General features: G+C 38.9%; 2 protein-coding genes across 2 annotated transcripts; one reads left to right on the top strand and one right to left on the bottom strand.

The window, feature by feature from the left end:
- Positions 1-37,738: 37,738 nt before the first annotated feature.
- On the bottom strand, positions 37,739-51,007 carry AMTN (amelotin). The gene is made up of 7 exons (XM_061419238.1): positions 50,887-51,007; positions 48,395-48,481; positions 47,351-47,416; positions 46,150-46,239; positions 42,699-42,734; positions 38,566-38,830; positions 37,739-37,749 (listed from the first exon to the last, which is right to left on the bottom strand). Exons 1-7 carry the CDS (start codon positions 50,938-50,940, stop codon positions 37,739-37,741), a joined length of 609 nt encoding a protein of 202 aa, XP_061275222.1. The 5' UTR covers positions 50,941-51,007.
- A 6,950-nt stretch (positions 51,008-57,957) lies between these two features.
- On the top strand, positions 57,958-70,212 carry LOC133249172 (mitotic checkpoint serine/threonine-protein kinase BUB1-like). Its single transcript, XM_061419237.1, has 2 exons — positions 57,958-58,100; positions 68,214-70,212. The coding sequence occupies exons 1-2, from the start codon at positions 57,958-57,960 to the stop codon at positions 69,205-69,207; spliced, it is 1,137 nt and encodes a 378-aa protein (XP_061275221.1). The 3' UTR covers positions 69,208-70,212.
- Positions 70,213-72,089: the final 1,877 nt, after the last annotated feature.

Raw genomic sequence — 72,089 nt, 5'->3', positions numbered from 1 at the left:
GGGGTCTTCCCCACCCAGGGATTGAACCCACGTCTCTTATGTCTGCTGCATTGGCAGGTGGGTTCTTTACCACTAGCTCCACCTGAGAAACTCATTCCACTATACACACACACACACACACACACACACACACACACTATAACTTATTTATCTGTCTGTTGTAAATAGTACTTCTATGAACATTGTGGTGCATGTATCTTTTCAAATTAGTGTTTTTGATTTTTTTCCCAGATATATACCAGCAGTGGAATTGTTGGATCATATAATAGCTCTATTTTTAGTTTTTTGAGGAACTTCCATACTGTTTTACATAGTGGTTGTACTAATTTATATCTTTACCAAAAGTAAAGTCTTTTTCCAGATCCTCTCCAACATTTGTTATTTATAGGCTTTTTGATGATGGCCATTCTGACAGGTGTGAGGTGATATTGTTGTTTTGATTTGCATTTCTCTGATAATTAGAGATGTTGAACATATTTTTATGTGGCTGTTAGCCATTTGTACGGAGAAGGCAATGGCACCCCACTCCAGTACTCTTGCCTGGAGAATCCCAGAGATGGGGGAGCCTGGTGGGCTGCTGACTATGGGGTCGCACAGAGTCGGACACGACTGAAGTGACTCAGCAGCAGCAGCAGCAGCAGCAGCCATTTGTATGTCGTCTTATTCCAGGTCTTCTGGCTCTTTTTCGACTGAGTTATTTATTATTTTGATACTCAGTTGTATGAGCTGTCCAGTGGTCATGTATGGATGTGAGAGTTGGACTGTGAAGAAAGCTGAGTGCTGAAGAATTGATGCTTTTGAATTGTGCTGGAGAAGACTCTTGCGAGTCCCTTGGACTGCAAGGAGATCCAACCAGTCCATCCTAAAGGAGACCAGTCCTGGGTGTTCATTGACTGGGACTGATGCTGAGGCTGAAACTCCAATACTTTGGCCACCTCATGGGAAGAGTTGACTCATTGGAAAAAACTCTGATGCTGGGACGGTTTGGGGGCAGGAGGAGAAGGGGACAACAGAGGATGAGATGGCTGGATGGCATCACCAACTCGATGGACATGAATTTGAGTGAACTCCGGGAGTTGGTGATGGACAGGGAGGCCTGGCGTGCTGCGATTCATGGGGTTGCAAAGAGTCGGACATGACTGAGTGACTGAACTGAACTGAACTGTATGAGCTATTTACATACGTGCTGTTTACATCACACTGTCCTTCAGTAGGAAACTAAGTCTGGATGGATTATATTAATCAGCATTATTTACTTTGAGACTTCTAAGTGCTTCGACTATGTTGTCTATTAATTCATAATATTATTTCATAATATTCATATTTGTTGTTAAAACAGAAGGAAGCCTAGACACATTCAACTCAATTACTTTTAGTTATGGAATCTTGCACATTAAAAAAAAAAATCCAAAACAAAGAAATTCCTACCTAAAGCCTAGAGTTGTAAGTTATGGTGTAAGTGCTCTGCAAAGTGTCTGTGTTGTGTCACCTTGCTGCTTTTTTAAATAGTATCTTCTTTTGAGATACTATGAGCCTAGCTCATTTCTAGGCTAAATTTCATCACTTTACCCAAAGGCAAGAAAAATTTACTGATTTATTTTGGAAGAACTGGACAGAACTGGCAGTCTCTGATTAAAGGCCTAAAGCCATTTGGAAAAAAATCACATTATTTTCAATCCACATTTCTGCCTGATAGGTAATGTCTGAAAGGTGTCTATGGAGGTAATTACCAGAGAAAATATAGGCTAGAAAACACAAGAAATGGTAGACTGTATTTCCTCCAAAAACTAAGGAAATGAATCAACAGAAAGTAAACCAGTAGAGTCAGCGTACTTTAAATTTTGGGTTTTCACAATTCATTTAAAAGACCAATTAAAATTGGAGAAGCATTTTAAAGAATATGATAAAAAATTTTAAAAGATAACTATATATTAAATAATTAGAAAATGTAAATTTGCCAAGCAGTTTCATTTCTTCAGATGATTCCTATAGATTGTTGTTCAGTCGCTAAGTTGTGTCTGACTGTGCAACCCCATGGACTGCATCACGCCGGGCTTTCCTGTCCTTCACTGTCTCCTGGAGTTTGCTCAAACTCATGTCCAATGAGTTGTGATGCTATCCAATCATGTCATCCTCTACAACCCCTTTTTCCTTCTGCTCTCAATTTTTCCTAGCTTCAAGGTCTTTTCCAATGAGTCAACTCTTCCCATCAGATGGTCAAAATATTGGAGTTTCAGCTTCAGTATCAGTCCTTCCAATGAATATTCAGGATTGATTTCTTTTAGGATTGACTGGTTTGGTCTCCTTGCTGTTCAAGTGACTCTCAAGAGTCTTCTCCAGCACCACAGTTCAAAAGCATCAATTCTTTGGCACTTAGTCTTCCTTATAGTTCAAGTCTCACATCCATACATGACTACTGTAACGACCATAGCTTTGACCATATGGACCTTTGTCAGCAAACTGATATCTCTGCTTTTTAAAATGCTGTCTAGGTTTGTCATAGCTTTCTTTCCAAGGAGCAAGCGTCTTTTAATTTCATGGCTGCTGTCACCATCCACAGTGATGTTGAAGCCCAAGAAAATAGAATCTGTCACTGTTTCCACTTTTTCCTCATCTATTTGCCATGAAGTGATGGGACTGGATGCCACAATCTTGGTTTTTTGAATGTTGAGTTACAAGCCAGCTTTTTTACTTTCCTCTTTCACCCTTTCAAGAGGCTCTTTAGTTTCTCTTTGCTTTCTGCCATTAGAGTGGTATCATGTATATATCTGAGCTTGTTAATATTTCTTCCAGCAGTCTTTATTCCCACTTATTCATCCGACCTGGCATTTCATGTGGTATACTTTGCATATAAGTTAAATAAGCAGGGTGACAATATACAGCCTATAGATATATATATTCTATAAATATATGTCATATATATATGTATCTTATAAATAACTGCTAACAATTATTGTAAATGGTACAACAATAATAATGAATATTAATGAGCTCTTGTCATATTCTGTGCATATAGTAAACACTTAACATACATTATGCCATTTAAAACTTAAGTTCTAGCAAACTGTCTTTCTGAATGGTAACCATGACCAATTGTTAAAGTGCAGTTGTTTCCTTTAACAGGGCAAGCATCCCTCCTTACTTTTCTTACATCTGTCTGGTTTCACTCATGTATGTTACCTGTCTTGTTTGGGAAAGTATTTTGGCTATTGATGCCTGCTCTAAACCTTTTCACCACATGCATGGTGACTTTGGCTAAATTCACTTTCCACTCTCTCGTTAAGCTTACAATATAATGTGGCTTGCTCTAAGTTGTAAGAACAAATTAAGCTTCTTAATACATGGAAGCAAAATAGGAACAGATGCATTTTCAGGCCTCTTGGAGATGGGATGTCATCCAGCATCTTGTAATTCCTCTGGTGTCTGGCAGCAGCTTCACAACACGGCAGGCATTGCAGCTTTCTCTTCTGTTAGTTGTGACTTCTTACAGAGACACAACTGTTCTCTGTACTGCTTTGTACGATCCAGTTAACTAGATTCACTAATCGCTTCTTCCTATGTCTCCAGTTTAAATTTCCTAAGAGAAAGAACCTGACTGATTTAACTAGTCATCATTCCATATAGGAGATCTGAACTGGGTGGAACTTTGAGTCAGGGCATCTCATAGACTGTTGGCCAGAAAAAGTACCCATCCCTTACCTAATCAGTTGAATCCAAGGAGGTAGAGTAAAAGTTGTAAAGCATGATTGAGGAAATTTCTAGAAGGAGATGTGGGTTTGGCAGGCATTTTGAAACTCCCAGAAGGTTTATGACTGTCAGATACCTTTCTTGGCCTACTTAGTATAAGTTTCTTGAGTCAATGGCAATATTAAAGTTAAAACCAGACTTTTAAAAATTAATTTATAACAAGCAGCAGAGCTCTGTCTGGTCAGATTATTCATAAGGATTCTAATATTACCCCATGGAATATCTATGTCAAAAAAAAATCATAATCACATAATTCTTTGTTAGCATAGATGTTAGGTGGCAAAAGACTAAGTTAGTCTGGCTCATAGCTAATGAAAGAGTGGATTTATCACTGGACCTGGGATACATGGAGTTGTTTAGCCACTACCTCCTACATCTCTCCCACATCAGAGATGGCCTTACAAATGACTCAGAATTTGGAAAATTCACTGGAAAGAGCTTGTTCAGTGGGTGATGGTTGGCTAGATACTGTCGGTGTTTGTGATTTGCCTTTTTCTAAGGATGGTACTTAATTTTTTATTTTTAGCTGAAAAATTGCTGTTAATATTTTTCAAGAGAATATTTTATTTTAAATTTTTATTGTACAAAATAATATATTACTTTCTTTGGTATTTCTGGTTACAAGCTCTAGCCCACCTGAGACTATGATCATTCCCTGAGCCATCGTGGTGGTGGTGAGGGGACCAGAAGTGCAGTGGTACATGTGCAAATTATTATCCCCCAAGACTGTGATGTGACCAAGCCAAGACTGGCATTCTAGGGTCTTCCAGGAACAGTATGGCCAATGTGGAGTTCCTGGAGTAGAGTCTGTGCTGGAGGGAGAGGCCTGTTCACATTTTCTTATCCACATTCAGTTCACAGGACCACACATTCTCAAAGTGTGGTCTGGGGATACCCCGGGGTCCCAGGATCATTTTAGGGATCCTGGGGACCCCGGGGTATCCCGGGGTATGGATGTGAGAGTTGGACTGTGAAGAAGGCTGAGTGCCGAAGAATTGATGCTTTTGAACTGTGGTGTTGGAGAAGACTCTTGAGAGTCCCTTGGACTGCAAGGAGATCCAACCAGTCCATTCTGAAGGAGCTCAGCCCTGGGATTTCTTTGGAAGGAATGATGCTAAAGCTGAAACTCCAGTACTTTGGCCACCTCATGCGAAGAGTTGACTCATTGGAAAAGACTCTGATGCTGGGAGGGATTGGGGGCAGGAGGAGAAAGGGATGACAGAGGATGAGATGACTGGATGGCGTCACTGACTCGATGGATGTGAGTCTGAGTGAACTCTGGGAGTTGGTGATGGACAGGGAGGCCTGGCATGCTGCGATTCATGGGGTCGCAAAGAGTCAGACATGACTGAGCGACTGAACTGAACTGAACTGAACATGTTATATTTGCTCTGTTCACTCTCATTCTCTTCTCTCACAAGTGCATGGTAGAGTTTTCCAGAGGCTACACATTGTATGTATGATATAAAAGAGTGAATACAAAAATAGATCAGAGACTCCACCTTTCTTTTGTGAAGTCAGACATTAAAAGTACTTACAAATATGTAAAAACAATGTCCTTATTTCTTACTAAAATTTTTGTTTTGAGAAATATAGTAATTTTTCATATAATATTTTAATTTCTGTTAACATGTACTTTTGGTTTGTTATTGTTATTTCAAAATAGTTAATAAATTAAATGTTGAAAAAATTTGGAGTCTTCAAGAATTTTTAAGAGAGTAAAGAGTCCTGACACTGAAAGGACCCCTGTATAGGTTTCTTTTTTTTTTAAACCATTACTGTAATTTAACATTGGAAAAAACACATGATTACATTATATGATCCCAATTCTGTAGAACTGTAGACACATAGATACATAGGAAAAAGATTGAAAGGAAATACACAGAAACACTGATCATTTTTGTTAGGAAAATGGATGATTTAAATTTTGAAAATATCTGTCCTTTCAAATTCCTACAATCAATGTGAATTCTTTCATTATTAAGACAGAATGATACATTCCATACATTTAAAATATAGGGCATGCTGATTCTGTGGTAATGGATATGTGGTAAAATGAACTAAAATAAACTTGGTTAGACATTTAGAATTATGTCCAAGTCTATGAAATTTAGTCTTACAAGAGGTCTACAAAATGTAATTCCTCCTACTTTTCAAGGGGGAGAAAGGCTTTCTAACATTGAAATGGGCTTCATCTTTTTTTTTTAACCTGTATTTTCTTTCAGCTCTCCTTTAATAATTACCTTGTGAGAAAACTTCTGCAAGAAAAAGAACTGAAAATGACACCTGAATTCACAACAAAATGGTAATGTGAATGTGAAGATAGAATTTTGGGACCTCCATTCCAGGATTTTCTCTGTTGCAGTGACTTTAATTACACTCATTCCTATTAAATTGCTTCTAGTTAATATATAGTTACAACAGAATCCTCCTCATGGATTTAATTAAATGCATCCATCTGGTCATTCATAAACACTCACAGGACAACTTCTGTGAACTAGTCAGTGGATTCTGATGCTGAGGTTACAAGGGTGAATAATCAGAGTCCCTTTCCTCTCCAACAATTGTGAGAGAGTCAGATATATAAAGAACTAATTAAAGTTTGGTCTGACAAGTGAGATGTGCTGAGAACTATGCTATCAAATAACGTTTAGAAGTTGGTTTATTGACTCAGCCAGAATTTACTGAATTCTAACTTTGTGCAAAGTTTAGTGTTAGAGGATATAGTCTGGTAAATGATTTTGTTTTCTAGAAGCTTGCATTCCATTTGGTGAGGCAATAATGCACACACATTTAAGATTAGCAATGGTAGTTCAAGGCAGTAGGAGATTAAATTTCAACTACTTATAGTAAATAAATAAGAGCCATCCAACACAGAAGAGGCCTTCAGAGGCAGGAGTAGTTTCAAAAATCTAATTATGGGACTTCCCTGTTGGTCCAGTGGCTAAGAATCCGAGCTCTCGGTGCAAGGGGCCTGAGTTTGATTCCTGATTAGGAAACTAGGTGCCACATGACTCAACCAAATATTCCACATGCTGCAATGAAGATCAAAGATCCCGAGTGCTGCAACTAACCCAGTGCAGCCAAATAAACACATTAAAAAAAAAAATCTAATTGCGAAACTCCCTGAATGAGCCTTCTAAAACAGAGCCACAGGGCAGAGAGGAGGAACAAGGTGTCTGAGGGTGGAGGTGGCAAATAGTGTCCATTTTTTATCCTCCTTAGACCTGAAGCCCTCTTCTTAAATAAATGTTTCATTTCCTGAAATTAAATTCTTTCTGTAACCTTCATGAACACATAGTTTAAAAACTGAATTACATTAAGTATTCATACATATAATATCCTTACTATAATTTAAAGGAGAAGGAAAAATATAATAAGCAGTGTGCATTTCAATATATAATGCTTGAGTATGACTACAGAATAAGCCAAAATGAAGAAGTCAGATGTTTGTACCTACTTGTCATGATGATGACTTTAGAAGAAACAAAATTAAAAGCCATGTTGAGCAAGATATAGAGGAAAATGAAAGAGCAGCGGTACAGTAGACACTAGAATAAAAACCAGTTTTACGATAAGTGATGACAGACTGGACCTGTCTATATGATAAGAGAAAGAGGGAAGTAACCTTAATTGCAGTAGGGAAAACAAGTAAAGACAAATTACAGATTGTTGAAGTGAGAAAATGAGGAAGTATGATTTTCTTGCAAATGAGCTGTACCTTATTTACAAGTGTGTGTCAAATAATTCCCTGCGTTGCATAGGACAGAGGCGAGACAGAATAGTTCAATAAACAAATTCTGTCTTAAAACCGCATATGGAGGCATACATTCGGTCTTGAATTTACTAAGGGACCGCAGAGACCATGTGCTTTGACAGTCAACAGGAAATTGGAGAACTATTGAAAAAAGAAAGAGCAATTCAGGGGATAATAGCAAAGTTTTGTGGCAGACCTCTGGGGAATAAGGTTGAAAAGAAGGCTCGTAGTACAGGTGGTAAAGAATATGCCTGCAATGCAGGACCCAGGTTCCATCCCTGGGTTGGGAGATCCCCTGGAGAAGAGAATGGCAACCCACTCCAGTATTCTTGCCTGGAGAAACCCATGGACAGAGGAACCTGGCAGGCTGCAGTCCATGGGGTCACAAAGAGTTGGACACGACTGAATGACTAACACTTTCACTTTCCTTATTTACAAGTGTGTGTCAAAATAATTCCCTGCATTGCGTGGGACAGAGACAAGATAGAATAGTTCAATACACAAATTCTGTCTTATAACCACATGTTGAGGCATAGATTAGCAATTTAAAGAAACTTCAAATTTTAATTTTCATAATATAGATAATAAGAATCTGTTATGCCCATTTGAATAATAGAGTTATTCATAAAATGTGGTGGTATCTGTGCATTTCATGTATCTCGATTAGCATTAATGGTATCTCAATCTTCACTTTAAAAGACTGCCAAAATTCAACTACAAATGCAGATGGTACAAGTGTGGGCCATTAGCTCAAAGGCCAGGAATGGTGCTTGCCCTTAGGAACTTGAATTTTCCCAGTGGTTAACAACTCTTGGAAAAGTTTGAGCAAAAGCACAGTATACTCTTTCTGTAATGAAAAGGAAGGTGTGAAAGCCTAACATATTCTGAATGTATTAACATACAAGGGCTTCCCTGGTGATTCAGATGGTAAAGAATTCACCTGCAAAGCAGGAGATGCACTTTTGATCCCTGAGTTGGGAAGATCCCCTGGAGAAGGGACTGGCAAGCCACTCCAGTATTCTTGCCTGGAAAATCCCATGAACAGAGAGCGTGGCGGGTACAGTCCATAGGGTTGCAAAGAGCATTATGCTACAAAATAAAAAAGGCTTAGGCTAAGTTAAGTTACTGCGAAACTAATGCATTAGAGTGATTTGAAGGAGAGTGTGCAGGCCTTCTTTTGGATAGAGCCAATTAGTAGAGACTTTTAAACCAAAGCCTACAGATTTTATTCAAAAAGTCTTGAGAAGCATTGGAATGTTCTAATGTCTTAACTTACTTTAAAATTCACGCCTCTGTAGTTTTTCATATTTTTATACTATCATAGCTCAAAAGGATCAAAATGCTTGATAAAAAGACAGTGAGTTTGCAAGTTGTATCAATTTATTGTGAAAGTACAAGTGTTAGCTGCTCAGTAGTGTCCAACTCTTTGTGACCCCATGGACTATAGCCCTCCAGGCTCCTCTGTACGTGGAATTCTCCATGCAGTAATACTGGAGGAGCTTGCCATTCTCTTCTCCAGGGGATCTTCTTGACCCAAGAGTTGAACCTGGGTTTCCTGCACTGCAGGCAGATTCTTTACCATCTGAGCCATCAGGGAATCAGCTTACTAGGAGACGTTTAAGCAGAGTTCAAATTCCAACTGTCACCATGGCTATTTGTGGTTGAAACATCAGTTGTAGGGAATATTCATTTCAGGAATGTCATTCCTTTAATATCACGCCTGCTTTCCACATCAAACAGGTAGCTACTGGTCATGTAATGAAAAGGGTAAGAATGGAGCATCTCTGGAATTTTTGTTTTGTGAAGTTTCACAGCCTTGCAGCAGTGTAAATCTTTAAATCACGTCCAAAGTTAGGAAAGAATCAAGCACGTATCTGATTTTTTCTTAGGGCAGTTGACCACATTTTTATCCCAAACTTCTCATGGTTTTGTGTTACTTTTATCTTTTAATGTCTAGATCTCTTCTTTTATGCCGACTATCTCAGTTTTGGGCAATTTGAAGCTTAAATATTTTAGTATCTTCCAGAGCTTCCCTGGTGGCTCAGTTGGTAAAGAATCTGCCTATAATGCTGGAGACCTGGGTTCAGTCCCTGGATTGGGAAGAACCCCTGGAGAAGGAAATGGCAGCTCACTCTAGTATTCTTGCCTAGAGAATCCCAAGGACAGGACAGAGGAATCTGGTAGACTACAGTCCATGTGTTCTCAAAGAGTTGGACACCACTGAGTGACTAACACTTCACTTCAGAGGGTATTGTAGAAAGGTGTCCCTGATTTTCACAGAAACATGTTATTTTCATAGTCCAGCATAATACATACCAGTCATCCTGTCTAGGCAGGGCAGACTTTTTTCTTGAGTCCCAGGCTCATAAAATCTTTTGGGGCTGGATAATTTCCTGGTGAAAAGTATAGGACAATTTCAAGGACTGAGATTGTATCTTATTTATTTTTATTTCTAGCACCAAGGATCATATCTAATACAAGCAGGCGTTCAGTAAGTGTCTTTTGATTGAATGAATGAGGGAAGGCTGTGGAGGGTAGTTGTGCTCTGTGATTTTCCAGATTTAGTCTCAATTCAGTCTTTGGTTGTATCTTCCCTCTTAACTCAGTTGGTAAAGAATCTGCCTGCAGTGCAGGAAACCTGGGTTTGATTCCTGGATTGGGAAGATCCCCTGAAGAAAGGTATGGCAACCCACTCCAGTATTCTTGCCTGGAGAAACCCATGGACAGAGGAACCTGGCAGGCTGCAGTCCATGGGGTCACAAAGAGTTGGACACGACTGAATGACTAACACTTTCACTTTCCTTATTTACAAGTGTGTGTCAAAATAATTCCCTGCATTGCGTGGGACAGAGACAAGATAGAATAGTTCAATACACAAATTCTGTCTTAAAACCACATGTTGAGGCATATATTAGCAATTTAAAGAAACTTCAAGTTTTAATTTTCATAATATAGATAATAAGAATCTGTTATGCCCATTTGAATAATAGAGTTATTCATAAAATGTGGTGGTATCTGTGCATTTCATGTATCTCGATTAACATTAATGGTATCTCAATCTTCACTTTAAAAGACTGCCAAAATTCAACTACAAATGCAGATGGTACAAGTGTGGGCCATTAGCTCAAAGGCCAGGAATGGTGCTTGCCCTTAGGAACTTGAATTTTCCCAGTGGTTAACAACTCTTGGAAAAGTTTGAGCAAAAGCACAGTATACTCTTTCTGTAATGAAAAGGAAGGTGTGAAAGCCTAACATATTCTGAATGTATTAACATACAAGGGCTTCCCTGGTGATTCAGATGGTAAAGAATTCACCTGCAAAGCAGGAGATGCACTTTTGATCCCTGAGTTGGGAAGATCCCCTGGAGAAGGGACTGGCAAGCCACTCCAGTATTCTTGCCTGGAAAATCCCATGAACAGAGAGCGTGGCGGGTACAGTCCATAGGGTTGCAAAGAGCATTATGCTACAAAATAAAAAAGGCTTAGGCTAAGTTAAGTTACCGCGAAACTAATGCATTAGAGTGATTTGAAGGAGAGTGTGCAGGCCTTCTTTTGGATAGAGCCAATTAGTAGAGACTTTTAAACCAAAGCCTACAGATTTTATTCAAAAAGTCTTGAGAAGCATTGGAATGTTCTAATGTCTTAACTTACTTTAAAATTCACGCCTCTGTAGTTTTTCATATTTTTATACTATCATAGCTCAAAAGGATCAAAATGCTTGATAAAAAGACAGTGAGTTTGCAAGTTGTATCAATTTATTGTGAAAGTACAAGTGTTAGCTGCTCAGTAGTGTCCAACTCTTTGTGACCCCATGGACTATAGCCCTCCAGGCTCCTCTGTACGTGGAATTCTCCATGCAGTAATACTGGAGGAGCTTGCCATTCTCTTCTCCAGGGGATCTTCTTGACCCAAGAGTTGAACCTGGGTTTCCTGCATTGCAGGCAGATTCTTTACCATCTGAGCCATCAGGGAATCAGCTTACTAGGAGACGTTTAAGCAGAGTTCAAATTCCAACTGTCACCATGGCTATTTGTGGTTGAAACATCAGTTGTAGGGAATATTCATTTCAGGAATGTCATTCCTTTAATATCACGCCTGCTTTCCACATCAAACAGGTAGCTACTGGTCATGTAATGAAAAGGGTAAGAATGGAGCATCTCTGGAATTTTTGTTTTGTGAAGTTTCACAGCCTTGCAGCAGTGTAAATCTTTAAATCATGTCCAAAGTTGGGAAAGAATTAAGCACATATCTGATTTTTTCTTAGGGCAGTTGACCACATTTTTATCCCAAACTTCTCATGGTTTTGTGTTACTTTTATCTTTTAATGTCTAGATCTCTTCTTTTATGCCGACTATCTCAGTTTTGGGCAATTTGAAGCTTAAATATTTTAGTATCTTCCAGAGCTTCCCTGGTGGCTCAGTTGGTAAAGAATCTGCCTATAATGCTGGAGACCTGGGTTCAGTCCCTGGATTGGGAAGAACCCCTGGAGAAGGAAATGGCAGCTCACTCTAGTATTCTTGCCTAGAGAATCCCAAGGACAGGACAGAGGAATCTGGTAGACTACAGTCCATGTGTTCTCAAAGAGTTGGACACCACTGAGTGACTAACACTTCACTTCAGAGGGTATTGTAGAAAGGTGTCCCTGATTTTCACAGAAACATGTTATTTTCATAGTCCAGCATAATACATACCAGTCATCCTGTCTAGGCAGGGCAGACTTTTTTCTTGAGTCCCAGGCTCATAAAATCTTTTGGGGCTGGATAATTTCCTGGTGAAAAGTATAGGACAATTTCAAGGACTGAGATTGTATCTTATTTATTTTTATTTCTAGCACCAAGGATCATATCTAATACAAGCAGGCGTTCAGTAAGTGTCTTTTGATTGAATGAATGAGGGAAGGCTGTGGAGGGTAGTTGTGCTCTGTGATTTTCCAGATTTAGTCTCAATTCAGTCTTTGGTTGTATCTTCCCTCTTAACTCAGTTGGTAAAGAATCTGCCTGCAGTGCAGGAAACCTGGGTTTGATTCTTGGATTGGGAAGATCCCCTGAAGAAAGGTATGGCAACCCACTCCAGTATTCTTGCCTGGAGAAACCCTTGGACAGAGGAACCTGGTGAACTACATATAGTCCATGGGGGTTGTAAGAGTCCAGCAGGATTTAGCGACTAAACCACCAGTACCACCACCACAGTCTTCTGTTGATGCTGTCTGGCCAGCAGAGGGAGTCCAAGATCCACCACCGGATTAGGGAGCAATTTAGGGAAAGGAGCATCGGTTCAGTCGCTCAGTCTCGTGTCCGACTCTTGCGGACCCCATGGACAGCAGCATGCCAGTCTTCCCTGTCCTTTACCATCTGCTGGAGCTTGCTCAAATTCATGTCCATTCAGTTTGATGCCATCCAACCGTCTCATCCTCTGTCATCCAGGTTAAAGCGTCCGCCCGCAATGTGGGAGACCTGGGTTCGATCCCTGGATCCGGAAGATCCCCTGGAGAAGAAAATGGCAACCCACTCCAGCATTCTTGCATGGAGAATCCCATGGACAAGGGAGTCTGGTGGGCTACAGTCCACGGGGTGGCAAAGAGTCGGACACGACTTCACTTTCACTTTCACTTTCAATCTTTCCAGCATCAGAAAGATATTTCTAGCCCAAAAGAAACAGATATATTTGAAATTGCCAAGACGGCTTAAGTCTTTCTAGAAAATGCTACTTGCAGAATGTTAACTAATCTTGATACCATGTTGATAATATTTATGAAGAAAATATCTCTTTTTATATAACTTTGAAACATGGAGCAACCAAAACGTTTAAAGAAGAAAATAAAGACTGCTCAGAACTAACTTTGACTCACATTTGACTGTATCTATTTTTGTTTTTAAATGCATGATATATAGGATGTAAGTAATTCAAGGAAAGGGATTTTGGCATTACTTACTAAATTATTCCAAGCACCTATTAGAATAATGCTTGGCACATATAGGCACTAAATAATTAAATTTTTGATTTGATCAATAATTGAACTTATACTATTTGTATAATTTGCATTATTTTTAAATTTAACATTATGTTATCCATTAACAGAAAGATAAAGAAGATACATGTGTATACATGCAATATATATATATATACACACACACACATACACACATTATTGTGTATATAATGTGTGGTAAAATGCTATTAAATCATTATAAAGGAGGAAATTTTGCCATTTGTGTCAACATAGATGGAATTCGAGAGCATTATGCTAAGTAAAATAACTCAGAGAAAGAAATACTGCATGGTGTCACTTATATGTAGAATCTTAAAAATAAGTCAGACTCATAGAGTACAGAAGTTGTTGTCAGGGGCTGGGGGCTGTTGGGGGACAGGGGGAGAGGCTAGAAAAAAGAGTACAAACTTTTAATTATAAGATGAATAAAGTCTGAGGATCTAAAGTATAGGATGATAACTGTCGTTGATAAGACTATGTATAACTGAAATTTGCTAAGAGAGTAGAACTTAAGTTTTCTTAAAAAAAAAAAAAAGAACAAGAAAAAGGATGTGTTAATTAACTAGATGGAGAAATCGTTTCATAATATATATGTCTACCAAATCACCACAACATACATTTTAATTATCTTGCGATTTTATATGTCAACTATACCTTAATAAAACTAAAACAATTGGCATTATATGGTAAGCATTTTCCTGTTATATTTTTAACACATAATGTTTCATTAATTACTCTTAAAATCACAATTTTATCTATTCAATAAAATCTACCTTAAAAAGACAAACTACTTTCCAGAAGGTTGTACTGATCTACAGCAGAATGAGTTACATACAGCACACAGCTGTTTTCAGCCCTCATCATTATGGTTACAGTTTGTCTGAGTGCCCGAAGTGTGGCCCTCAAGCTCAGCAACATAGTCATCGCTTGGAGATTATGAGAAATGCAGACTCTGTCTGATCCTTTCTTTGCCTCATTGAATCAGGATCTAAATTTTAACAAGATCCTCTGGTGTTTTGAACATTCCTTAAAGTTTGAACTTGGAGAGGTTCAACTTTTAAATTTAAACTTTCTCTTCCAAATGTTTATTGTGCATTTTTGGCTCTTTTTGAATTGTCCGTTTCCATCCTTTGCCTGTTTTAAAATTAGGGCTATTTTCTGAGTTGTTTTGAAGATACAAAAAACCTGATGGATTTTAACAGGAACATGAATGAACTATGAAAAAGAGATCTAATGACGTTGAAGTTTAAATCTATCTAGAAGCAAGTGACATGAAAGGGTGATAAGGGGAGAATAGTTTGAACACAGGAAAACATTTAAACTGATCCTTATTTAGGACTCTTAGCATATATATCTCTTTTCTTAGCATTTATCAAATATCCATTCATTCACTCAGTACATTTTCTGACTGTCTCTGTATAGTACACTGTACCAATGCTGTGAATCCATGTAACCATAGGAAGTCTGTTTGCTCATCTTGGGGGCATTACAATCTATTTGGTGTAGTCACATGTATGCAAAATTAACTAATGATAGGAAGTTTCAATGATTATGGTTGATTGAATGCTAACTATAGGGCTCAGACATGGGACTCATCTGGATATTAGACAGTGGGTAGTGGAAGGAATGGGATGTATATTCATTGAGTGCTTACCCTGTATGTGTTCTATCTTATTCAGTTCCCTTTATAACTCTGTAAGGAAGTCAGGACATTTGGATCATAAATCATGCAAAGGCAATGGCAACCCACTCCAGTACTCTTGCCTGGAAAATCCCATGGGCGGAGGAACCTGGTAGGCTGCAGTCCATGGGGTCGCTAGAGTCAGACACGACTGAGCGACTTCACTTTCACTTTTCACTTTCCTGCATTGGAGAAGGAAATGGCAACACACTCCAGTGTTCTTGCCTGGAGAATCCCAGGGACAGGGGAGCCTGGTGGGCTGCCATCTATGGGGTCGCAGGGAGTTGGACACGACTGAAGCGACTTAGCAGCAGCAGTGGAAGGAATGGGATGTATATTCATTGAGTGCTTACCCTGTACATGTTCTATCTTATTCAGTTCCCTTTATAACTCTGTAAGGAAGTCAGGACATTTGGATGATAAATCATGCAAAGAGTTGGACAGTGATTGTTTTTGGTGACAAAGCAAATAAAGTTTATTTTGGGGAGAGGGGGACAACTTTTCCTTACATAAGAATTCCAATTAATAAATGTAGAAGGAATGAGGGAAATAGAAAACTATCATTAGAATGCTGTCAGAATCATTTTTGCAGGCAAGATCCACAGATGAATGTTAAAATTTTGGTCAGAGCTTTAAGGAGAAACAAAATATTTGCATAGCCAAAAATTATCTCCCCCCTAATGCTTATTTTGTCCAAAGAGAAACAGTAAATTTTATAGTGGAAAAATCTAGCAGGTACCACTTAAGTATCACATAAAACATATTGACACCATTTACTTCCTCAGGATGGGCATGTTCACCTCTATGGTATTCTTCCTCAAAATTTATAACTTCAATCCAATTATGAGAAAACATAATTTGATAAAAAGGCTGAAACAACCTTTTTATACTACAAAGGAAAAAGTTTAACTATGCCTCTTTATCTTGATTCAGTCCTCAGCATAGGACTGCAATCCTAACCAGCTTCATGAAAAAGAAGAAATAAAAAAAAAAAATAAATGAAGTTAGGTTTTCCTTTTGTAAAGAGTGACCATTTCATTCCAGAATATAAAAGTATTGGCTCTACAGAGCCACTCCTTCACTGTCAGGTCTTTCTGCAAAGCATTGCTCATGTGAGATGAAAATTACATATTATACAGAATCATAGACAGTTCTGAACCTTCTCTTCACAATCAGTAGAGTTTTAAAATCTCGGTCATCGAGTTTCCCAGCCTGTTATTTTCACTTTGTAATTAAAAAAGAGGATGGAAATAACAGTATGTGTTTGTATATTACTTTATATCTTGCAAAGGAGTTTTAAATTTATATTTCATCTCAAGCTCACCAACCTTATGAGATAGGCTACTTATTATCAGCAGCCTTGTATTGGGATTTCAAAATACAGACTCTGGGACATTCATTAAGTTCTAAGGATACAGAGCCAGTTATTGCTGGTACTCTTTTCTACCTTCCTGGAACTTTCTTACGCTCTCTAAAAGTGAAAGTGGAGAGTCAAATTCTCTTGTCCTTGCTGCTGTTGTTCAGTCACTCCATCGTGTCCAATTCTTTGCGACCCCTTGAACTGCAGCATGCCAGGCTTCCCTGTCCTTCACTGTCTCTTGAAGTTTTCTCAAACTCATGTTCATTGAGTCGATCATGCCATCCAACCGTCTCATCCTCTGTCACCCCCTTCTCCTCCTGATCTCAATCTTTACCAGCGCTGGGGTCTTTTCGAATGAGTTGGCTCTTCCCATTAGGTGGCCAAAGTATTGAAGCTTCAGCTTCAGCTTCAGCATCAGTCCTCCAGTGAATATTCAGGGTTGATTTCCTTTAGGATTGACTTGTTTGATCTCCTTACTGTCTAAGGGACTCTCAAGAGTCTTATCTTGTCTTTACAGGTCAGAAAACAGGGTCATACTCAGGGTAATACTTACGATAATAATAATAACACCTGTCTTTATTGCATTCTTAAAATATGCTTAAGAATTTGCCAATTATTTTCTACATATATACTTTCATTAAATCTTTTTTACAATTTTACAAGGGGATTGAAAAGCAGCCATGGAGAGGATTGGCATCTGATTGGATGTAATGGGCAGGAGAAGAGGGAAGTGTATAGTGTTATGATGATTATGAACTTTGGTGATGTGGAATATGGTGGGACTACTGATAAAAACAGAGGATGCAAGAAGAGGAACATGAGGGAAGATGATTTCATTTTGAGTATGTTGTGTGTACTATGTCCTACAGTATGTCCCCAGTTTGGCTTCTTTAAAGCACTTAGAATAACTTGTGAACATCAAGCAAAAATTAAATGTGCATTTTATTATAGTGGTTCAGAGACCAAGATTTAATCAGATATGAGAATGCAAGCTCAGAACTCTCAGCAGACTCATCTAGTAGCCACTTGCTTGGCATGAGGGAAAGCTTTTCTAAGCAAGTTTCTGGAGACTGTGTTACTGCAGCTAGCTTCAATTAGCCTGGTGAGACATTACTTTGAAAAGCAAATCAGACTACAATTACAGTGTGTGGGACAGACGGGGTGTGGAGGAGTTAAATGATTGACAATTAACCGTGAGAAGCTTGCTGACACAAAGTCTGACTTGAACAGTGATTAAACAAATATGTCTACAGTTATTATAGTACATGGATTTTCCCCTCATTGTAACCCCACAACTGTATCCCTTGGAGTGGAGGAGGATGAGGAAAGCACTACATTATTAAGCAATCATACGTCAGCTGATCAAGCATACACAGTGCCCACAGAATGTACAGAGCAGTTTTTCAGGGCAAAGACAAGTCCTTCAACCCACACAACTCCACAGGTACCAAGGATTCAGTTATCCTCATTAGTTATTCACAGATGACAGACCCTTCATCTCTCATGGAAGTAACAGCTTATACTTCTATATTACTTTATATTTTGTAGGAAAAAAAACCCAAGCCTTCTCTTGGGACTTAAATCTTTTCCACGGCCTCTAGATGCCTTTAATCTAGGGCTCCACTCTTTCTTGTACCAGATTTCAAAAGCCAGTTCATTCTCCACTGGATGCGGTTCATTGAGGTGGGTCTCATCTCATGGGTGGAGTGTCTACCAGCAAGTTCATATCTTCGACACTGCCAAGATGCACCACCTTTTAACTGGTCTTACATTTGGTATTATCCCAAGAAAATCTCTCTTCCCTTCCTATACTTACTTTTTCTTCTCTACTGAATGCTTACCTTGGTATCTCTTACCCTTGGTATCCATGTCACTATGATGGGAGGGATGAAAGAAAACATACCAAATCATCTCATTGACACTCATTTTCAGGTAGGGAGAAGGAAAAAAAGAATCTCCCCATGATTTGTTGTTGTTCAGTCGCTCATTTGTGTCCAACTCTGCAACCCATGGCCTGCAGCATGCCAGGCTTCCCTGTCCTTCACTATCTCCCGAAGTTTGCTCAAACTCATGTCCATTGAATTGGCAATGCCATCCAACCATCTCATCCTCTGTCATCCCCTTCTCCTCTTGCTTTCAATCTTTCCCAGCATCAGTGTTTTTTCCAATGAGTCGACTCTTCGCATCAGGTGGCCAAAGTACTGACACTTCAGCTTAGTCCTTCCAATGAATATTCAGGATTGATTTCCTTTAGGATTGATTGATTTGATCTCCTTGCTGTCCAAGGATTCTCAAGAGTCTTCTCTAGTACCACAGTTTGAAAGCATTAGTTTTTTGGCGCTCAGCCTTCTTTATGGTCCAACTCTCACATCCATACATGACTACTGGAAAAACCATAGCTTTGACCATATGGACCTTTGTTGGCAAAGTGATGTCTCTGCTTTTTAATATGCTGTCTAGGTTTGTCGTAGCTTTTCTTCCAAGGAGCAAGCGTCTGTTAATTTCATGGCTGCAGTCACTGTCCTCAGTGATTTTGTAGCCCAATAAAATAAAGTCTGTCACTGTTTCCATTTTTTCCCCATCTATTTGCCATGAAGTTGCAGCCTCACTTCTCACATAGACAGATCAACAGAGATCATTAAAGATTTCTTACTGTATAAAATCCCTTTCAAATATTAGGGAATTGGTTGTATAAATTATGACTAATTGATAAAATAGAAGATAATTTAGAGACTGAAATTGTTTTAGCGAAATTACAGCAGAAAATACTTATGGTATATATAATAGTTAAGTGGAAAAAATATGTTACATGACAGTATATACTGCTGCAGAATAAACAACTTTGTCAAAAAATACATAAAATGTTCACAGAAAAAAGTGACTGGAAAGTATTCATCAAAGTGTTAATGTTCATAAAATATGAATGATGGAGTTTGAGTGACTAATTTTCTTTCTTATAAATTTTCTTATAATTTATAATTATAAAAAATTAAACTTTTTTTTTTCATTTGCTTCTACTTTAAAAAACAGAGTCATGATAATCAGCTGGTGACTGGCTGACAAACTCCACCAGCTCCAAAGAATAGTGGGTATTTTTTTGTAGAGCTGGTATGATAATGTGCTTTGCTTTTTATTTAAAAAAAATTAATTAATTAATCCTGCTGTGCAGCTTGCAGGATTTTAGTTCCCCAACCAGGGATTGAATTATACATTGCTTTGAAAAAACTAAGACTATATGCAAAGAGATAAAAGCAAAGCTTGAAAACTTTGACAGGGAACAGGAAACTAAATAATATAATGTAGCAGATTTCAAAAATAGCCAAATAGAAATTCTGAAAGTGACAATGTAAATAAAATTAAGAGAACCAATGGATCAGTATAGCAGCAGATTAGATACAGCTGGAGAAAGAACTCATGAACTCATAGGTCCAAGTTTAGAATGTAAGGTGACTGTAAACATCCTTAGCAATATGTATTGGCATCCAGGAAGTTGCATTCAAAACACTGAAGATGCAATTTGCAACATAAGTATGTCCACAATACCAGTGGAAACTACCTGGGTGGCAGTAGGAGGGCAATGTGTTTATGTGAACAAAAGTGGTCATCAGTTCAGTTCAGTTCAGTTCAGTCGCTCAGTCGTGTCCGACTCTTTGTGACCCCATGAATCGCAGCACACCAGGCCTCCCTGTCCATCACCAACTCCTGGAGTTCACCGAGACTCACGTCCATTGAGTCAGTGATGCCATCCAGCCATCTCATCCTCTGTCATCCCTTTCTCCTCCTGCCCCTAATCCCTTCCAGCATCAGAGTCTTTTCCAATGAGTCAACTCTTCGCATGAGGTGGCCAAAGTACTGGGGTTTCAGCTTTAGCATCATTCCTTCCAAAAGTGGTCATATATGTGCTGTTTTCCTTCCAGGACTTCTAGTCTATGACTTCTCAAATTGTTGTATTTTCAGTTACATAGGGACACTGAAATGGTAGGATCTTTGGATTCTAAAAATATTTAGTAGATTGTATAAGGGATATAAGTATACTACTTGTTGAGATGTTCTTATATGTAATGTCTTCTTGAAGTTTAAAGGTAAGGAAGTTTAATTCAAATTAGTTGTTCTTTTAAATTTTACTCTAAAGTGAAAAATTGTTGCAATTATTTGTTCTATGTGTTGATCTAAAATCTATTGGAACCTATTTCATGTTGGTATATAGTTACCTGTTTTAGTTTAACAAATGTAAAGTTTTAATTATATTATTAATTAAAAATTCTGTTTGTTTTTTCTTAGTCTCCTTGAGTTTCCTGAATGTGGCTTCTTACCTCTTAGATTAGATGTCTTTTGGTCTGATCTGCCAATATTTTCGGAGAAGGCAATGACACCCTACTCCAGTACTCTTGCCTGGAAAATCCCATGGACGGAGGAGCCTGGTAGGCTGCAGTCCATGGAGTCTCGAAGAGTCGGACACGACTGAGCGAGTTCACTTTCACTTTTCACTTTCATGCACTGGAGAAGGAAATGGCAACCCACTCCAGTGTTCTTGCCTGGAGAATCCCAGGGAAGGGGGAGCCTGGTGGGTGGCCGTCTATGGGGTCGCACAGAGTTGGACACGACTGAAGCAACTTAGCAGCAGCAGCAACACTAAATATTTTACTAGGAGGATAGGCCTGCATTAAAAAAATAATTTTACTTTTTAAATTAGTTAATTTTTCGGCTGTGCTTGGTCTTTGTTGCTGCGAGGGCTTTTTTCTCTAGTTGTAGTGAGTGGGGGCTACCCTCTAGTTCTGTGCATGCTTCTCATTGCCGGGCTTCTCTTGTGGAGCACAGGCTCTAGGGCATGCGTTCTTCAGTAATTGCAGCTCCAGGGCTCTAGAGCACTGGCTCAAAAGTTGTGGCACAAGGGCTTAGTTGTTTCGCAGGCATGCATTTTTATGGCCCTTTTAGTATGACATTCTTCCCCATCGGCAGAGGTTTTCCTACCCTAGGGATACTTAGCCAGTTGAAGGATTTATAGAATTTGGTTTCCTTCGTTCAGAGTCACTCCCGTGGTATTGATTTTTCTTAAATTGTCCTTAGTCACCCTTCTTCCTGACTACTTGAACTATTACTTGGATTTATGGATGGCCATCATATTTCAGACTTAATTTGTTTTTGGAACTAGCTTTTCCCACAAAAGGGGCTGTTGCTGACTTTTCCTTGGCTCTAGCTGGTTCATTACACGTGTAGTTTTTCTTTCTCAGAGCCACTAGGGGGCGATATTTTCTATCTCTGTCATTTCTAGCAAACTGCTGCTGCTGCTACGTCGCTTCAGGCGTATCCGACTCTGTGCGACCCCATAGACGGCCACTCACCAGGCTCCCCCGTCCCTGGGATTCTCCAGGCAAGAACACTGGAGTGGGTTGCCATTGCCTTCTCCAGTGCATGAAAGTGAAAAGTGAAAGTGAACTTGCTGAGTCGTGTCCGACTCTGTGCGACCCCATAGACAGCAGCCCACCAGGCTCCTCCGTCCATGGGATTTTCCAGGCAAGAGTATTGGAGTAGGGTGCCATTGCCTTCTCCGTTCTAGCAAACTACCAATTTGCAAATATTGTGGGCTAATATTTTAAAATACTAGCCAGTAATTTGGGGGATATATTTAAAAATTAATAAACTTAAAATATCAGGTTTAGGTTTACAGAAAAATTGAGCGTAAAAGTACAGAAAGTTCCCTTTTATCCCTTTTTCTCTCCCCCACAGTTAATTTTATTGTTAACAGTTTGCATTAGTGTGGTTTATTTGTTACAATTGATGATCCAATAATGATACATTTTTGTTAACTAAACCGCACAGTTACATTACGGGTTATCCTTTATGTTGTATATAATATCGGTCTTGACAAATGATGATGTGTACCCACCCTCAGTTTCATACACAACAGTTTCATGGCCCTAAAAACCTCCCGTGCTTCCTCTGTTCCTCCCTCCTCCCAAAAATGTGGCAGTCACTGATCATGTTATTGTCACCACAGTTTTGCCTTTTCAGAAATGTCGTCCAGCTGGAATTGTGCTGTGCATATCCTCTGCAGATTGGCTTCTTTTGCTTAGCAGTATGTGCTGTGATTCATGGGGTCGCAGAGAGTCGGACACTACTGAGCGACTGAACTGAACTGATGCGTTTAAGACTATTTCCTGACTTTCTGTGACTTGATAGCAGAATATTAATTATTTTGTTGTATGTTGTACCACAGTTTGGTTATCCATTCATGTATTGAAGAACATCTTGTTTGCTTCCAACTTTGGTAATTATGAGTAAAGCTGTGTAGACATTTGCATGCAGATTCTTATGTGAATGTATATATTTTCAACTCATTTGGGTAAATACTAAGGAGTGCAACTGCCGGATCACATGGCTAAAGTATTTTAAGTTTTGTAAGGAACTGCCAAACTGTCTTCCAAAGTGGTTATGCCATTTTGCACTTCTACCAGCAATGGATGAGAATTTCTGTTGCTCCACATTCTTAGCAGCAATTACTTTTACCAGTGTGCAGGTTTACATGTTCAACATTTCATTGTTTCTGAGTTTGCAATTTCATGCTGGCATAAGAGATTGAGTATTTTTGCCCATATTCCAAACAACTGCCATCTTTATGCTTTTTTTTTTTTGGGAGGGGAATGTTGGTTTAGATCTTTTGACTTATCAAAAATATGGGTTATTTTCTTATTGTTGATTTTATGAATTCTTTGTACATTTTGGAGACCAGTCCTTTATCAGATATACATTTTGCTGAGATTTTCTCCTAGTCTGTGTCTTGTCATTTTACTCTCTTAACACTAGCTTTGATAGAGCAGAACAATTTAACTTTAATGAAAGTCTTTCTTACTGCTTTTTATTTCAAGGAGAGTACTTTTGATATTATATTTAGTCATCACTAAATCTAAACTCATCTAGGTGGTATTCTTTTGTATATTCTAGGAATTTTTATTTTTGCATTTTACATTTAGGTCTATGAGCCATTTTGATTTAACTTTTGTGAAAGGTATAAGGTCAGTGTCTAGATTCTTTTCTCTTTCTTCGTATCATCATGATTTTATATTATCACTTTATGATCTTGTCTTTTCTCTAACACTTTTGATTAAATTTGATTTTTATTTTTGGTAATTTAGAAAAGTTTCTTTTAACTTTATAACTTGTAATGCAAACCCATGTTCCAGTCTTGTCTCTACCAAATGGTAGCTCCTAGGTGACATTGGAAATGTTATTTATACCAAGCTTTAGATTCACTGTTATTCAATAGGGGTGTTACTTTTAACTCTGTCCTTCTTCTTCCATTATATTTAGACCTGCACTGTTCAATATGGTAGCCACTAGCCAAATGTGATTTTTAAGCACTTGAAAAGTGGCTAGTTAAAACTGAGATGCTAATGGAAATACATATCTAATTCTAAAGATTTAGTAACCAAAAAAAAAAGCAAGATACATCATTAATTTTTTGATTGTAGGTATGTCAGGCTATATACATATTGGGTTAAATAAAATATATTATTAAAATTAACTTCACCTTCTTCTTTTAATCTTTTTCATGTGGCTACCAGAAAATTTTAAATTACATATGTGATTCATGTTGTATTTCTATTGGAGGGCACTTCTCTCTGGATTTTGGTATCCATTTACCTTACCATGAGTAAATTAGAGTTCAATTTTCCAAAAATATTTTGCATTTCTTACATAGAATGCTCAGTATATAATGTTTCCCTTTGCTTTGTACTCCAAGCAGAACTTGTCACCTAGAACAAGGGAGGTGATATTATGAACTTTTTGCTTTCTAGTAAGGACATAAATAGGATTACTGCAAAAAATAATACACAATATAGGGGAAGGAAGAGCAAACACAACTGAGAAAAGTAGTGAGGCAAAGACAGATTAATCATAAAGCTAATTAAATTTAAGTTTAAGCTACAATGCCTTTCACTTCAGGCTCCTTTCAGGGGCCTACGAGGATGCTAGCAGTGTGTTCATGGGGTCATATGTTTGTAGCTCTTGCAAATGTAACATATTTAAGCCGTAACCAGTGAAGACATCTGTTTCTCTCCATGCTGACTTTTCTTTCACCATACATATGTTGTGTCAGTGGCGTTGGGATAATCACAGGTGTTTTTGAGATCTGCTTCAGAAAGGTTTAATTGTGGAGACACTGAATTTGGATTCAGTAGGGTATATGTATGTAGCTTGTGAATAAGTTGCTCCGGTTGTTTCATTTGAGAAATGTCTTCGGGAATACTCCTACGCACCACTGTCTCAATGTACCAAGTGTAGGGACACCAAAGTGAAAGGTGAAAGTTGGCATTGCCATATGAACTTGCCTTATGGTGCTTGGCAGCAGAAGTAGGAGTGATGAAAGAGGAAAAGATCTGTAACGGTTGAAGCCAGAAGCTAGTCTGTGTAAAATTCTACCAACCAGATAGTAAAATCAGAAGCAGAGGTTTCAGTTTTCACCAATGCCTCCTTTAAAAAGGGAAGCTCTTTTCTGCTAGGAATATATTTGATATTACAGCACATACAACTATACATGTATCATAGTTTTTTTCTTTTTTGGTGGGAATTGAACAAAATTGATTTTTTTAAACAGAGTTATTGTTTTTGTAGGGCACAAACTATCAGTAAAATAAGCAATGAGAATGTCTGTGTATAAAGTCATGCACATGTGGCACCATTTTTAATATATAACCAGGGAGAGGATTAAAAATATGAATGCAACATTATCCAAAGTTATTCTCAAAATTTGATGAGGATTCTTGGGGATTCCTGAGATTGTTCTGACAGGTCAGTGAGGTAAAATTATTTTTATAATAATATGAAGATTTTATTTTCCTTTTTCATTCTCATCCTATGAAGAGTATGTAGTAGAATTTTCCAGCAGCTTCATATGTGATATTGTGACAGATGAAGATTGAATGCAGAAGCAGATAAGAGAATCCTAATATCTCTTGTTAAGTCAGACATGAAAGAGAGTTCAAAGATAAAACCATTCTTCTCACTAAATGTTGTTAATTAAATTGAGCATTCTCATCAAATTAAAAAGTTATTTTTAATTTAAAAAGGATGTTATTTGTATTAACATGTAATTTACATGTTAACAATATTTTAAAATGAATTAATAACTAAGCACTTAAAATTTTGTAGTTTTAATTTCTACCATCAAAAACGTTTTCATGATCAAAGTCATGTTCCAATAGGTCCTTATTTAATTTTATTGAAAGCTGAGAACAGGAAACTATCTGAATTGTAAAAGGCCACTGTCATTCTCAGCACCACCTCCAGTATTTGAAATTCTTTGTTTTGTGTCTTGGAGGTTTTCTATAACAGAGCAATCTTCCACAGTGAGATCAGTGATAGATGAGACATGGGTTTTCTTGTGCAATGTGGGAAAAGAGTGACAGTGAAAGGAGAGGAAGAAAAGAACATGTTCTCAGGCAGATCTGTTTTAGTCAAGTCCACATGTGGGAGGTCAAAGTGGAAACTGAGCCCTTAAGTCCATCTGTTTACCTATAGCCTTGGGAAGTTTTCAGGTTTCCCCAAGAGTAGCATCCCCAAGAGATGCCCAGAAGGACATCTGATCTTGATGATTTAGCTGGCAATCATATACCTACACTAATATTTAAAGTACAGTGAGGAAGAATAGGGAGAAGATGTGAGGCTGAAAGGACAGGTAATTCTAATTGGTTTGAAGCATACTGAACATAAACAAAATTAATTTCTACAGTAGTTTGGAGTTCACAGAGCACTTTTATGTACCTTAATCATCATATTAATATATTTTACACAGGGAATTTTTTTTGACAGAGAATTACCTAGGAAATCTTTGATACACACTTTAATTAGTATCACATGACACTAGTGATAAAATATTCACTTTTGGAAACTTGAATCTTAATTTTCTTTCGTTTGGCTTTGAAAACCATAACAATTCATAACATGTTATTCAGCTCTGCAAATCTGAAATGTTGTGGCTAATAAATCTTTAGCCACCAGTAAAATTTTAACCACCTGGAAAACATAACATGGAATATATTTTGTGGTTGTATATTTAGGTTTATTCCATACTGATGGGGCTGACTCTAATATAAGGAAAACTTGTTGAGCCTATTCATAACATTCCTATGTGGGTGCTCTACTGTGGTTTATATTAATCCTTCCCATTCTATCCCACTCTGAATGAACTGCAGTAATCTGGGTTATGGAGAAGGCAATGGCACCCCACTCCAGTACTCTTGCCTGGAAAATCCCATGGACGGAGGAGCCTTGTAGGCTGCAGTCCAGAGGTTGCTAAGAGTCGGACAGGACTGAGCGACTTCACTTTCACTTTTCACTTTCATGCATTGGAGAAGGAAATGGCAACCCACTCCAGTGTTCTTGCCTGGAGAATCCCAGGGATGGGGGAGCCTGGTGGGCTGCCGTCTATGGGGTCGCACAGAGTCAGACACGACTGAAGTGACTTAGCAGCAATCTGGGTTATAAATTTAAATCTGATTAAATTTTACCTTTTAGGTGTGTGGAGCAAAAGTTTAAAGAGTGGGTACTTTAAAGCTTTTTATTTTATTAATTAAAAAATTGAAGTATGGTTAATTTATAATGTTGTGTTAGTTTCATGTGTACAGCAAAGTGATTCAGCTATTTATATTTATCTATATATTTTTTATCTATAGATACATACTTTTTCAGATTCTTTTCCATTATAAGTTATTACAAGCTTTTGAGTATAGTTCCTTGTGCTATACAGTAGGTCCTTGTTGTTTATCTATTTTATATAGAGTAGTGTATATATGTTAATCCAAAACTCCTAATTTATTCCCCCCCATTATCCCCTTCAGTAACCATAAGTTTGTTTTTCATGTGAGTCTATTTCTGTCTAGTAAATAAGTTCATTTGTATCTTTATTTTTATTATTATTTATTTTTTTACTTTACAATATTGTATTGGTTTTGCCATATATCAACATGCATCCACCACGGGTGTACACGTGTTCCCCATCCTGAACCCCCCTCCCACCTCCCTCCCCATACCATCCCTCTGGATCATCCCAGTGCACCAGCCCCAAGCTTCTTGTATCCTGCATTGAACCTGGACTGGCGATTCATTTCTTATGTGATATTATACATGTTTTAATGCCATTCTCCCAAATCATACCCCCCCCACACACACACACACAGAGTCCAAAAGACATCTGTGTCTCTTTTGCTATCTCACATACGGGGTTGTCGTTACCATCTTTCTAAATTCCATATGTATGCGTTAGTATACTGTATTGGTGTTTTTCTTTCTGGCTTACTTCACTCTGTATAATAGGCTCCAGTTTCATTCACCTCATTAGAACTGATCCAAATGTATTCTTTTTAATGGCTGAGTAATACTCCATTGTGTATATGTACCACTGCTTTCTTATCCATTCATCTGCTGATGGACATCTAGGTTGCTTCCATGTCCTGGCTATTATAAACAGTGCTGTGATGAACATTGGGGTACACATGTCTCTTTCAGTTCTGGTTTCCTCAGTGTGTATGCCCAGCAGTGGGATTGCTGGGTCGTATGGCAGTTCTATTTCCAGGTTTATAAGGAATCTCCACACTGTTCTCCATAGTGGCTGTACTAGTTTGCATTCCCACCAACAGTGTAAGAGGGTTCCCTTTTCTCCACACCCTCTCCAGCATTTATTGCTTGTAGACTTTTGGATTGCAGCCATTCTGATTGGCATGAGATGGTACCTCATTGTAGTTTTGATTTGCATTTCTCTGATAATGCGTGATGTTGAGCATCTTTTCATGTGTTTGTTAGCCATCTGTATGTCTTCTTTGGAGAAATGTCTATTTAGTTCTTTGGCCTATTTTTTGATTGGGTCATTTATTTTTCTGGAATTGAGCTTCAGGAGTTGCTTGTATATTTTTGAGATTAGTTGTTTGTCAGTTGCTTCATTTGCTATTATTTTCTCCCATTCTGAAGGCTGTCTTTTCACCTTACTTATAGTTTCTTTTGTTGTGCAGAAGCTTTTAATTTTAATTAGATCCCATTTGTTTATTTTTGCTTTTATTTCCAATATTCTGGGAGGTGGGTCATAGAGGATCCTGCTATGATATATGTCGGAGAGTGTTTTGCCTATGTTCTCCTCTGAGTTTTATAGTTTCTGGTCTTATGTTTAGATCTTTAATCCATTTTGAGGTTATTATTGTGTATGGTGTTAGAAAGTGTTCTAGTTTCATTATTTTACAAGTGGTTGACCAGTTTTCCCAGCACCACTTGTTAAAGAGATTGTCTTTTCTCCATTGTATATTCTTGCCTCCTTTGTCAAAGATAAGGTGTCCATAGGTCCATGGGTTTATCTCTGGGCTTTCTATTTTGTTCCATTGATCTATATTTCTGTCTTTGTGCCAGTACCATACTCTCTTGATGACTGTGGCTTTGTAGTAGAGCCTGAAGTCAGGCAGGTTGATTCCTCCAGTTCCATTCTTTCTCAAGATTTCTTTGGCTATTCGAGGTTTTTTGTATTTCCATAAAAATTGTGAAATTATTTGTTCTGGCTCTGTGAAAAATACCATTGGTAGCTTGATAGGGATTGCATTAAATCTATAAATTGCTTTGGATAGCATCTTCATTTTCACTATATTGATTCTTCCAATCCATGAACATGGTATATTTCTCCATCTATTAGTGTCCTCTTTGATTTCTTTCATCAGTGTTTTATAGTTTTCTATATATAGGTCTTTAGTTTCTTTAGGTAGATATATTCCTAAGTATTTTATTCTTTTCATTGCAATGGTGAATGGAATTGTTTCCTTAATTTCTCTTTCTATTTCCTCATTATTAGTGTATAGGAATGCAAGGGATTTCTGTGTGTTGATTTTGTATCCTGCAACTTTACTATATTCATTAATTAGCTCTAGTAATTTTCTGATGGAGTCTTTAGGGTTTTCTATGTAGAGGATCATGTCATCTGCAAACAGTGAGAGTTTTACTTCTTCTTTTCCAATATGGATTCCTTTTATTTCTTTTTCTGCTCTGATTGCTGCGGCCAAAACTTCCAAAACTATGTTGAATAGTAATGGTGAGAGTGGGCACCCTTGTCTTGTTCCTGACTTTAGGGGAAATGCTTTCAATTTTTCACCATTGAGGATAATGTTTTCTGTGGGTTTGTCATATATAGCTTTTATTATGTTGAGGTATGTTCCTTCTATTCCTGCTTTCTGCAGAGTTTTTATCATAAATGGATGTTGAATTTTGTCAAAGGCTTTCTCTGCATCTATTGAGATAATCATATGGCTTTTATTTTTCAATTTGTTAATGTGGTGTATTATATTGATTGATTTGTGGATATTGAAGAATCCTTGCATCCCTGGGATAAAACCCACTTGGTCATGGTGTATGATCTTTTTAATGTGTTGTTGGATTCTGATTGCTAGGATTTTATTAAGGATTTTTGCATCTATGTTCATAGGTGATATTGGCCTGTAGTTTTCTTTTTTTGTGGCAACTTTGTCAGGTTTTGGTATTAGGGTGATGGTGGCCTCATAGAATGAGTTTGGAAGTTTACCTTCCTCTGCAATTTTCTGAAAGAGTTTGAGTAGGATAGGTGTCAGCTCTTCTCTAAATTTTTGGTAGAATTCAGCTGTGAAGCCGTCTGGACCTGGGCTTTTATTTGCTGGAAGATTTCTGATTACAGTTTCAATTTCCGTGCTTGTGATGGGTCTGTTAAGATTTTCTATTTCTTCCTCGTTCAGTTTGGGAAAGTTGTACTTTTCTAAGAATTTGTCCATTTCTTCCACGTTGTCCATTTTATTGGCATATAATTGCTGATAGTAGTCTCTTATGATCCTTTGTATTTGTGTGTTGTGTTGTGATCTCTCCATTTTCATTTCTAATTTTATTGATTTGATTTTTCTCCCTTTGTTTCTTGATGAGTCTGGCTAATGGTTTGTCAATTTTATTTATCTTTTCAAAGAACTAGCTTTTGGCTTTGTTGATTTTTGCTATGGTCTCATTTATTTCTTTCGCATTTATTTCTGCCCTAATTTTTAAGATTTCTTTCCTTCTACTAACCCTGGGGTTCTTAATTTCTTCCTTTTCTAGTTGCTTTAGGTGTAGAGTTAGGTTATTTATTTGACTTTTTTCTTGTTTCTTAAGGTATGCCTGTATTGCTATGAACTTTCCCCTTAGCACTGCTTTTACAGTGTCCCATAGGTTTTGGGTTGTTGTGTTTTCATTTTCATTCATTTCTATGCATATTTTGATTTAGTTTTTGATTTCTTCTGTGATTTGTTGGTTATTCAGCAGCGTTTTGTTCAGCCTCCATATGTTGGAATTTTTAATATTTTTTTCTCCTTTAACTGAGATCTAATCTTACTGAATTTTGGTCAGAAAAGATGCTTGGAATGATTTCAATTGTTTTGAATTTACCAAGGCTAGATTTATGGCCCAGGATGTGATCTATCCTGGAGAAGGTTCCATGTGTGCTTGAGAAAAAGGTGAAATTCATTGTTTTGGGGTGAAATGTTCTATAGATATCAATTAGGTCTAACTGGTCTATTGTATCATTTAAAGTTTGTGTTTCTTTGTTCATTTTCTGTTTAGTTGATTTATCCATAGGTGTGAGTGGGATATTAAAGTCTCCCGCTATTATTGTGTTATTGTTAATTTCCCCTTTCATACTTGTTAGCATTTGTCTTACATATTGCGTTGCTCCCGTGTTGGGTGCATATATATTTATAATTGTTATATCTTCTTCTTGGATTGATCCTTTGATCATTACGTAGTGTCCTTCTTTGTCTCTTTTTACAGCCTTTGTCTTAAAGTCTATTTTATCTGATATGAGTATTGCTACTCCTGCTTTCTTTTGATCTCTGTTTGCATGGAATATCTTTTTCCAGCCCTTCTCTTTCAGTCTGTATGTGTCCCCTGTTTTGAGGTGGGTCTCTTGTAGACAACAAATATAGGGGTCTTGTTTTTGTATCTATTCAGCCAGTCTTTGTCTTTTGGTTGGGGCATTCAACCCATTTATATTTAAGGTAATTACTGATAAGTATGATCCCGTTGCCACTTACTTTATTGTATTGGGTTCGAATTTATACACCGTTTTTGTGTCTCCTGTCTAGAGAATATCCTTTAGCATTTTTTGGAGAGCTGGTTTGGTGGTGCTGAGTTCTCTCAGCTTTTGCTTGTCTGAGAAGCTTTTGATTTCTCCTTCATATTTGAATGAGATCCTTGCTGGGTACAGTAATCTGGGCTGTAGGTTATTTTGTTTCATCACTTTAAGTATGTCTTGCCATTCCCTCCTGGCCTGAAGAGTTTCTATTGAAAGATCAGCTGTTATCCTTATGGGAATCCCCTTATGTGTTTGTTGTTTTTCCCTTGCTGCTTTTAATATTTGTTCTTTGTGTTTGATCTTTGTTAATTTGATTAATATGTGTCTTGGGGTGTTTCGCCTTGGGTTTATCCTGTTTGGGACTCTCTGGGTTTCTTGGACTTGGGTGATTATTTCCTTCCCCATTTTAGGGAAGTTTTCAACTATTATCTCCTCAAGTATTTTCTCATGGTCTTTCTTTTTGTCTTCTTCTTCTGGGACCCCTATGAATCAAATGTTGTGGCATTTAATATTGTCCTGGAGGTCTCTGAGATTGTCCTCATTTCTTTTAATTCATTTTTCTTTTTTCCTCTCTGATTCATTTATTTCTACCATTCTATCTTCTATTTCACTAATCCTATCTTCTGCCTCCATTATTCTACTATTTGTTGCCTCCAGAGTATTTTTGATCTCATTTATTGCATTATTTATTATATATTGACTCTTTTTTATTTCTTCTAGGTCCTTGTTAAACCTTTCTTACATTTTCTCAATCCTTGCCTCCAGGCTATTTATCTGTGATTCCATTTTTATTTCAAGATTTTGGATCATTTTCACTATCATTATTCGGAATTCTTTATCAGGTAGATTCCCTATCTCTTCCTCTTTTGTTTGGTTTGGTGGGCATTTATCCTGTTCCTTTACCTGCTGGGTACTCCTCTGTTTCTTCATCTTGTTTATATTGCTGAGTTTGGGGTGGCCTTTCTGTATTCTGGCAGTTTGTGGAGTTCTCTTTATTATGGACTTTCCTCACTGTGGGTGGGGTTGTATCAGTAGCTTGTCAAGGTTTCTTGGTTAGGGAAGCTTGTGTCAGTGTTCTGGTGGGTGGAGCTGGATTTCTTCTCTCTGGAGTGCAATGAAGTGTCTGGTAATGGGTTATGAGATGCCAATGGATTTGGAGTAACTTTGGGCAGCCTGTATATTGAAGCTCAGGGCTGTGTTCCTGTGTTGCTGGAGAATTTGCGTGCTATGTCTTGCTCTGGAACTTGTCGGCCCTTGGGTGGTGCTTGGTTTCAGTGTAGGTATGGAGGCATTTGATGAGCTCCTATCACTTAATGTTCCCTGGAGTCAGGTGTTCTATGATGTTCTCAGGATTTGGACTTAAGCCTCCTGCTTCTGGTTTTCAGTCTTATTTTTACAGTAGTCTCAAGACTTCTCCTTCTATACAGTACCATTGATAAAACATCTAGGTTAAAAATGAAAAGTTTCTCCACAGTGAGGGACACCCAGAGAGGTTCACAGAGTTACATGGAGAAGAGAAGAGGGAGGAGGGAGTTAGAGGTGACCCGAATGAGATGAGGTGGAATCAAAAGAGGAGAGAGCAAGCTAGCCAGCAATCACTTCCTTATGTGTGCTCCATAGTCTGGCCACTCAGAGATGTTCATGGAATTATACAGAGAAGAGAAGAGGGAGGAAGGAGACAGAGGTGGCCAGGAGGATAAAAGGAGGGAATGAAAAGGAGAGAGACAGATCCAGCCAGGTCCCTAAGTGTCCTCCACCTGTCTGGAATACACAGAGATTCAGAGAGTTGGGTAGAGAAGAGAAGAGGGAGGGAGGAGACAGAGGCGACCTAGTGGAAAGAAAGGAGAGTCCAAAGGGGGAGAGAGCAGTCAAGCCAGTAATCTCACTCCCAAATAAAAATAGATACTGAAGAGTGGGTTTTTAAAGGTACAAAATTGATAACAAATACCAAAAAGCAAAGATTAAAATTCTAGAGTAGAGGTTGGATTTTCAAAAATACAATATTAAAGAAAAGAAGAAGAAAAAAAAACAAAAGTCACAAAAGTTATTTAAAAATATATATATGAAGTTTGCTTTAAAAAATAGTCTTTTTTTGAAAAGTAATAGTAGGTTATAAAAATGAAAATTAAAGGAGTAATAGAGGACTTAAAAATTAAAAATTAAAGAAAAAAGAAAAGAAAAAAAGAATGAAAAAAAAGAAAAGAATGATAGTAAAAATAGTAAAAATATATCTAGGACTTTCTCTGGTGTTGTTGTGGGCAGTGTGGGATCAATTCATTTTCTGATCGTTTCTTGGTCTGGCTTATATTTCTCAAGATCTATAGGCCCCTTCCCATGCAGTTGGTACTAACTACAGGGTTTTAATCTATTGCACCTGTCACTTCCAAGGCAGTTTCCTCGGTTTTAGCTTCTGTTTGTTGGTCTCTTCAGTGTCTGATTTCCGCCCTGACACAAAGGGGCGGTGGTGGACACTTTTTTAGGCTCACTTGTTCAGTCGCGCTGTGGGGAGGGAGGGACGCTGCAAACAAATAACACTGGCGTGTGCTCGCAGTGTCTCAGCCACACTGGGCCTGCCCACGCTCACGGTGCGTGCACCCTCCCTGCCCACACTGCTCAGGCTCTAGGTTGCTCCGCCGGGAACCCTCCAAGGCCGGCCCTGGGCTGCATGCACCTCTAAGCCGCTCAGGTTCAGGCACTCAGGTAGTCCTCAGAGGCGCAGACTCCGTTGGGCCTGCGTTTTGTGCCCTTCCCAGCTCCGAGCAGCTCAGGTGATGAGGTGTTTGGGGAGCGCAGTCACTGCGACTTGACTTATGGCCTCTCCTGTCCCTGCCGCTCGGTTTTCTGGGTGTACAACTGGTGCACCTTCTCAGGTGGATGACTGTCCAGAACCCCAAGAAGTCTTAGTAAGCAAAGAAGCCTGCTTGCAGTTTGGTAGATAATGTCTCTCTGGGGCTGTGATTGCCCTCTTCTGGCTCTGGCTGCCTGTCACCGGAGGGGGGTGGTCTGTAGCCGGCTAGTTCTGTTCTGCGCTTTGTTCTGTGCGCGGGCCTGGTGGTGTCTTAGGGCTTTTCGCGTGGTAGCTATCCCACAGTCTGGTTTGCTAGCCCAAAGTAGCTTGCTCTGATTACTCTTGGGGGCATTCAGGCCTGATCCTTATTCTAAGCAATACAACCCACGCCTCCCTGCCCAGCCCCTGCTTGCTAGTGGCTGGTGCAGGCGTCTGCGCTGCTTCTCCACTGGGGGAGTTACCGTTGGGCTCGTAATCTGTGGGTTTTAATTATTTACTTATTTTTCCTCCTATTATGTTGCCCTCTGTGCTTCTAAGGCTCAGCACAGACTCGGCAGTAAGAGTGTTTCCTGGTGTTTGGAAATCTCTCTTTTTAATGCTCCCTTCCTGGGACAGAGCTCTGTCCTTACCTCTTTTGTCTCTTTTTTTGGTCCTTTATATTTTTCCTACCTCCTTTAGAAGACAGTGGGCTGCTTTTCTGGGTGCCTGGTGTCCTCTGCTGGCATTCAGAAGTTGTTTTGTGGATTTTACTCAGCGTTTAAATGTTCTTTTGATGAATTTGTGGGGGAGAAAGTGGTCTCCCCATCCTATTCCTCCGCCGTTTTAGGACCACCTCCCATTTGTATTTTTAAATTTTTTTATTTTTTAATTGAAGGGTAATTGCTTTATGGAATTTTGTTGTTTTCTTGAAACATTTGTATCATTGTTTAAAAAGATTCCACATGTAAGTGATATCATCTATTTGTCTTTCTGTCTGACTTCACTTAATATGATAATTTCTAGGTCTGTCCATGTTGTTGCAAATGGCATTATTTTATTCTTTTTATGGCTGAGTAGTATTCTATTGTTTATACATACCACATCTTTTTTATCTGTTTATGGACATTTGAATTGCTTCCACGTATTGCTATTGTAAATAGTGCTGCAGTGAATATTAGGTGCACGCATCTTTTAGGATTATGGTCTTCTCCAGATACATGCCCAGGAATAGGATTGCCAGATGATATGGTAGTTCTAGTTTTAGTTTTTTAAGCAACCTCCATACTGTTCTCCATAGTGGCTGTACCAATTTACATTCCCATCAACAATGTAGGAGGTTTCCCTTTTCTCCACATCCTTTCTAGCACTTTATTATTTGTAGACTTTTTGAAGATGGCAGTTCTGACTGGTGTGAGGTGATACCTCATTGTAATTTTGATTTGCATTTCTCTAATGATTAGCAAGGTTGAGAATCTTTTCATGTGCTTTTTGACCATCTGTATGTCTTTGGAGAAATGTCTACTTAGATCTTCTACCTGTTTTTTGATTGGGTAGCTTGTTTTTTTGATACTGAGCTGTATGAGCTGTTTGTGTATTTTGGAGATTAATCCCTTTTTGGTTGCTTTGTTTGCAAATATTTTCTCTCTTTTTGTGGAATGTCTTTTATTTTTTTATGAGTTCTTTTACTTTGTAAAACTTTTAATTTAATTAGGTTCCATTTGTTTATTTTTGTTTTTATTTTCATTACTCTAGGAGGTGGATGGGAGAAGGAAATGGCAACCCATTCCAGTGCTCTTGCCTGGAGAATCCCAGGGACAGGGGAGCCTCGTGGGCTGCTGTCTCTGGGGTTGCACAGAGTCCGACATGACTGAAGTGACTTAGCAGCAGCAGCAGCAGCAGCAGCAGCAGGAGGAGGTGGATAAAAAAAGATATTCTGCAATTTATATCAAAGAGTGTTCTATGTTTTCTCTGAAAGTTTTATAGTATCTGGTTTTACACTTAGGCCTTTTTAAAAAAATATTTATTTTTATTTACTTATTTATTTTGGCTGCATTGGGTCTTCGTTGCTGCGTGTGGGCTACTCTCTAGCTGCGGTGCTTGGGCTTCTCATTGCTGTGGCTTCTCTTGTTGGGGAGCACAGGCTCTAGGGAGCACGGGTTTCCATATATGCAGCATGTGGGCTCAGTAGCTGTGGCTCCCAGGCTCTAGAGCACAGGCTCAGTAGTTGTGGCACATAGGCTCAGTTGCCCTGCGGCATGTGGAATCTTCCCAGACCAGGGATTGAACCTGTGACCTCTGCATTGGCAGGCGGACTCTCAACCTCTGGACCACCAGGGAAGCCCTACACTTAGGTCTTTAATTCATTTTGAGTTTATGTTTGTATATGGTGTTAGAGAATGTTCTAATTTCATTCTTCTACATGTAGCTGTCCAGTTTCTCCAGTACCGCTTGTTGAAGAGATGTTTCTTCATTGTATATTCCTGCCTCCTTTGTTTTAGATTAATTGGCCATAAGTGTATGGGTTATTTCTGGCCTTTCTATCCATTCTATTGATCTATGTATCTGTTTTTGTTCCAGTGTCATCTGTTTTTATTACTGTAGCTTTGTAGTATCATCAGAAGTCAGGAAGCATGATTCCTCCAGCTCTTTAGCAGATATTTTATCAGTGTCATTCCTCAATATCAGACATAACAAATTAAACATTAAATGCCATAATCACTAGCTCTGTATTATAAGCAACTTGAGGACAGACAATATGACTTATAATTCTTGGCTTCCACTGCCTATTTTAGATGCACGTGTAATTTTCTTTGCTTTGCAATTAATTTGCTTATTGAAAATTAAATTTGTGGCTCTTCTGGGAAAGAGTGAGTCATAAGGTGATTTTAAGAAGATTAGAACTTGTTCTTACATGGCTTGGTGTCCACTCCCATGACTGCTGCGTTTCCTGCTTCCAAAGACAGTCTAGACAAGAATATCATCTAAGTGTCTGAGGTAATGCAGTTTCTGAAATGGTCAGACTTGTTTTCACTCCCACAGAGAAGACAAAGAGTCAGTTTAAAAGTATATTTTTAATATACATATCTTCTGGGTCCAAGGTGGCATAATGTTATATTTGAAAGACACATTTATGCATTTCATTAGTATTTTTTTCAGAAGTCAGTATTCTCCAGGAAGTATATATTTTCTGAAATTTCAAGAAAAATGTTAAAATAAGCTAAGAATTAATTTCTTATGATACTGTCCAGTATGTCTTAATCTATTCAATAATATGACCAATGAAAAAGATTCTCATGTGTCAACACATTTGAGATGGTTCAGTTGAAAAAAATTGAGACAGCTTACTGAATTCCTGGAAGAAAAAAAAACCTCTTTTTAAATGTAGGTATAAGCATGTTACATTTAAATATTTTTACTTGAGATGAAAATTTCTTGGGGTGAGAGTATCAGTAACAAATCATTCTTTTGTCTCTTTGGATATTTGGAACATTTGGGTCTATACATCCTCACAGATTAAATGATTATCTGTTTGTTAATGCTAGGAGAGCTTATTTCTTACAACATTTCTTAAGTTTCATCTGAAGGGAATGGCACGTGGGTTCATCTATTGTGCTAACTCTAGTCTATTACTAAGAGCAGCTTGCCACCTTACGTTAGGAAGGTCCTGGGTCTCATCTGTGATGAGTGAGTGGGAAAGAGTATCTTGACTGATTAACTGTGTCCTGTGTGTGTTTGAGGGGGTGTATGGGGGATGGGAAAGGGAGTGCACCATCTAGTTTCAAATATTTTCAGCCCTGACCCAACATGGAAAGTATATTATGTCAGCAATTAAATGTTTTCTTTTGGGGTATATTCAATAGGAAGCCCAAGAATAATGGAGTTGGTAGTCTATCCCTTCTCCAGTGTATCTTCCCGACCCAGGAATCAAACCGGGGTCTCCTGCATTGCAGGTGGATTCTTTATCAACTGAGCTATCAGGGAAGCCCCAGTAGGGATAGTAATCCTGGAAAAATATTCCCTTATTGCTGGAATCAAATGTGAGTGAATAAAGGGGCTCCCTGATATTATTAGGATCTGTATTTGTCAAGGCAAGACAAAGAACCCTTCTCTCTCACTCCACAGATGATGTTCATGGCCCTGGGGTGTCTTCCTGGCTTGGAGAGCCTACCTTTGGGTGATCCTGTGGGGGTTTCCTCCGTGGTTGGCCTGCCCCTCTGGATGCCAGCAGGTGTGGTTGATGCAAAGTCATCGTCTGTGCCACTAGGGGTTGAGAAGGGGTCCTCTGGGGTTCCCTGGGCGGCAGGATTTGCTCCTGCTTGTCCTGCAGGAAGGATTCCATTCTGGGCATCTGGATTAGCCTGACTGGTGGGCAGGATGGCTCCAGGGAACAAGGGATGGAAGATAAGGCCTGTTAAGATTTGAGAGGTCCCTTGCTGGAATGAGAGAAGGCAATAGAAGACAAAGTCAAAAGAACACATTTTAAGGCTGGTCAACTAGCCTTTTCTTCTTTGAGAGCAGCAAGTTTGAGTAGGATGCACAGATGAAGAGGGTAGAGTCAGCAAAAACGGTAAAGATTGGGCATTCCTTAGAGAAAATGGCCCCCTAGCCTGAGCCAAGTCTGATGCTGGTTTCATTACTAAGGATCCTTGCTATGCTCCATTTTTCCCAGAAAGGGAAAGCAAGAATCAAGTCAGTCACAGGAAAAGGAACAATGCATCACTTGTTCACATAAATTGTATCTGGAAGTAGAACTAAGACAGAAACTCCATACAATTGCAGCAGGCTATATTTCTCTTATTGACCTAAACCACAGTCTCTCCTTTGCCCAGACTTTTCAAAAAGTAATTTAAGAGATTAAAAATCAATGGAAAAATGAAGTCAAGTAGATTAATCAATTCTTATCTCATGACTTTTATGCTTTCTTTTGATATATTTTTTTCAAGGGCATTGGAATATTCAGTCAAGAACATTTCTTTTGGCAATTCAGCCACTGGTGTATTCTTTGAGGTTACTCAGTGGATCTCCTTTCTAGTGGACTGTCAGTGATTTGCACATTGGTATTGAATGTTGTTGGTACTTAGACCTGTTGTTCTTCCCCTGGGAAAAAATTACCATGAAAAGTTCTTCCTAAGATGAAATACCTGGAAATCAGCTGGTTTTGGAGAGAGCTCAGGCAGAAACCAGTTCTCTGGGACCTCCCAGTTCTGATAGCATTTTCATAGAATAAAAAGGGCTAAGAACTTATAATTAAGATACAGGTCTGTTTCTTTGAGCATGGTTCTCAATTGTTAGTATACATAAATACCACCTGGAAGGCAGATATATGCATTTTTAACCAGCACTCCAAATTGTCGTGGTTTGATGGTCCAGGACTGATGTTTGGAAAACACTGTCTTAGATTTATGAGGTACTGAAACCAGAATTAGGCTTATGCTGGATGAGAGACAGGAGTAGAGTACAGAAGTTTTCAAACTGGGGGTGGTGACATCCATGCACTTGAAATAAAGAAGATGGTACATCATTAAAAAACAAGGCTAAAATAATAGACTATAAATTACCAGTGCACTCTCTATAATAAGGGTAAATATTGTTTCATAAAATGTGTATATTTTAGCAACATGAAAAATATAACTGTTACTGCGCATTTCACTAAAAAACCTTGAAAACCTCTGGAATAGTGGATAGAAAAATGGTTTTTAATCTAGATCTACTGTTTTATTGACCTTGGCACCTATGTTGCTTAAGTTTTTCTAGCCTCTGTGTCTTTTTCTGTTAACTTGTGTTAAAAATCTCTAATTTGTAATCTGGTGAGTATTAAAGTCAATATATGTAAAAAGAAAAATCCACCAAGGTGCTTGTTTTATAGGATCAGGCCCGTAACTGGTAGAAATGGGTGTTCATGTATCAGTGTTGGCAAAACAGCCCCATTATTTGATTTTACTTATGAACAATTAAGCAAATCTCTACCTTCCTTATAATATAAAAATTTAAAAACTATCTTCCCAGATATTTCCTCAACTCTTTACTTTAGTGTCAAGTTTAGATACCGTTAATTCAAATTATTTTTCTCTAAAAATGACTCTGGAGAAATGCATAGAAGTGCCTAGACATAGTACTACGAGTTTTTGGGTTCATCCTTTTAGTTATTCATATGTATAGAGCAGATTTCATTTATCATCATAAGATGCTAGAATAAAAATATATTTTTCTACAAGCGTTAAACGTTTAAGTAAAAAAAAGAATCTTTCCTGAGATAAAGATCAGTATGTATATGATTCTAAATCTACATGTATTTCAATAACTTATAACACTAGATTTTAATCAACTTTAAATAAAATTTAAAAATATGCATTGACTTTCTGGATAGACCTGAATCTGACATCAATATGTGGAAAACAAAAGCTAAGTCAAATCAGTGGAGAAGTAGCTGGAGAAGGATGATGGAATCCCTAGCTGGAGAAAAGATAACCTAACGAGAAGACCTATAAAAGGGTTCAGTGTATGACAGCATGTACTAGGTTTAGGGGCTGAGGTCAAAAGTTATATGAGGATAGGAAACAGCACTGTGGTAGCAGTAAAAAGAACTTGAAATACTAGGAATTAATTTTTTTTGTTTACCAGTTCCTCTGAGCTTAGGATAGTACCCTAAAAGGAAAATAATAACACATATTACTAGATAGATTTTAATATATTTGAGGCAATATATATATATATCATAGTTTAAAAGCTTAAAATGGTTTTAAAGAGAGATATATATTTTAATTTTCAGCAATAATTTAAACTGACTTTGAGACTTTTATTACAAAACTCAAGTCAGCACATGGTAGTGGACTGCTAACATTTTTTATCTGAGTGATGGGAGGTTTTATGCATTTCAAAAATTACCTGTTTTCTATTATTAGATAATATATACACATTAGAGGAAACTTGGAAAATGCAGACAGCCATAAAGAAAAAAAAAATCCCATCATGCAGAGTTGATATATTTTCTTCCAGATGTTTTTCAAACATTTCTTTTTTACATATTATAGAAGTCACATCATTTACACAATTTGTGTCTTACCTTTTCTTTTAATACTACACAGCAATTCTTTAACCATGTTGCCAACAAATTTTAGCAAATGTACTTTGAATGGTCACAAGTATTTGCTTTTATGCTGTACAGTTTACATAATAATTTTCCTTCTGTTTAAATTTAAGTTGCATCTAATATACTTCTCTGGGGGCTTCCCAAATGTGCAATGGTAAAAAGTCTGCCTGCCAAAGCAGGAGACCCAAGAGTTGTGGGTTCTTTCCCTGGGTCAGGAAGATCACCTGGAGTAAGAAATGGCAACCACTCCAGTATTCTTGCCTAGAAAATTCCATGGATAGAGGAGCCTGGCAGGCTACAATCCATGGGGTTGTGAAGAGTTGGAAGCGACTAAGTGACGGAGCACACACACAGTATTCGTCTTTACTATAAAAATATTTTGATGAATATATTTATAAATAAACCTTTGCTGTATTTCAGATTATTTCCTTGGGATGTGTTCCCTGATGTGGAATTAAGAGTTAGTGTGAATTTTACATTTGATTCTGCTTTTAGAAGTAAAAACTCAAGAGGGAGGGGAAGTATGTAAACTTATAGCTGATTCACGCTGTTGTACAGCAGAAACCAACATAGCATTGTAAAGCAATTATCCTCCAATTAAAAAAAGGAAGAAGGAAAACCTGCCATCTGATGCTCATATTTGATCTTGGCTCTTGGTAATTGTATCAGTGATCTCAAGAATTACCTTTCACAAAGGAAAAATAGAGAGAGAGGAAAGTTTATCATATTTAGGGAAAAGACATATAGTTAATAAATAAATTTGAGATTAAAAAATCCCCCACACCATCAATTTTTAGATCAGTTAATTAATTAATTCATTCTTTTTTTTTTTGCTTGACAGTGTGGTTTAAAGGATTGACTGGTTGCTTCATCTGTGACATTTACTGTGTGATATAACTGAACAACTAACTGTGAGTGTCGCTAGTTAGTAACTAGCTAGTTAGTAACATCTTCACGTAGGAAATAAAAACTTTGACTATAGAAGATTATTAGAAGCTTAGATGAAATAGCACATAATCAATAAAAAGTGTTTAGAACAGTGCCTGGCACACAGTAAGTGCCCAGTAAATGTTCTTGTTATTATCCTATTTGTAGTGTTCATACAGTGAAAGTAAATAGGAAGCTTGGCAACTATCTGGTGAATTGATACAGAATTAAATATTTCACACTAAGATGATATAAAATAAAATTATATTATAAAATAATCTTACCTGGGCTCCAAAGTGTGCTACAATAACTGGTAACATCTGAAAAAAAAAGAGAAAAATTTAGTAAAAATATACTAAAAGTTAAATTCTGGCAGATGAAGTAAATATTGAAACTTTCAAAATAAGTACACAATATTTATTAAATAGATATTCCATTTAATGTATCATCTAAAATAATAGATATTGACTCATGAGAAAGATGGCAATTGGAACTGATTCAGTTTGTGAAAAGAAGATTAGGCCCAGAGAGATTTAGAAACCAGCTTAAGGCGGCACATTTAAAAGGCAGAAGTTAGTAAATTGGATGAAAATAATTTTGTTCTCAAGGTATCTGAAAACTTAAAATTATTTCAAGTAATCATGATGATAAAATGCATGTTTCTTTTACATGGCATCTCAGAAGATACATGAAAACATGTAGTGGATATTTTAAAATAATCAAGATTTGTTAAAGCATATATAGTTAGTCTCACAATGGTTGCCTGGATATTTTGCTATTAAAAGAGGCACAAGCAGGAAATTATGGATGATATTGTTCAACATCCCTGGTCCTAACAGAGTTCTTAGCGCTAAGTGAGAAACACTCTAATGGTCACTGATGACTATGTGAATGGAGTGAATTTGTAGCTGGAAAGCTCTGGGTGAGGTGTTGGTATGCTCTAGCACTCTAAGATCTAACTTTAAGGTTTGTTAGAAAGAATTAGGGTTTTAAGGTTTATTTTTATTTCTATAGAAATCCAGTGTCATAAAACTTATCAAAATGGGACTTTTAATACAACCCAAACTAAAAGATTTGAAAGTCTTATAAAAAGACCTTTATTATTTCTCAAGAAGTTTGTACAGTAATACCCATAATGCCCAAAGATAAAAACTACAAACATTTAGGAAAAAGCCTTACTCTCAGTCAGATCCTTGGCTACTGACCATAAACAAATAGTCTTCAGGGTGGCAATGAAAAAATGGATCAAAGGAAAGGGACAAAGGATTTGGGAGAAAACAAAATGGGAAGTTCTTCTTTAAAGGCAAATTAGAAGGAACAAAAAGATACAAAGAGGAAACCACAGATGTCTAAAAACTATAATGAAAGATAATTAACTAATGTAATACCGATGTAACAGTAAGGAGAGAAGTTGTTAGTTTTTCGTACAGAATTTGTTTGAAATAATAGCTAAATGTATTGAATGATTACCAAGTGATAGGTACTGTTCTAAGTGTTTTATGTAGATTTACTCACTTAATCCTTCTAACAGCTCTAGTGGTAAAGTTCTAATTAATTCCTATTTTAAATGATGAAGAAAATGAGTCACAGAGGGTTAAGTAACTTAGCCACATAGGGAGTAAGTGGAGAGCTAGGATTTGGCCAGAAGTTGTGTGGTTCTAGAGTTCATTCTTAGCCGCACTGGTCTTGCTTTGCTAATGAGAGCTGTGGACATGTGCCCAGGTTTCCGGCAGGGGATATAAGGTACTCTGCATAGGGAGAGACAGGGTCAGAGCCGCTGCGCCTGCACAGGAGAAGGTGTGTCTGAGGACCCTTGGTGGTGGTATCGCCTAGAGACTGTGAAGAAGCCCCGCAGAGCATGAGGACTGAATTATATTATGGGATGAAGGGGCCATGCATGTCAAATGTCTCTACCGAATCTTTAAGACCATCTGCAGTGCCACTACTGCCCTGGACTCCAGTGGATATACTCTTTGGGGAATATGAAGATGTACCAAGTCTGACTTTGAGGTTAGAACAGGGCAGCAATTGAAACTGAAACTGGGGGCAGTTGGCAGGTGGACTCTACCAAGGTCATGCAGTAAACAACTCTCTCTAGTCTTTTTCAGAGGATTACTCTTATTATTAAGATATAAATAACAGAAAACACTTGGAGTGAAGGCTCTAATATATCTGTAAGAAATAAGTACTGACTGATCTACGAATATATACATCAGTATTAAAAAAGAAACGTAACAGTTACATTACAGAATTTTACAAATATGAGTAAATTAAGCAGTATAGTCCTTTGTGTTGTTATCTTGGACAAAAGAAGATACAGGGAAAAGCATTGGTTGAATACGATGTAGAATTTAAATTGAGCAGCTTAAAGTAATTTTGTCAATTAAACTCAGCTTTGATTATAATTACTAATTAATGCAAGCTTGCTACTGTAAGTTGGGTGTCCCTAGTGGTAGGAAAATAGGATATAGTCATGCTTCACTTTTTGGGAATGTGTATTAAAAATCTTACTTTTTTAAATGTCTTTGGACTCACAAATTCTATTCCTAGTCTTAAGGAAAGAATCACCAATATGGTCAAAGACTTAGTTAAAGGATGTTCACTGTGGTATTATTTATGGAAGTAAAAATTTTGGAAAAAACACAAATTTTTGCAATATGGTGGAATACTAAGCAGTCATTGAAAACAATATTATGCTATTCACAATATTATAAGTGAATATTCAAAATATAGGAAAGTCTTTTCAAAATGTATCATGTGAAAAAGTTAGATTATAGAACATTAAATATAGTAAGAACATATTTTCTTTAAAAACTATACTTATATGCACAGAAAAAAGACTGAAAGGTCATGCTCTAGAATGCTGACAGGGTTTGATTCTGACTGGTAGGCTTATGAGTGAATTTTAGTTTTTCCTTTTCTTATCTTTTTTTCTAAATTCTCTGTAATTAACATATAGCATGTATGTAATAATCAAGAAAGCTTCTACAAAAAATCAGACTATGTGGGAATGATAGGGACTGAGGGTATGTGTTAGGGAGAATAAGTTAACAATAACCAATTAGTCATAAAGGATCACTGTATTTTTCTCCAGAGTCATTAAACTATTTAGAGAAATTCCAAGAAGAAAAGTTTGGGCTTTGCAGTTAAAATGCAAGCATTTCTAAAAGAGGCCGTGTCCTAAGTATGTCATTTAAATCTTTGTGTGAGAAGGTTTTGGGGGGTTTTTTCCTAAAAGCAAATAATTGTGGGAGAAGAAAGGGAACTAGAGGATTCCCAGGAACTTGAAAGGAGGCATGGAAAAGGGGCACAAAAAGGAGATTAGATTTTCTGGAAATAAGCTTTGTCCATCCCTTATCTTTTCTTTGGAATGATTCTGGTCACTCAGAAAGTCTTTCATAGAAACAGAGCAAGCTGGAGAAGAATCCTGATGCCTCTCAATTCCCAGCTTTATTCTTTACTTCTCAATCTTCCCTAGCTCTTCACGCTTCCTGTTACCTGTTACAAGTGTACTCTTGAGAGGTGATGGGGCAGCGTGCTTAGTTTTCTGAGTGTGTTTTCATGGAGTTTCAGCAAGAACCAAATTGCCAAAGATGGTCATAAGTTTAATAGGACCTCCCTCTGCAAAGTGTCTGGGTAAAATTTTCAAGAACCTTGAAAATATTCTTTCCCCTCCTTTAGGCTTTCACCTGAGGGGAAACGCCAGTGTTAAACTGAGTAAGGCTTTGAACTTACTTGTGGTTGCAGCTGCTGCTGTACCTTCAGTCCCCCCAGGGCCAGTGGGAGGGTCTGTGTACCGGATGGCATCCCTGCAGCAGAATTTAGCTGTAGGGCAATGAGGAAGATTGTGTTGTTTCAATTTGAACATCCAGGATATGAAACTGTATTTACTAGATGTAAAAGGGAGGATTTGCTTTGCAAATCTATAGTAGATGACATTGCATTTGGAATTAAGTATACAAATGAAGTTCAGAGACCTGTTTAGTCTGCTAGTACAAACGTGAAGTCCAGGACTAACTTTTCTCACACTCAGGTTTCCTTTGGCATTTAACCCATTCTCCTGAGGATTACTTAGATGATCTCATACTTGCCTTCCCCTTTTGGCTATGACAGCAATAGTTCTGGGAATTTTCCTGATAGCTTTCTTATGAAGAAAATGAGTTCCTTCATAGATATCCCCATGAAAATTGTGAGGGTCCAAATAAAGTAGCTTGAATATGATCTAGTACTACATTTAAATCTGACCACTGGGGAAAAAACCCGCTTTAAGCAGGGAAGAAATTTATTAATTATTTTATCCTTAAACTACACAGACATTCTATGAGAAGAATGTAGCTTTTCCCATCCCTTCTCATTTGCTCTTTTTGTTGGGGTGATAATAGCAGTCATAGTGTTTGGATGTCGTATAGGCTGTGAGGAAGAGGTGAAAAAGTGAAAGTGTTAGTCACTCAGTTGTGTCTGACTCTTTGTGATCCCATGGACTGTGGCCTGCCAGGCACCTATGTCCATGGGATTCTCCAGACAAGAATACTGCAGTGGGTATCCATTCCCTTCTCCAGAGGATCTTCCTCAGGAATCAAACCTAGGTCTCCTGCATTGCAGGTAGATTCTGTCTGAGCCACCAGGAAAGCCCCGTGAGGAAGATATGTTGGAGGAATGAGAAGGGGAGCTGAGAGAAGAGGTGAGAACTAAAGAAGTAAAGACTTGAGAATTAGATTAATTCCTTTAGAGATAATCTTAAAGATAAGAAAAATTTTAATGTTGTATTGAATAGTATTCATCTCTCTTTGACTTTTTCTGTCACCTCTCTTTCCGTTTATCTACAGTGAAATGTATGTATGTGTACATCTGTGGATACCCACCCCATATATACACTCAACATGAGGTATTATTTTTATTTAAAAATGGACATTAAAATGATATAAAAGGTACTTACCAGTTGCAAGTTTGACCCCAGTGTGAGCATATGTGTCAAAGGAATTAGACTTAAAGAAGAGAAGACCTGCAGGGCATTGAAATTAACATGTGAGACAAAAAGTTGTCTGGTTTTACAATGCCATCAGTGGTTTATATCCTCAAGTAACATATACTTCTATCACAGGTGGATTTACCATGAAGCTAAAGCTTCAGGGCCTCTCACCAGCATTGCCCCTTCCATGGCCCTTGGAGGTACCCAAGCAATGTGTCAAGTTTAAGGTATTTATCAGCTTAAAAATATGTAATTTACTCATTTATTATCTCATTGTGAATTTTTCACTTTAGTAACTAATTTTGCATATCTAGTTTTGTATTCTTTTTTAAGGAAAGTCCTCCTAGCTTCAAGTTCCTTAAGACAGAAGGTTGGCTAGTGACTTGAGTATTGTCTAATGTCCATAGACCAAAATGAAAACTTTATTCTGGTGTTACTGTACCATTTTCACAAAGTCTAGATGTAGGTAAGAAGAGGTCTTTTTGAACAGAGGGAGGATGGGAAGAAGGGGGAGGGTAGCTAGGAGACCATTCAGTTTTCATAAGTATTTAAATATGCTTCAGTGACAGATTTTACAGTAACACATCAGTTCATCAACAATAATAGTTAAAACCACTAGGAAATCTGCAACTGTTTTTATGGATTACCTCTTAATCCCTGTAGGTTCTGGCAAGTACCGTATTTGCTTAATTCACAGTTCTTCAAAGGCATAGATGACCAAGCTTTTTCAATAGGTGTAGCTATTGCTTTTCAGAATTGACTAGATTTGGTTGCTGAACCAAATTATTACTCAGACAAAAGGAATAGAAATGAATATGTGTTGAAATAATAAGAATGAAATAAGAAATATTAATAAAAAAGGTATGCTTCTTATTTTTATTTCCCCTCAAATAGGGCTTTTCTCTCTCTTGCTCAGTCATGAAACTTTGGGTGAATCTTGACTTTAAATCCACCAGCCTTAGCATGTTCGCTTTGCTGGTCTCCGTATGTTCAGCATTGTAGGACTCTTACCTGATTTGGCTGCTGTGGGTTTAGCAGTGTTGCCTGATCTGGAACAAGCTTGGTAGGAGGAAGCACCAAAGCAGGGTTGAGCTGCATCTGTGATAACAAATATTTGAAGAAGCAGCATCTACCATTTTTCATGTGTGTTCACAAGTCTTTTTGAGTTGGCCTTGAGTCTGAACTTAAAGAAAGCTAGCAGAATACCAAATGAAGAGACCTTATATACACACACTGGACCTGTCATGACCCAGCTCTCCCTCCCCCATATTGACTGGGAACAAGACAAAGAATTATTAAATTATTTGGTAGGATGAAGTTATCCAGTAGGGAGCATTCCTCCAGCTCAGGCTTGAGACACCAGACCTCAGAGTAAAGAAACTTATGTCAGGTGATCTGTAAAAAACTGAAAGAAGACTAAGGTTTAGAAAGAGAATGAACAAGGAGACTTTAAAAATTCTCTTCTCCTGGATGACCTGTTTTAAGACAGAAACAATATAACTTCAGCTTTACCCATTCCTGACTGAAAGTCATGCCAAGGTTGAATCTTAAAGGAAAACTAAATTTAAACCTCTTATAGAATATTTCACCCCCACCTAGGGGTAGGAGCAAGGAAAAAAAATTTAATGAATATTGTAGAGGTATAATTTCAACTTAAAAATGGTTTGAGGTCTTGTATCCATTTATTTCCAGGAGGTAATAAGTTTACCCAAAATGCAAAAATCTGCCTTTAGCCCCTGTGTGTTTTGAAACAGTTTTAACTCCCTGGAACATTTTGTGCATGACAGGAGAGGCAGCTGTAGAAAGGGAAAGTGCCAGACCAGGAAGGGTGCTGTGGGGAGGGACAGAGGGTGAGTAGGGCCCATGCTACCTCAGAACCTCACTGCCACCTGTTCCCTCTGCCTGGAACGCTCTTTCCCCAGACATTGGCTCACTCCCTCACCTGCTTGAGTTCACCTTCTTTTTGAGGCTTACCCTGACCACTCTCCCAAACATCCAAGTGTCCCAGCTCCAATGTACGCTCATATTTCCAAACTTTCGATCTACTGAAACAATTGCTAGGCTACATTAAGTGTTCATATTTGCAAATCTATTCATTTCATATACCTTTATGATAATTCAACAAATTCATTTACAAGTAATTGAAAAAAAACCTTGCCCGTGTGTCCCGAGTTTTTATTTGATAAATCCTACTATGATACCTAATAGGCATTTTAATGTTACTTCTCACACTTCCTACACCTCTGATTCTTGCTGCTCTCTCAGTCTGCATGAATCTGTACACTACTTCTTGGTCCACCTTGAATGATAGCTATGCTTCTAGAAAGTTTTGTCTTGAGTTTTCACAAACTATATGGTAATTTAAATTCATAAGAGATACCCAACTTAGAACAACCTTTTGGCAAATTTATTCAGTGAAGTGCAAAAATCCACATTAAAAAAATTAACTTCCTAATTTACCTTGTTTAAAGATTAAATTTTTACAGGAGACTTCTTTAAAGAATGACCAATGTGTGTTTGGAATGAAATAAGAAGGAGGTTTGTTTTTTATGTTTGTTCCATCCCCTCCATGAAGATCACCCTGTTCATCTCCTTCATAGAACTAATCATGGTTACAATTTATAATTTATCATTAAAAATAGTCCTCATAAACACCATGAAGGATTATGTCTTTTTTTTCTCTCACCATTCTATCTTTAACAACTAGCACATTATTTGGTATATAGAGAGTTTTCAATAAATATTTGTTGATTGCATGGGTGAGTAAGCAAGTATTAAGTGAGCTTGAAGCCTAATTGAGAATGTTATTTTTGTTCTGCTAATTCATAGTAAATATCCTTAATTTTTTTCTCATTGTCCACACTGAAGCATCTCAAACAAAAGGAAATTTATGTAGCAATCCAAACCACTCATATTATGTCTATAAAATATTGGAGGATAGTGGAATACACATTTGAATACTAGGTTCTCTTTTTGTTAAGCCTGTTATATGTGAACTTATTTTGTGATGAAATGTTCTAAGTAAAAAATATTATTTGCCTTCTAATATCCTCTTGTTATTGCACAATTTGGTAGACTTTTTAGAGTTTTTATAATTTAGATGTTTTGTGTTTCCAATTAGAAAACTCAGAAAATGTAGTTTACATCTTTAATCATGAAAAAATAATTAGTTGGCAAGAAAATCTTAACTTCTTTTTAGAAGTAAAATAATTAGCCATTTGAGCAGACATAATCCACCGCGTCCCTTTTTCTCTTAATTTCTGCCCTATTGCTCTGTCAAAAATAATCAAAATTCTACCATGATAAAGTGGATACAATGTAAGTACGTTGGAATATACACTAATACTTCATTAGCTTATCATTTTTCAGCTTGGGAAATAAAAACAGGAAACTAAGGGAATGGGTCACAAACAGAGAAGTTTTGGCAGAGAGGGAGAGAGAGGTCTACCGTTAGAGATGCAGTTAAGGCTGGGTGGTGCATAAAATAAACAGGGTGTACTTACCGGTAATGACAGCGTTGATCCTAGAAGACAAAACAGTAGAATCGCAGCCTTCATGTTCAAATTGCTACCTGAATCAACAAAGCAATGTTATTCTTTCACTCCGTTTTTTTCTTTTTTGAGACAAAGTGGTACGTGAAAAAAATGAGTGGTCTCTTTGAAACGTGGTCAGTTCTGTTACCTTTCTCTTCACTAGGCAAAATGTACAGGTGAGGTGATATCTCTAGTCTGTATGCTGAAAATTTTTACCCTTAGGTGAGCTATGAGTGTGTAGGAAGAATTTAAATTTGACTCCAGGAGGCTGGCAACTGAGGGGCCAATCAGGACTTAGCTGTCTGTGAAGTCATTTGGTTTCTTTCATTTCCCAACACTTCATTAGGTGCGTTATTAGCTGCAGACATCATATTACCCAATGTCTGCCATTTGAATAGAGGGTATTTCAGGAAGACATGCCTTGTATAATTAAAAGTGCAGACAATAAAAAGTTACAATCTTTCTTCACTTCCATCTCTTTCCCAAATGACTTCCCAGAGTACCTGTTTTATCATGTGTACATGGGCACATAAATCAAACATCAAAATATAGCTGCCTATGTTAAAAAATGAGAACTATTATGTATATTTCTCTGCAATTTACTTTGTTTTGCTTTATAAATAATCAGCAACCTATTTGTCAGTAGGTGTAGATTTATTTCATTTATTTAATGGCTGTATTATATTCCATTTCCTTTTGGTGCACAGTTAATCCATTTTCATTTTAGTTTGTAATTATAAAAGTGGCACAGTCAGCATCCTTATAAATTTTTTTCACACAAGTGGGAGTATTTTTTGTAAATATTTTTCTTATAAGTACTGTACTAAAGGATATGTATGTTTAAAATTTCAGTAATGGGGGAAATGGCCAGATTGCCTCCAGAAGCATTGGATGGTGTACTTTATTTTAAATGGGGGAAAAGCTACAGTAATCTAGGCAAAATGCAGGGGTCCACTGAGGTTTCTTTCACAAACAGAACAATGAAATGCTCACCATAGGCTTTCAGGGCCCTGGGCTTTACTGGGAGTTTTCTTTAGCCTTATGTGTAAGGAGGGAGGTATGCAAATTCTTAGTCCAAATCAAAAGTAAATCTGTGTCATGCTAGGGTTTCACTTGGAAGGCCATCTTAGAGTTGGCTAGTTTTAGGGTATAGAATGGGCTTCCCAGGTGGCACTAGCGGTAAAGTGGTAAAGCACATTGGTAAAGTGCTTGCCAATGCAGGAGACATAGGAGATGTGGGTTCGATCGCTGGGTTGGGAAGATCCCTTGGAGGAGGGTATGAAAACGACCCATTCCAATATTCTTGCCTGAAGAATCCCATGGACAGAGGAGCCTGGCAGGCCTCAGACCATCGGGTCGCAGAGTTGGATATGACTGAAGCGACTTAGCACACATGCTCACAAACTATAGAATGTCTGAGACAATGAGTTGTTTCCCAAAGCTTTTCTATAACTATTCATTGCACAGTCAACTTTCATTACAGTCAGGTAAGAATAGGGGACACACAAAGGTTAACCAGTATACCCTTGGTAAGTGTAATAATGTATGTGTGTGTTCTCACTTGCGTCTGACACTTTTTGTGACCCCATGGACTGTAGCCCGCCAGGTTTCTCTGTCCATGGACTTTTTCAAGTATGAATACTAGAATGGGTTGTCATTTCTTACTCCAAGGGATCTTCCCGACCCAGGGATCAAAGTTGCTTTTCTTGGGTCTCTGGGCATTGGCAGATGGATTCTTTACCACTGCACCACCCGAGAAGCAGTAAGTGTAATCCTAGGAGTATCACAGGTATGGAGGGGAGCTTGGTTAATTTGTTGGGGGCAGGAGGGCAGAGAGGGCTTACTAGAGGAGGTGACTTCTGAGCTGGTTTTGAAGAATAGAAAGGATTCATTCACTGTGAATGCAAGGAGAGTATCCAGGCAGAACAAGTTTTTATAGATGGAGGACAAATGTTATTGCTCCTTATCACAGGAACAAAATGAGGTGAGGGCAGCGGTGAAAGACAGGGTTGGAGAGATACCTAATTTTAATCACCTGTAGTATTTTTGTTTGTCTGTTTCTCCCTCTCTTTTTTTTTTGTCTGTTTCTCTTAATATTACTTCTTTTGGCTCTCCATCGACATCGTCTCCTTCATCTCAATCAGACAGAGCTCCTTCATTATTTCCTGATTGTATGTTTCTCTTGAACTAGATGGAAAGTTCCTGAGCCATGTCTTGTGATTCTTCAGTGTCTTCTATGTTAATGTCTTTGCAGAGCACCACATGGGTCACTGCATGTTGATGGATAAATTGCAGAGGTATATACTGTCTGATTGGACTTCCCTGGTGGCTCAGGTGGTAAAGCGTCTGTCTACAATGCGGGAGACCTGGGTTCGATCCCTGGGTTGGGAAGATTCCCCTGGAGACGGAAATGGCAATCTACTCCAGTACTACTGCCTGGAAAATCCCTTTGACAGAAGAGCCTGGTAGGTTACAGTCCATGGGGTCGCAAAGAGTCGGACACGACTGAGCGACTTCACTTTCACTTTCATACTGTAGGGCGCTGGAGTGAGGTGGAGTTCAGAGAAGAGACGGGGCTTTAAGTGGATTTGAAGGATAGATACAATTGATGGGACAGTGAAGAGCATGGTAAATGGGGTAATATTAAGAGGGGCACTGACACATAAGGCCTGAGGGATGTACAAGGGAAGAAACAGTATGTTCTCACAGGCTTTCATAGGCACATTTATTCATTCTTTTATTCTGTCAGTTTGTTCTTCTAACCCGTCAACTAGCATACATTCACTCTATGTTCTGCTCAAATTGTTTCAGTTTCTGGGAATAAAACAGGGGCAAAAATCCCTGCCCTTAAGGAGCTTGCCTTTTGTGCTATGCTATGCTAAGTCACTTCAGTCGTGTCCGACTCTGTGCGACCCCACAGACGGCAGCCCACCAGGCTCCCCGTCCCTGGGATTCTCCAGGCAAGAACACTGGAGTGGGTTGCCATTTCCTTCTCCAATGCATGCAAGTGAAAAGTGAAAGTGAAGTTGCTCAGTCGTGTCCAACTCTTAGCGACCCCATGGATTGCAGCCTAACAGGCTCCTCCGTCCATGGGATTTTCCAAGCAAGAGTACTGGAGTGGGGTGCCATTGCCTTCTCCATACCTTTTGTGGGCGGACATTAAATATTTGAGCCTCACTGAGTGGGAGGGAGGCTATGACACTGGGGAATCCTTTTTCCTGAGCATTATTTTCAACGAATGTGTAGGGGAAGGGGCTTCATTAATTTTGTTTTCTTTTTGGAAGAAGTAGAGTTGAATTTTATGCCACTGTTGTTCCTGGGTTTAGGTGAGGAGACTTGGGTTCTGTTGCCAGCCTAGAGTTTGGTGCCAGTGGTTAGCCGATTCAGTTGAATCACTGTGTGACTGTCTGGACATCAGGTGATTCAGGGAACTGACAGTGCATCAGATGCCTGATGTAGACATGTCTCCAACCCCAGGCTATAATGGGACATGCCCTAGCTTGGAAATGAGCAGTTCTTAGTTTTTGGCCAAAATAAACGTGGGAAATAAAGAAAGTGGAGTACTTTCTTAGATAAGGAATTTTAACTTCGAAAGCTGATAACTTGCAATAATATAATTATGGAGGTGGGAGTCAAGAAATATGTAATATAAAAGGAGAAAATTACTAAATCTTTCGAAAACTGAGAGACATCAGTAAAAACAGAGAGGTAAACTGAGCAGTCCATAGGTTTTGACCAAAATAAATGTGGGAAATAAAGAAAGCAAAGTACTTTCTTAGACAAGGAATTTTAACTTTGAAAGCTGATACTTGCAATAATATAATTATGGAGGTGGGAGTCAAGAAATAGGTAATATAAAAGGGGAAAATTCCTAAATCTTTTGAAAACTGAGAGACATCAGCAAAAACAGAGAGGTAATTTATTTTTCTTAAATGGCTTAGGCTATCAGGATTCATCACAGTATTTTGTGAACTACAGGCAACACCTAGCCTTGTAGTTCTAGACATTTCTTGGTATTTCTTATTGGCTTTAGTGTACGTTTCTTTGATTTATGGACACTGTCTCCTCAGGAAAAATGCACAGATGCCCATGAACACAATGTGTATCCACCAACTTCAGGGGTTTCATGGATCTCCTGAGAGCCCCGCTGTGCACAACCGCTCTTTTGTTGTGTTCAGTCACTCGGTTGTGTCGGACTCTTTGTGACCCCGGGACTGTAGCCCACCCAGCTCCCATCTGTCCATGGGATTTCCTAGGCAGGAAAACTGGAGTGGGTTGCCATTTCCTTCTCCAGGGGATCTTCCCGATCCAGGAATCAAACCTGCATCTCCTATATTGACCGGGGTGGGGGATGGTGGTTCTTCACCACTGAGCCACCCTGGAAGCATCCACTCTACTGTGGTAGAATTTCGATTATTTTTGGCAGAGCAACAGGGTGGACATTAAGAGAAAAAGAGATGCCTTAGATTATGTCTGTTCAAAGTGGTAATTAGTTTACTTCCAAAAAGAAGTTAAGATTTTCTTGCCAACTTTATCACCTGTAACCAATGGCCAAACCACTCTGCCAAGAATTCTGGACATATTTTCCTAATACCCAATATAAAAAAATGTCACGAGATTAGTAATAAACCTATGTAGTTTTTTCCTATCTAATAAAATTTTTTGTGTTTAGTCGCTCACTCATGGATTGTAGCCCACCAGGCTCCTCTGCCCATGGAATTTTCTAGACAAGAATACTGGAGTGGGTTGCCTTTTCTTACTCCAAGGGATCTTCCCAACCCAGGGATCAAACTCACTTCTCTTGCATGGCAGGAGATGTTCTTTACCACTAGTGCTACCTGGGAAGTAGAATTTTAGATACACAGAAGGCTGTCCTTCTGGCATTCATTCATCAAAGCACTCCATAGAAAAGTGGCTCTACAGAAGGTTTTTGGGCATATATCCTAATTTTCTGTGGGTAGTACAGGTTTGTGTTTGAGGGTGAGAGCTTGAAAATGAAAATGTTAGATCTGGATGTGGGTTTTGATAGAGGAGCAGGTGAGGAGATATTTCATTTTGATGAGATTGAGTTTGTCCAGTTCTTTTGTTGATTTGTGCACTTGGATAAAATTTGGTGTGATCAGATTTTTTTTTTTTTTGGTATAATGAGTTTTGAAGTGGCTTTCAGCAAGGTTAAGGTTTTAAAGTGTTTCATGAATACCAGATTTTAGAAAATGCTTTGAGAGCTCAGAGTTTGATTGACTATAGTGTTTGATATGAATTTTTGGAGAGCAAGTGCCTGACTGAATAGCTTTTTTAGGAAGTGCTTTGGTCAGGACAGTTCTTTGCCTAACAAACCACTCTTGGATGACTGTATGGTAAGACAACACCTAATTAAACAGCCGTTTTGGGGTGCATTTTAGATGGGTTGGTTCTTTGCTTATTAGTTATTCTTGAATAGTGTTTTTTGTACATACAGGCCTTAGCTGATCTCTGTTTTCCAACCAGCTGTGGAAAGGGAAACGCTTTTTTGATGTTTTTTATAGTTTTTGGAGAGTTTGTTTAGAGGCAGCTGTTTTAGATGAGTATTGACTTGTTTTGGGTGAGTCTGTTTGGGGTAGCTCATTGATGAACAACTTCTTTGGACAAAAGAATTCTCTGCAGATCAGCTTGTCTTGGGTGAATTTGTGTAGAACCAGGTCCTGGCTAAACAGCTGCCTTTTGATGAGCTTTGGATGAGGAAGCTCTTTTCTGATAAGTTGATTTCATATAAACTTGAATAAACATTTGGGGATGAGTTTGTGAATGGTAAACTTTGTTGATTAGCTGGTCTCCAGTGAATTTGTTTAAAGCCAACTCTTGGCTGACCAGTTATTTCTGGATGAGTTTAGATTGGGACCAATTTTTTTTTTTTTTTTTTAACTCATCAGGTGGTTTTAGAACAAGTTGAATTTTATCAGAGTTTTACTGAGATGAAGCTGGCCTGAAAGCAGGTGAATCAGACTGTGCTCTTTCCTTGGTTCTACTTTTCCTTTGCTGACTTACGAGATTGATCAGTTCAATTCAGTTCAGTCGCTCAGTCATGTCCGACTCTGTGACCCCAAGAACTGCAGCACACCAGGCCTCCCTGTCCATCATCAACTCCCGGAGTTTATCCAAACTCATGTCCACTGAGTCAGTGATTCCATCCAACCATCTCATCCTCTGTCATCCCCTTCTCCTCCTGCCCTCAATCTTTCCCAGCATCAGGGTCTTTTCAAATGAGTCAGCTCTTCGCATCAGAGAGGTAAACAAAAAAATGATCACTGTATCTTAGAAGAGAAATAAGCGAGTAAATTGGTGGTAGTGTCTTTATTTGACACTCATTTTACTGGGTGTTCTAATATAGCTTTTATTTGGCTGTATAGTTAAGCTGTATGATTTTCTCGATTGTAGACCCCAGGCTAAATACTCCAGACAACCTCCTGATCATATTTTAAAATCACCAGATGTCAAGGATATCCTCAAGTGTCTATTGTTGGACAATTGTTATCAATTAGTCTAGGTAATTTATGTTAACTATTAGGAGAAACTGTTGATTTGGGGTGGGGAGGAATTTCTTGTCTTGGGGCTCACTTTAGTGGCTAGTTTTACATTGTGTCCTCTTCCCCTTACCCTAAACCCAACTGAGTTCTGGTCTTATAACTAATTATTCAAACACATAGCTGTTGGATATTTCCTATTTTTCATACAGTGGTGATGAGCTGGAAGCTTGCCAATTTGTTATCTTTGATGTAAAATGAGAATGCTGCTGCTGCTAAGTTGCTTCAGTCGTGTCCGACTCTGTGCGACCCCAAGGACAGCAGCCCACCAGGCTCCCCTGTCCCTGAGATTCTCCAGGCAAGAACACTGGAGTGGGTTACCATTTCCTTCTCCAATGCATGAAAGTGAAAAGTGAAAGTGAAGTCGCTCAGTCGTGTCCGACTCCTAGCGACTCCATGGACTGCAGCCTACCAGGCTCCTCCATCCATGGGATTTTCCAGGCAAGAGTACTAGAGTGGGGTGCCATTGCCATCTCCGAAAATGAGAATAGACAACACCAAATATACAGTCATGCCCAAGGCCAACATCTTGAAGTTTGGATGGAGGTGGAGAAGTCTGTACAAGAGATTGCAAAGGAGCAGCACCACAGGAGTAAAACTTGGAGGGGACAGTTTTAGGGCAAAGTAAGAGAATTTTTGAAGAATGACAAAGTGATCAAAGTGTGGGGAGTTCATAAGAGATCAAGTGTAATAGCTACTGAAATAAGTCCATTTAAATTAGCAGCAAGTAAATCATTGGTGAGGGCTTCTTTGGTGGCTCAGTGGTAAAGAATCCACCTGCCAGTGCAGGAGATGTAGGTTTAGTCCCTGGGTGCAGAAGATCCCCTAGAGAAGGCAATGGCAACCCACTCCAGTATTCTTGCCTGGGAAATCCCATGAACAGAGGAGCCTGCTGGGCTACAGTCCAGGGGTTCACAAAGAGTCAGACACGACTGGGCGACTGAACAACAGCAGTGAAGTCATTGGTGAACTGAGGAATTGGAATCCTGGGATGAAAGCTGAATCAGATGACATTAAGAGGTGAGTGAAAGGTAAATATGTGAACACCGGATGATAGGATATCTGTAGATAACTTGGCCTTTTGAAGACTTTAGCTGTGACTTGGTGAAGAAATAAAGGAGTAAAGGCGCTGGGAAGGCAGGGTGTTTTGTATCTAGAGCAAAAATAGATGATTTGATCTTTGGCTGGGCCACTGTAACAGGAATAAAGACAAGTAAGATGGAAACTGGAGAAGGCAATGGCACCTCACTCCAGTACTCTTGCCTGGAAAATCCCATGAATGGAGAAGTCTGGTGGGTTGCAGTCCATGGGATTGCTAAGAGTCAGACATGACTGAGCAACTTCCCTTTCACTTTTCACTTTCATGCATTGGAGAAGGAAATGGCAACCCACTCCAGTGTTCTTGCCTGGAGAATCCCAGGGACAGCAGAGCCTGGTGGGCTGCTGTCTCTGGGGTCACACAGAGTCGGACACGACTGAGGCGACTTAGCAGCAGCAGCAGCAGCAAGATGGAAACAATTGCAGGCAGATTTGTAGATGTAGTGGCAATACATTGAGGGAATTGTTAAATATTAGGTAAGTTCATTTACTAAGAGCTGAGGGAGAAGAGACTGAGATTTTAGGCTGAAGAATATATAACATAATCCTTTTAAAACTGAACTGGGCCCTGTGGAGTTCCCCCAGGGTCAGAAGCCTTTCTGTGTCTCCCATTTCTTGTTTATAGAAAAAGGCTTTAATCTCCTAGACCTTCCCTGAGTTCCAAAAAGCAGATTTAAAGTTACTACCTGGGAAAGTGAGAGAATGCAAAAACAAGGGAAAAGCAAGCCCAAAATAATCTCTTCCATGACTGTTAGCTTAAACCAATGCCTTGATTTATGACCCGACACTGTTGAGATAATGTCCTGTGGCTTCAACCGGCTGGCCCCAAACCGACTTAAAATTGATGACACAGGGATGGCCAATTAAGAACTGAAACTCCCGAACCGTCACCAAGGCTCTAAGTCAATTATAAAATGCCGCAACCATCGCCTTTTTCTCTCTCCTGGAAAGAAGTTAAGGGATCACAAGACCACGATTTAATAGTTTGCTTTACAGAAACACATAGTTCAATCACAATCACCACAGTGACACATCAAGCAAAAAAAGCAGTTCTAGGAAGTCTGCATCTGCGTCTTATCAGGAAGCTAAAATCATGAAGAATCCTGCCCACTCCCCTTTATCATTTTTGCCTTTATAAACCTTGCAACCTGGCCAGGAAACAGGGTGCTTTTGAGACAGTCGACATCTCCCATCTTCGGGGTTGGTGCCTCCTTGACTACTAAACCTTTCTTTGCTCCAGACTTTGAAGTTTTTGCTTGTTTGGATTCACTGTCCATCCAGCACATGGACTTCAGTTTGACAATACTTTGAAGTGTGAGTGAACATGCTGACTGGAGACTGGTGGTGTGGGGCAAGCGTGTCTAGTAATTCCAGTTGTTCTGCCGTGAGATCATTTCCAATAATCCTCAACAACTTGGTTAAGTGGTGTGGGTTCAGATAGCTGTGTTTTCAGTGAGAAGTCTTTATTATTATGGACACTTAGCCATGGTGCTGAGGATAGTCAAAACTTCAGGGCAAGGATGGAGCTAACCAAGGATCCTCACTTGGGATTATCCCTCTTCAAATCTCTTCCTCCTCCCTGCTCTTTTCAGCCATTCACTTTTCCTTCTTTAACTGAAACAACATGGAGAAGATAAAAGCCATTATAGGGAAATTCTCTTATCTTCTCAACCTACCTGCCTCTGGGCTTATCTTTCTTACTACAGTGGAAGAAGTATCCTTACTCCTACTGATGGACAACTCCTCTGCTCAGATGGCAAAGAATCCACCTGCAATGCAGGAGACCTGGGTTTGATCCCTGGGTCAGCAAGAACCCCTGGAGAAGGAAATGGCAACTTTTCCATAAGGAAATTGCCTGGAGAATCCTATGGATAGAGGAGCCTGATGAGCTACAGCCCATGGGGTTGCAAAGAGTCAGACAACTCAGCAACTTTCACTTACTTTCTACTTTGGTTCTGGATCCCATTCTTTTCTACTTTCTTAAGAACTTCACCTTTTCAGTTCCCTTCCCATCTCATTTTCCTTGGTTCATTTCTATCAGCAGTCTCCACATTAAGAAATACAAAACCAAACTCTCTTGACTTTACAGTCTGCCTTATTTTTGACTCCAATTCCCAAAATAGGAATTGTTTGCATTTTCTCTATTTTTTCACCTCCCTCATTTCACAGCAGCTTCCATTCCCATGACTCCATTAAAAACACTCTGGTGGCTCAGTGGTAAAGAATCCACTTGCCAATGCAAGAGACTTGAGTTCGATCCTTGGGTCAGGAAGATCCCCTGGAGGAAGAAATGGCAGCTCATTTCAGTATTCTTGCTGGGGAAATCCCATGGATAGAGGGCTACAGTCCTTGGGGTTGCAAAAGAGTCATATATGACTTAACAACTGAACAGCAATGATCTCCAAGATGCCAGAGCTAAGGGATACTATTTGGTTTCCATTCTATTCAGCCTTTTGGTGGCATTTATATCATAAACCATGGCCTCCTTCTTGAAATACTTTTCTTTCCCCTCCTAGCTTCCATGGTACCACTCTCCTGGTTTTGCTCTTACCTCCCTGATTGTTCCTTCTAGTTTTCTGAACTGTCTTTAGAAAAGTGAAAGTGCCTCAGGTGTAAACCTGAGCTTTCTTCCCTTGCCTTCTCGTTCATTGTCTTCCCTTCCCTTTTCAGCTCCTTTCCCACCTATCTCCCTATATGATCTCATTCAATTCCATGTCTTTAAGTAAAATTTCAAATGCTTATAACTCTCATATTTGTATTTTTGTCCAGAGTTTTCCTATAGAGTTCAACCTCTATATCAATTAAACTACTTGGGGTCTCAGTCTGAATAATAGTCATCTTGAGCACAGTGTACTTCAAACTGAATACTTGATTAAACTCCTCTCAATCTCATTTTTCCTCAGGTCTTCATTATCTTGGTAATTGGCACCTTTGCCCTCCCAGTTATACAGATCAAACATTGAGATTTTATACTTTATTTAACCCTTTTTGGTGCATCCTGTCTATACTTACTAAAATATATCTCAAACTTCTCTTTCTCCAATTTTGTTATTTTCCTCCAATTTTGTGGGTCTTTTAGCCTTGGTACCATTGACATTATGGACCAGATGTCTATTTTTTTCAGTGACACAATCTTCTGTATTGTAGCATGTCTAGCAGCATCCTTGGTCTCTGCCCACTAGATGTCAATATTGTCTCTCCAGTTTTGACAAAAAAAAAAAAAAAAAATGTCTCCAGATGTGCTCCATGTCTCCTGATGGATGCAACTTTGTACCCAGTGAAGAACCACTGTTCATGGGGTTCTCAAGGCAAGAATACTGAAGTGGTTTGCCATTCCCTTCTCCAGTGGACTACGTTCTGTCATATCTCTCCACCATGACCCGCCCGTCTTGGGTTGCCCCATGGGCATGGCTTAGTTTCAGAGTTAGACAAGGCTGTGGTCCTAGTGTGATTAGACTGACTAGTTTTCTGTGAGTATGGTTTCAGTGTGTTTGCCCTCTGATGCCCTCTTGCAACACCTACCGTCTTACTTGGGTTTCTCTTACCTTGGACGTGGGGTATCTCTTCACAGCTGTTCCAGCAAAGCGCAGCCATTGCTCCTTACCTTGGACGAGGGGTATCTCCTTACTGCCGCCCTTCCTGACCTTCAACGTGGGATAGCTCCTCTAGGCCCGCCTGTGCCCACTTCAGTATTCTTGCCTTGAGAACCCCATGAACAGTATGAAAAGGCAAAATGATAGGATACTGAAAGAGAAACTCCCCAGGTCAGTAGCTGCCCAATATGCTACTGGAGATCAGTGGAGAAATAACTCCAGAAAGAATGAAGGGATGGAGCCAAAGCAAAAACAATACCCAGCTGTGGATGTGACTGGTAATAGAAGCAAGGTCCGATGCTGTAAAGCGCAATATTGCATAGGAACCTGGAATGTCAGGTCCATGAATCAAGGCAAATTGGAAGTAGTCAAACAAGAGATGGCAAGAGTGAATGTTGAACCTCAGAGACCTCTGGGACAACGTTAAATGCCCCAACATTCGAATCATAGGAGTCCCAGAAGAAGAAGACAGAAAGGGTATGAGAAAATACTTGAGGAGATAATAGTTTAAAACTTACCTAAAATGGAAAGGAATTCTTGGAGAAGTCCAAGAAAGCCAGAGAGTCCCAAACAGGATAAACCCAAGGCAAAATAGCCCAAGACATGTGTTAATCAAACTAATGAAGATCAAACCCAAAGAACAAATATTAAAAGCAGCAAGGGAAAAGCAACAAATAACACACAAGGGGATTCCCATAAGGATAACAGCTGATCTTCCAATAGAAACTCTTCAGGCCAGAAGGGAATGGCAGGACCAGTTAAAGTAATGAAAGAGAAAAATCTACAACCCAGATTATTACACCCAGTCTCATTCAAATATGAAGGAGAAATGAAACGTTTTACAGACAAGCAAAAGCTGAGAGAATTCAGTGCCACCAAACCAGCTCTTCAGCAAATGCTAAGATATCTTCTCTAGACAGGAAACACAGTAAAGGTTTATAAACTTGAACCCAAAACAACAGAGTAAGTGGCAACAGGATCACACTAATCGATAATTACCTTAAAAGTAAATGGGTTGAATGTCCAAACCAAAAGACAAAGACTGGCTGAATGGATACAAAAACAAAACCCCTATATATGCTGTCTACAAGAGACCCACCTCAAACCAAGGGACACATACAGACTGAAAGTGAAGGGCTGGAAAAAAGATATTTCATGCAAATGAAGACCAAAAGAAAGCAGGAGTAGCAATACTCATATCAAAAAAAAATAGACTTTTAAATAAAGGCTGTGAAAAAAGATGAAGAAGGACACTATATAATGATCAAAGGATCAATCCAAGAAGAAGATAAAAAAAAAAAAAGAGTGAATGTTGACATTCTAGGAATCAGTGAACTGAAATGGACTGGAATGGGTGAATTTAACTCAGATAACCATTATATCTACTACTGTGGGCAGGAATCCCTCAGAAGAAATGGAGTGGCCATCATGGTCAACAAAAGAGTTCGAAATGCAGTACTTGGATGCAATCTCAAAGTGACAGAATAATCTCTGTTCGTTTCCAAGGCAAACCATTCAATATCACAGTAATCCAAGTCTATGCCCCAACCAGTAATGCTGAAGAAGCTGAAGTTGAATGGTTCTATGAAGACCTACAAGACCTTTTAGAACTAACACCCAAAAAAGATGTTCTTTTCATTATAGGGGACTGGAATGCAAAAGTAGGAAGTCAAAACAGGCAAATTTGGCCTTGGAATATGGAATGAAGCAGGCAAAGACTAATAGAGTTTTGACAAGAAAATGCACTGGTCATAACAAACACCCTCTTCCAACAACACAAGAGAAGACTCTATACATGGACATCACCAGATGGTCAACACTGAAATCAGATTGATTATATTCTTTGCAGCCAAAGATGGAGAAGCTGTATACAGTCAGCAAAAACAAGACCAGGAGCTGACTGTGGCTCAGACCATGAACTCCTTATTGCCAAATTCAGACTGAAATTGAAGAAAGTAGGGAAAACCACTAGACCATTCAGGTATGACCTAAATCAAATCCATTATGATTATACAGTGGAAGTGAGAAATAGATTTAAGGGCCTAGATCTGATAGATAGAGTGCCTGATGAACTATGGAATGAGGTTCGTGACATTGTACAGGAGACAGGGATCAAGACCATTCCCATAGAAAAGAAATGCAAAAAAGCAAAATGGCTGTCTGGGGAGGCCTTACAAATTGCTGTGAAAAGGAGAGAAACGAAAAGCAAAGGAGAAAAGGAAAGATATAAGCATCTGAATGCAGAGTTCCAAAGAATAGCAAGAAGAGATAAGAAAGCCTTCCTCAGCGATCAATGCAAAGAAATAGAGGAAAACAACAGAATGGGAAAGACTAGAGATCTCTTCAAGAAAATCAGAGATACCAAAGGAACATTTCATGCAAAGATGAGCTCGATAAAGGACAGAAATGGTATGGACCTAACAGAAGCAGAAGATATTAAGAAGAGGTGGCAAGAATACACAGAAGAACTGTACAAAAAAGATCTTTACGACCCAGATAATCACCATGGTGTGATCACTGACCCAGAGCCAGACATCCTGGAATGTGAAGTCAAGTGGGCCTTAGAAAGCATCACTATGAACAAAGCTAGTGGAGGTGATGGAATTCCAGTCGAACTATTCCAAATCCTGAAAGATGATGCTGTGAAAGTGCTGCACTCAATATGCCAGCAAATTTGGAAAAGTCAGCAGTGGCCACAGGACTGGAAAAGGTCAGTTTTCATTCCAATCCCAAAGAAAGGCAATGCCAAAGAATGCTCAAACTACTGCACAATTGCACTCATCTCACATACTAGTAAAGTAATGCTCAAAATTCTCCAAGCCAGGCTTCAGCAATATGTGAACCGTGAACTTCCTGATGTTCAAGCTGGTTTTAGAAAAGGCAGAGGAACCAGAGATCAAATTGCTAACATCCACTGTATCATGGAAAAAGCAAGAGAGTTCCAGAAAAGCATTTATTTCTGCTTTATTGACTATGCCAAAGCCTTTGACTATGTGGATCACAATAAACTGTGGAAAATTCTGAAAGAGATGGGAATACCAGACCACCTGATCTGCCTCTTGAGAAATTTGTATGCATGTCAGGAAGCAACAGTTAGAACTGGACATGGAACAACAGACTGGTTCCAAATAGGAAAAGGAGTACGTCAAGGCTGTATATTGTCACCCTGTTTATTTAACTTATATGCAGAGTACATCATGAGAAACGCTGGACTGGAAGAAACACAGGCTGGAATCAAGATTGCTGGGAGAAATATCAGTAACCTCAGATATGCAGATGACACCACCCTTAGGGCAGAAAGTGAAGAAAACTCAGAAGCCTCTTGATGAAAGTGAAAGTGGAGAGTGAAAAAGTTGGCTTAAAGCTCAACATTCAGAAAACGAAGATCATGGCATCCGGTCCCATCACTTCATGGGAAATAGATGGAGAAACAGTGGAAACACTGTCAGACTTTATTTTTCTGGGCTCCAAAATCACTACAGATGGTGACTGCAGCCATGAAATTAAAAGACGCTTACTCCTTGGAAGCAAGGTTATGACCAACCTAGAGAGCATATTCAAAAGCAGAGACATTACTTTGACAACAAAGGTCTGTCTAGTCAAGGCTATGGTTTTTCCTGTGGTCATGTATGGATGTGAGAGTTGGACTGTGAAGAAAGCTGAGCGCCGAAGAATTGATGCTTTGGAACTGTGGTGTTGGAGAAGACTTTTGAGAGTCCCTTGGTCTGCAAGGAGATCCAACCAGTCCATTCTGAAGGAGATCAGCCCTGGCATTTCTTTGGAAGGAATGATGCTAAAGCTGAAAGTCCCGTACTTTGGCCACCTCATGCGAAGAGTTGACTCATTGGAAAAGACTCTGATGCTGGGAGGAATTGGGGGCAGGAGGAGAAGGGGACAACAGAGGATGAGATGGCTGGATGACATCACTGACTCGATGAACGTGAGTCTCTATGAACTCCGGGAGTTGGTGATGGACAGGGAGGCCTGGTGTGTTGCGATTCATGGGGTTGCAAAGAGTCGGACATGACTGAGCGACTGATCTGATCTGATCTGATCTGAAGAACCACTGACCTAGTCTAAGACAGGATGATCTCTAGCATGAATTGCTGCAGTAAACTCCAAACTAATCTCTTGCCTCTTACCCTCTGCTTCCTGTTCCTGGGTACCATGACATGGATGGCTGTGATGGCTTTTTCATTAATCCCCTGCTTCCATGCTGATTCTCCTTCAGCTCATTTTCTAGATCATTTTCTATGTAATTCAGATAATGTCCTGGTCTATTTAGCATCCTTACTGACTTTTCATTGAATCTTGAGTAAAATACAAACTTATTACCATGGTCTACAAAATCTTTTTAAAAACTTGTTACATTTTAAATTTGAAAAAACCGTAAAATAATTGGTTTCTGTTCATCTCATCTGGTACCAGTTCCTGCACTTTGGATTCCTTCCTATTCTCCTCAAACATGTCAGAGGCTTTGTTTTTGCTTTTCCATCCATCTGAAATCCTTGGTCCCTAGATGTTTGCCTCAGTGGTTTCTTTTCCATCTTTAAGACTTGACTTAAATGTTTTATTTTCAGAGAGAACTTTTCTGGAATGCTCTAGTGCCAAGGAAGTGCTTTCCATCACTTTTCACCACATCACACTGCATGCTTTCTTCTCAGTTCCAACTGCCACTTCCAGTGACCTTGCTTATGTACTATTTACTTGCACGTTGTGTGTTCTCCTGTCTAGAAAGTGAGTGTCACGGAAGTGAGGACATTGTCTTTTCTATAGAGACCTTGCAGCCGGGTACATAATAAACACTTGATAAATATTTATTAGACAAATGAATGATGCAATTTGTAATAGTGGAGAGAGCAGTGGCATGTTAAAATCAGACTTGTTTGCATCTGAATACTGTCTTTGTTTCTTGAGGTAGGACTGTATTGCTATAAACTTCCCTCTTAGAACTGCTTTTGCTGCATCCCATAGGTTTTGCATTGTCGTGTTTTCTTTGTCATTTGTTTCTAGAAATTTTTTGATTTCCCTTTTGATTTCTTCAGTAACCTGTTGGTTACTTAGAAACCTATTGTTTAATCTCCATGTGTTTGTATTTCTTACAGTTTTTTTCTTATAATTGATATCTAGTCTCATAGTGCTGTGTTCAGAGAAGATGCTTGATACAATTTTCAATTTTCTTAAATTTACTGAGGTTTGATTTGTGACCCAAGATGTGGTATATCCTGGAGAATGTTCCATGTGCACTTGAGAAGAAGGTGTATTCTTCTGCATCTGGATGGAATGTCCTGAAGATAGCAATGAGGTCCATCTCATCTAATGTGTTATTTAAGACTTGTGTTTCCTTATTAATTTTCTGTTTTGATGATCTGTCCATTGGTGTGAGTGGGTTGTTTAAGTCTCCTATTACTATTGTGTTACTGTTAGTTTCTCCTTTTATGTCTGTTAGTGTTTGTCTTATGTATTGAGGTGCTTCTATTTTGGGTGCATAGATATTTACAGTTGCTATGTCTTCCTCTTGGGTTGATCCCTGATCATTATGTAGTATCCTTCCTTACTGGAGAAGGCAATGGCACCCCACTCCAGCACTCTTGCCTGGAAAATCCTATGGACGGAGGAGCCTGGTAGGCCGCAGTCCATGGGGTCGCTAAGAGTCGGACAAGACTCCAAGACTTTACTTTGGACACGACTGAAGGGACTTAGCAGCAGCAGCAGCATCCTTCCTTACCTCTTGTAATCTTCTTTATTTAAGGTCTATTTTATCTGATATGAGGATTGCTACTCCAGATTTCTTTTGCTTCCCATTTGCATGGAATATATTTTTCCATCCACTTACATCTGTATGTGTCTTTAGGTCTGAAGTGGGTTTCCTGTAGACAACATATATATGGGTCTTCTTTTTGTATCCAGTGGGTGCATATTTTCTTTATCTTCCAGTGGGTGCAAGAAAATATGGTAGCAAACCAGCACACCCATGTGGCTTTGGATTCTTGTGAAAGAAACAAGGTGGAACCCTTGAAAGAGAGAAAGTTCAGTCTAGTTGAAGAGACAAGCCCAGACCCAGTGTGCCCCGCAGATGGCCCTTTGGGCCATCTTTGCTCTGTCTGGGCCAGCCTGCTGCAGCTGTGCTGACAAGCGAGGCAGAGCAGGGTCTCAAGGCCTGTAAAGTCACAGACCCCGACTTTGCCACTGCAGAGGATCCGGGAGAAGCCAGCGCTGGGCTCCAGGCTGAACTGATGCAGGCTGGCTTGCTTGGGAATGTTGACGCTCCAAACTTCACTGTTGAGAACCCCTGGGATGAGGAGTTGATTCTCAAACTTTTATCCGGGCTTTCTAAACCAGTGAGTTCCTATCCAAATACTTATGAATGGGCATGTAAGCTTCCAGCCATCAAGCCCAAGACTGAATTCCAATTAGGTTCTTTGCTGGTCTACATTGATCACTTTATTGGAGAAGCGGCTTTCACCCAAGTCTATGAAGTTACCCATGGAGATGTGAACAACAGCAAAAATAAGGAGAAATTTGCTTTGAAGGTCCAGAAGGCTCCCAACCTCTGGGAATTCTACATTGGGACCCAGCTGATGGAAAGACTGAAGCCAAGTATGCAACACATGTTTATCAAATTTTATTTGGCCCACCTGTTCCAGAATGGCAGCGTGCTAGTAGGAGACCTCTACAGTTATGGCACATTATTAAATGCCATTAATCTCTATAAAAATATCCCTGAAAAAGTGATGCCTCAGGCACTAGTCCTCGCTTTTGCTATCAGAATGCTCTGCATGATCCAGCAAGTCCATGACTGCAAAATCATCCACGGAAACATCAAGCCAGACAATTTCATACTCAGAAACAGATTTTTGGAACAAGACAACAAAGATGATGACTTATCTGCCAGCTTGGTCTTGACTGACCTGGATCAGAGTATAGACATGAAACTTTTTCCTAAAGGAACTGCATTTACAGGAAAGTGTGAAACTTCTGGGTTCCAGTGTATTGAGATGCTCAGTAACAAGCCATGGAACTACCAGGTAGAGAACTAGGGAGATCTGAAACGTTTCCTGTATTACATTCACTGCAGTCTTGAGGTGAGTTTGGGCATCCAGGTAGTTTGAGCTGGTGTAGTCCTCTTCTTGGAGAAGGCAATGGCACCCCACTCCAGTACTCTTGCCTGGAAAATTCCATGGGCGGAGGAGCCTGGTAGGCTGCAGTCCATGGGGTCGCTAAGAGTCAGACATGACTGAGTGATTTCACTTTCACTTTCTTTTTGTATCCATTCAACCAGTCTGTGTCTTTTGGTTGGAGAATTTAATCCATTTACATTTTAGAGTAATTGGAGGCCTTACAAATAGCTGTGAAAAGAAGAGAAACTAAAGGCAAAGGAGAAAAGGAAAGATATATCCATTTGAATGCAGAGTTCCAAAGAATATCAAGGAGAGATAAGAAAGTCTTCCTCAGTGATCATTGCACAAAATAGAGGAAAACAGTAGAATGGGAAAGACTAGAGATCTCTTCAAGAAAATTAGAGATACCAAGGAAACATTTCATGCAAAGTTGGGCACAGTAAAGGACAGAAATGGTATGGACCCAACAGAAGCAGAAGTTATTAAGAAGAGGTGGCAAGAATACACAGAAGCATTATATAAAAAAGATCTTCATGACTCAGATAACAACGATGGTGTGATCACTTACCTAGAGCCAGACACCCTGGAATGTGAAGTCAAGTGGGCCTTAAGAAGTATCTCTACGAACAAAGCTAGTGGAGGTGATAGAATTCCAGTTGAGCTATTTTAAATCCTAAAAGATGATACTGTGAAAGTGCTGCCCTCAGTATGCCAGCAAATTTGGAAAACTCAGCAGTGGCCACAGGGCTGGAAAAGGTCAGTTTTCATTCCAATCCCAAAGAAAGGCAATGCCAAAGAATGCTCAAACTCCCACACAATTGCACTCAATTCTCACACTAGCAAAGCAATGCTTAAAATTCTCTAAGCTAGGCTTCACCAGTACATGAACCATGAACTTCCAGTTATTCAAGCCAGATTTAGAAAAGGCAGAGGAACCAGAGATCAAATTGCCAACATCCATTGGATCATGGAAAAAGGAAAAGAGTTCCAGAAAAACATCTACTTATGCTTTCTTGGCTATGCCAAAGACTTGGACTGTGTGGATCCCAACAAATTGTGGAAAATTCTTAAAGAGATGGGAATACCATACCACCTGACCTGCCTCTTGAGAAACCTGTATGCAGGTCAGGAAGCAATAGTTAGAACTGGACATGGAACAATAGACTGGTTCCAAATAGGGAAAGGAGTACATCAAGGCTGTATATTGTCACCCTGTTTATTGAACTTATATGCAGAGTACATAATGAGAAACGCTGGGCTGGATGAAGCACAAACTGGAATCAAGATTGCTAGGAGAAATATCAATAACTTCAGATATGCAAACGACCACCCTTATGGCAGAAAGTGAAGAAGAACTAAAAAGCCTCTTGATGAAAGTGAAAGAGGAGAGTGAAAAAGTTAGCTTAAAGCTCAACATTCAGAAAACTAAGATCATGGCATCTGGTCCCATCATTTCATGGCAGATAGATGGGGAAACAATGGAAACAGTGTCGGACTTTAATTTTCTGGGCTCCAAAATCACTGCAGATGGTGACTGCAGCCATGAAATTAAAAGACACTTGCTTCTTGGAAGAAAAGTGATGACCAACCTAGATAGCATATTAAAAAGCAGAGACATTACTTTGCCAGCAAAAGTCCATCTACTTAAAGCTATGGTTTTTTCCAGTAGTCATGTATGGGTGTGAGAGGTGGACTATAAAAAAAGCTGAGCACCGAAAAATTGATGCTTTTCAACTATGGTGTTGGAGAAGACTCTTGAGATTCCCTTGGACTGCAAGGAGATCCAACCAGTCCATCGTAAAGGAGATCAATCCTGACTATTCATTGGAAGGACTGATGGTGAAGCTGAAACTCCAATACTTTGGCCACCTGATGTGAAGTACTGAGTCATTTGAAGAGACCCTGATGCTGGGAAAGATTGAAGATGTGAGGAGAAGGGGACAACAGAGGATGAAATGGTTGGATGGCATCACTGACTCAATGGACATGAGTTTGAGTAGGCTCTGGGAGTTGGTGATGGACAGGGAATCCTGGCATGCTGCAGTCCATGCGGTTGCAAAAAGTTGGACATGACTGAGCTACTGAACTCAACTGATGTTCCTATTGCCATTTTCTTAATTGTTTGGGATTGATTTTGTAGATCTTTTTCCTTCTTTTGTATTTCTTGGCTATATAAATCCCTTTAACATTTTTTGTAAAGCTGGTTTGGTGGTATTGAATTCTCTTAACTTTTGCTTGTCTGAAAAGCTTTTTATTTCTCCATCAATTTTGAATGAGATCCTTGCCTGGTACAGTAATCTTGGTTGTAGATTTTTCCCATTCAGTATTTTAAATATATCCTAACATTTCCTTCTGTCCTGCAGAGTTTCTGCTGAAAGATCAGCTGTGAATAATATGGGGTTTCCCTTGTATGTTACTTGTTGCTTCTCCCTTGGTGCTTTTAATATTCTTTCTTTGTGTTTAGTCTTTGTCAGTTGGATTAACATGTGTCTTGGCATGTTTCTCCTTGGGTTTATCCTGTATGAGACTCTTTGTGCCTCTTGAACTTGATTGATTATTTCCTTTTCCATGTTGGGGAAATTTTCAACTATAATCAGTTTCAAACATTTTCTCATTTCCTTTCTTTTTCTCTTTTTCTTCTGGGACCCCTATAATTTAAATTGGTGCATTTGATATTGTCCCAGAGGTGTCTGAGACTATCCTCAGTTCTTTTCATTCTTTTTACTTTATTGTGCTCTTCAGAAGTTATTTCCACCATTCTACCTTCCAGCTCACTAATTTGTTCTTCTGCTTCAGATATT

Source organism: Bos javanicus, chromosome 6 (assembly GCF_032452875.1).
Source record: "Bos javanicus breed banteng chromosome 6, ARS-OSU_banteng_1.0, whole genome shotgun sequence".
Classification (NCBI taxonomy): domain Eukaryota; kingdom Metazoa; phylum Chordata; class Mammalia; order Artiodactyla; family Bovidae; genus Bos; species Bos javanicus.
Note: the sequence above shows the minus strand (reverse complement) of the source record. Positions and strands in the feature narration are given on the sequence as shown.

Coding starts and splice junctions, on each gene's coding strand:
- LOC133249172 (XM_061419237.1), top strand. CDS start 57,958: ATGAGAATAGACAACACCAAATATACAGTCATGCCCAAGGCCAACATC. Junction 58,101..68,213: donor GGGGACAGTTTTAGGGCAAA/GTAAGAGAATTT, acceptor GTCTAGTTGAAG/AGACAAGCCCAGACCCAGTG.
- AMTN (XM_061419238.1), bottom strand. CDS start 50,940: ATGAAGGCTGCGATTCTACTGTTTTGTCTTCTAGGATCAACGCTGTCA. Junction 46,240..47,350: donor TGGGGTCAAACTTGCAACTG/GTAAGTACCTTT, acceptor ATTGCCCTACAG/CTAAATTCTGCTGCAGGGAT. Junction 38,831..42,698: donor TAGCACACTTTGGAGCCCAG/GTAAGATTATTT, acceptor CTCTCATTCCAG/CAAGGGACCTCTCAAATCTT.